The sequence below is a fragment of the Juglans microcarpa x Juglans regia genome, chromosome 3D (genome assembly GCF_004785595.1).
Source record: "Juglans microcarpa x Juglans regia isolate MS1-56 chromosome 3D, Jm3101_v1.0, whole genome shotgun sequence".
NCBI lineage: Eukaryota > Viridiplantae > Streptophyta > Magnoliopsida > Fagales > Juglandaceae > Juglans > Juglans microcarpa x Juglans regia.
In genome coordinates, this window is record NC_054598.1 from 17,191,145 (window position 1) to 17,263,233 (window position 72,089).

At 36.3% G+C, this 72,089-nt stretch overlaps 1 protein-coding gene across 1 annotated transcript; it reads left to right on the forward strand.

Moving 5' to 3' along the window:
* Positions 1-27,693: 27,693 nt before the first annotated feature.
* On the forward strand, positions 27,694-30,830 carry LOC121256742 (D-galacturonate reductase-like). Its single transcript, XM_041157628.1, has 4 exons — positions 27,694-28,248; positions 29,594-29,837; positions 29,931-30,110; positions 30,367-30,830. The coding sequence occupies exons 1-4, from the start codon at positions 27,932-27,934 to the stop codon at positions 30,577-30,579; spliced, it is 954 nt and encodes a 317-aa protein (XP_041013562.1). The 5' UTR covers positions 27,694-27,931; the 3' UTR covers positions 30,580-30,830.
* Positions 30,831-72,089: the final 41,259 nt, after the last annotated feature.

Below are 72,089 nucleotides of genomic sequence, written 5' to 3' on the forward strand. Positions count from 1 at the left end.
GATGTCGGTCGAGCTACCGTTGTCCACCAGCATTCTCCTAGTCATATAGTTGGCCACCAACATTGTGACCATCAGGGCACCGTCATGCAAGCAGATGACTCCCTCGTAGTCAGCATCGTCAAAGGTCACGGTGGGGACCCTTTGCGTTTGGGAGTGCTTAAGTGGTCTCCTGACGTTGAAAAGCTTCTCGTACCTCACCCTCTTGGCGTAGGCCTTCCTACTCGATATCGAGGCACCTCTACTCACAAGTCCCCCGGCGATGGTGTGGATTTCTCCTAGCGAGATGTTGTTACAATCCGGCTTTGGGGGACTCGCCTCCCCCTCCTCACGACCCTTCTTCATGGGCTCTCGCTCTGCCTGCCTAGAGGGTGAGGGACATTTGAGGATCTCCCCCAGACCTTTGCTCTGACATCATCATGGATTTCTTCCATGACCTTCCGCCTCAAGAACTGGAAGTGCTTGATCCGATACCCCGTCTCTTTATGATAGGTGCAGTACGCATGAGCTCTCCGACTATGGTTGCCGCCTTCCCTTACCCGCCCGCCTCCCCAAACTTGTACACACATGCTCGCTTGCACTCTTCTCATGGGGGTTTCGCCATTGCTCCTTTTTTCAGCCTACCCTTTCCTTAACCTGGACACCTTTTTGGGGGGCCTTCGCCCCCATGCTCCGCTTGGGAGTGCCGGTGGCTCAGGAAAAACAAGTGTGCCTGGGCGCGGTTAAGGCTCGAAGGTTACCTTCGGCATTAACAAAATAATCCGCCCGGTCCATGAAGTCCCAAGGGTAGTGGGTTCTCCTAGCAATCTTGTCCATGAACAGGCTGAGGGCTAGATGCCGCCTAGGAGTGCTGCTAAAGTGATTTTCTCGTCCTTTTCATCGATGGCAAGTCGCTCCTTATTGAAGTCATATAAGTATGCCTTCAAGCTCTCCTCGTCCCTTTTCTTCACTATGAGGAGGTAGGCAGCCGACCGCTTTCTTTTTCGGTTGGCCATAAACTAGGTTATGAACTGCAGTCCGAGTTCCTCGAAGCTATGGATCGTGCTTGGCCAGAGGATTCTGAACCATGATTGGGCAGAGCCCTTTAGCTTCAGCGGGAATGCTCAGCACACTATCTCTCCTGGAAATCCATGCAGTGTCATGCGGATCTTGAAGGTTTTGCAAATGGTCAGTCGGGTCCTTGGACCAGTTGTAACACCCTGCCTAATTAACCAGTAGCATTAATCTTTAAATATTATTATATTATTTTGTTTGTTTATTTTATTTATTTATTCCAATGAAAATAGTTAGGTTTATTTAGACTATGGCACTTAGTGTCATTCTTATGCTAAAAATATCTGTAAGTGCACAAAATCGTAACAAGTAGTAAAGTGTTTTAAAGAAAATAGATGTCGAACCCACAAAGATTAATTATGTTGTTGAGTACTAAAATTTACTAAATTAATTACTATTTGGAAAACCAATTATCCCAAGTTGATGATAAAAATCTATTAACTATTCAATATTTTCTCTCGAAGAATACTAAAAATATCTTTAATTAATAACTTCATATTTCTATATAAATTTAATTAATTAGAGATTCATTAAGTTCTTTGGATTTTTTTTTTAAAATCACACTAATCGTGTTAAAGTATCTCTACTTTCACTCAACAAATGGTGCTTAATCCTAGAGCTCTAATCACAAATCACCTCTCGGTCTCATTGCGATTCAATAGATCGAACAATAATTAGCTAGAAAATTGCAAGCATTAAGAATAAGAGATAAACACTCAATCATGAAAATATTGGAAATAAAATAACTTATAATATAAATTGTGTGTTCAATGCTAGACTACATCAAATCTAATATGAATCCGCGGTAATAGAATCCCTTGAATCCACAATTTTTTCTTTTCAATTTCATTATGGACTAATTTTATTTTCTAGAGTTTTTGATGAGAACCAAAGTGGGACTAGTGTGACGACTAAGACTTTCTAAGCTTTTGTGTAAATTCTTTTTTTTTTTTCATAAGCCCCTGAAAGTTTCAGCCCTTGTAGGAAAATATGGTTTTAAAGCCCAATGAAATTAAGACTCACGCCCAACTTAAAATTATTTGTATGCCACTTGTCATCCAATGGAACTATGTATAAGACTTTATAAATCTAGATGGAAATAAAGGAAGAATGGTGAGAAGGATCTAGGGTTTGGATTACATGCCTACCATAGGAAGATCAATCATTTTTTTTGCCATGTGTCACACATGTATGAAGGTTTTTGCTTATAAGAAGGAGCTTTTTGACACATGTCACTAAGGGAAAGAGATTCTAGAAGGGAGTGATTAGGTTAGGGAAAAGTGGAACCTAGGGAAGGCCAAGAGGCCATGGATGGCAACAAAGAAGAAAGGAAGGTTGCTTTTGCCATGTGTCTTACGTGCATGAAGGTAGGTAAGAAGTTGTCTTGGAAAGAGCAAGATCAAGGTTGAAAGAATGGCCTTACACGCCTAGGGCTTCTAGAATAATATTTTGTGTAAGACATCTTGAGGTGGACAGCTAAGGCTAGGATTTTTGTGCTAGAATGGACCAATCACATGTTTGCCCAAAAGTATGGTGAAAAGAAGATGTCCTATGGAAGAGAAGGGTTTGGCAGCCCATGCACACACACACACATGCACTCCTTATATGCCACTTAGCACTCATGCACACATGTAAGAGATTGAGGAAGATTTGAGTTTGATAAAAGACCTTATAGCCACTAGATATAATGAAGACATGAAATGGAAGGCAAAAGAGGAAGGGAGTTTCGGTTTTGGAGGAAGAAGGCGCAACATGTAAAAAATGGTGCTTTTGGTTCCCAACACAATCAAATGATGAGCTAAAGGAAGAGATTACACGCCACTTGGCATCCATGCATGAGCTTGGCTTATGCCAGAAGCTTTTTGAGTGTCTATAAAAGGGAAGGAGCCGACAACCCTAGGACCTTTTGGCCATTCTGTGTATTGCTCTTGTGAGTTTCGGTTATCACCATTTCCTCTAAGTTTCTATCACTTTATCACTATCCAAACACTCTCCATCATACCTTCTTCTCACCCAAACATCCGTTTGAGAATAAGCAAAGTGAGGAGATACTTGTAAAAGGAAAACCCAGAAGGTATGAAACCAACTTTTCTTTTGTTATACACACACACACACACGCATGGCTTCAAGGGACATAAAATTCGGTTTAAGCAAAGTTCATCTAAAGCTCATGCTCACATATACACACTTGAGTTAGAGGAGATAGCTCATATCTTTGGAAGACTTTCACATGAATCCACATTCTCACACATGGCTAGGTTAGGGTTTTCTTCAAGAAAGGTGGATTAAACCCTACTTGTCTTAAGGTTTGCAAGTATGATGTTTTTAAGATTAGAAGTCACGGGACTAGTGTTTCTTTGAGCTAGGGTTCTTGTTGAAGTTAAGTTCGGATTCAAGTTGAAGGGTTCGAAAATTTGGAGTATTTTCTTGGAAAGAAAAAGATGTAAAGGGCACTACACTTGAACACATGGGTTAGGGTTTTTCTTGAATAATGATCCTAACTGGTATTACACGTGAATTTTCAGCTTGCTTCCTATAGATACATATTTCTGATTTTTTGTAAGTACACCTCTAACTTGTACTTAGATATTTTATGCATATGTCTTATGAACTTATTGGTTGATTCGGTTTTGTATGGTTGTTCGTGACATTGATGTTCTTCCATTTGTTATGAACTTCTCTTGACATGATTATTTTAAAGTAATATTAAAATGGTCTATGGAAGTTGTGTATGCTATGAAAAAGGGAGTAAGAAGTCATGCTAGGGTTTTGGAGTGAACTATGTTTGTTTGTACATGAATGTTTGTCACTTAACCGTTTTAGTATGGAACTAGGTTTATAAAATTGTTGTCCATGACCACTCAAATGTTTCGGTCATCCACGGGTATTCTCTACTAAAGGTTTTGCTCAATACATTAAAAGATTCTAAGTACATGAAAGTTGCTTGGAACGCATGTTTCCTAAAATAAAAGGTTTCAGCCAACCCTATGGAAGAACTATGATCATTGGTGTTTTAAGATTAATGTGTTATGAATCATATTTGGTTATGTTAGGGTTTTTATGTTTCAGCCCTTACATGGAAATCATTGAAATGTATGCTCTTGATTGATGTGAATGCCTTTAAATTATTATAAAGGAACATGTTTGCATGTTCTAATATTTTCAAGCCGTAATGCAAAATATATTGCATGCATGAATGTCATATGATTATGAAGAGGCATTTCAGCATTTCAATTTTCATCTGTCTCACGAAAGTCTAAGTTTCATTATCATGTCACATGCATTGAGATTGTGAAAACATTTTTTAAAGAAAAATAGTCTTTTTTAAAAAAAGAGTAAAGTTTTTATCACGACCCCAAATGTTGGACGTGGGAATGTCCTAATGGAGCTCATTTGTCCTTTTAGGAGTGTTTAAATTGGAGAGATACCCTGGGTTGACGAAATACTGTCGGCGGATCTCGAATGGTTCCTAAAAGAAAATGACACTGGAGTGGGATCACACCTAAAGCTAGTGGATGCACCTACGGTGAAAGTGAAATACGAGTTATCATATATGAAAGATAAAACGTAGTCACCTTGGTCAAAATGGTCAATGGTTGATGCAGTAACTAGTATAAAACACACGGTGCGTAAGAGAGTCATGAGGTATCTAATTATATGTTATAAGTTAAGAAAGGCCAAGAGCTCATAAGTATGTTAATGAACAAGTATGAAATGAAGAAAGAACGTTTTCGAAAGCAAAGGTTATGAAATGTCATGTTTTATACGATGTATTTTGAAAGGTCAAGTGCATAAGTATAAGTTTATGTCCATGCATTCATTGTTGAGTTTGCTTCCATATGCTTATGATATATGTTGCACGTTATTTGTTTACTTATTGAGATTTCTCAAAATTTCACTGTTGTATTTACCAACTATCATTCCTTACTCGGAATAATAGAAGTTGTGATAGGTTTAGTCAACACAAATGATGAAGTGCAAGAGGACAACACTTCCTCCAGAGAGGATCGTGCCTAAAATGGTCATAAGCCCTTCGGAGCCATCCATTCTGGATCATCTCGAGTTGATTGATAAAGCAATCACTGACATACTTGAGGACATAGAAGAGTTTAGAAGATCCCACAATAGGGATAAGGATCGGGCTTTAGAGAAGCGAGTGAGACCTGAACCTCACTAAAGATCAAGATCAATATTATGGGACCACTTTTCGGAAATGACTCTTTGTTTAAGTCAGATGTTTTTGGGTCCTGTGTTTTGGGAGTCTCTTTCAAACTTAAACACTTTTGATGACTCAAATGAATTATGAATTATGACTTCATGTTTTTGGTACCATGACTAATGTTCCTATATTTGACTTTCCGCTGCGATATACTGCATACTGTTAGTTATTATTAGGTGCATTGCATCTTATTTGTCATGTACGAGGGGCAGGTAACTTTGGTGTTGCCTGTCCCGACGTTTTAGTTTCCGTCAAATCTCAAGCGGGGGATGGGGGCGCCACAATTAGTGTTTTTCATTAGAGTTGGTTAATGAAGCATGCGGCTCTCCCCCTCTACCCTCTAGATCTGCCTCCTCGAAAGAAACTTAAAGAATAATCTCTGAACTATTGGACTCTAAAACTCAAACTCTCTCCTCTCAATTTCATGCCAATAATATGCTTATATATGGTAGAAAGAAACCCTAAGGTTTTTTTGATTTTCGCCTAACTTTTAAGACTTATTTTGGTAGCCGCATACATGCTTCAAGAGTTCGAATTTTAAAATTCTTATTAGACACAAAGTTGTAGCTCTTTTCGATAGCTTTCCAACCCATTAACCATCGCATCAATCTGAAATACAGGTAGGAATTTATGGTAGAAATACTAAAATCTGTTCAGGTTGTCCTTAACGCATTTCAAATTTGAATTTCTTCTTGGTTCCTTGTGTGATTTCTTTGCTTCTTTTTCTTTTTCTTTTTTTTTTTCTAGAACTTTTTATTCTCAAAACCCTCCTTCCATATATGCAGTCCATCCAATCCATCAAAATCGACTCTCTTTTCAAATTTCTAAACAAAAGATATTCCCTATATTTGCTTCTAAAAATTTAGAATTCTTGGCTTCCCGACTTCCATCTGGCTTTAGAGCATCAGAACAACATATTTTGGAGTTGGGCCTTTCATAAAAGTTTTAGATCTATTTCTCATCTTTCCAAGGCACCTAAGCTTGCTTTATTATGACTTCTAGAACTCTAGATACAGGCTGAAAACCAAAATAGGGTTTGAGTTGCAATAAACTTCTAGATAGATTCGGACTGCTCTATTTCTTCGAAGTTTTGAGCTTCAGAATGGCAGAACTGGGTTTTGGACTCTTCATAAAAGTTTTAGGTCTACCTCTTAGTTGTTTAGCAAGATAAATGACACTTGAAATAGAGGTGCATAGCTTCAGTTAGAACTCAAAAACCAAACAATGTTCTGTTTTGACTAGATCAGCCCAATTTCAACCTAATACACTAATCAAACACCTGCAAAATACCAAGAATTCTCAAGAATTAAATAAATGTAAAATACACCTAAAATTCTAGACAAACGAGCTAAGAATCATGAAAAGCACTTAAATCTTATATAATTAAGCATAAAAAAATGTGTGAATTAAATTCCCAATCAAATACCCCTAAACTTGAATGTTTACTTGTCCTCAAGCAAAAGGAAAACCATTAAAACAAAGAACAATAACCATAGTTAGGCTCAACTCATCACATCCCAAGGACCTATCATGCAAATATCAAATCTTCAACTTAGTACATAAACAATAGCAAAGAAAGGAAAACTAAGCATACTCACATTCTCTAGTTCAAATATCCATACATAATTTCAAACTCAATTATATTTATCATGCAACCAACACAATTGAATCATGTAACAACTCAACCTGCAATCACTCATTCTCACTAATACAAACAAGGTAGAAACTAGAGATATATATATATATATATATATATATATATATTTCACTGTTATTTTTTTTCAATAATACTTATTTATCTTTAAGTTGTCACTCACCTTTTGATATGAATACAAGCATTTGTGATGGATGCACCTGGTTAATCAACAAGTCACACACTTAAAGGGCTTCTGCATACTCATATTTCAAGTTGCCGTTTAGTGTAAAAGTAAGCATTGGTAATGAATACCCCTAGTTACTAAGCAACTCAAAACATTGGAGTAGATAGAACTCCGTACACATTTATTTATTCAACTATTTAATCATTATCACTCTATTTACTTAAACCTTGTTTAGGACTAAATCAAAGGGAATAATCACAAGAAAAGCATCACACTCATCTTTTATGCATAGTCACACAACTCACACAACTTTGCAAGGAAATGTGTACTTCAATATTCCTAAAGAAAACAAGTGTGCTTAATCTTGCTTTATAAGATATTGTGTATCCTAAATAAAAAATGCAATGCTTAACACAATAAAGAACCCAAAAGTGTAATGTTGATCCTAAATAAGTCTCACACAAGTACAAATGAAGGTTCGTTTCTCCTAATCTTTCATATAAAAATCTGGTTTAGAAGACATGGATATGATCACCAATTAACTTGCATGAATGTAAACAAACCAGAATTTTGAAGAAAAAATATTTTCTTTCTCAAACAAACATAGCCAGCACCAGCATTCAGCATAATCAAATATCCACTCCCCAAACTTAATTTCCACATTGTTCTCAATGGGAAAGAGGAAGAAAAACTAAAGAAAAGAATGAGAGAAGGTAAGAGATGCGCCCCTGATTTTTTTCCTTTTCTTCCAATTGAATATTTTCCTTTAAGGTACAGCCGTGTACCCCTTGGAGATCTCACCTACCTCTTCATTTCTTAAATTTTATGGAAGCAGTTTGAGTTCAAGTTTGGGTGGTTCCTTATTTGGAGATGTAAGCAAAAATGAGTTTAGCTTTTCTACTTTTGGTTTTATTGGAGGAAAGGATGGTGTAGCTTCCAGATATCTCTCACACTCCCTAACCTTTTCATCTTCGCATTCAATAGACGTAGAGTGAGTAAGACATATCTCAAGCGGTAGTTTTGAAAATTTAGCTACATAAGTCTCGTCGACCATGGCCACCTCTCGGTCGCTTATTTGAAAACAAGAATATACCTCGGAAGGGAATTTCATAGATTTAAATACGTCAAAAGTGACATGCTCCTCACCGACCCTCAAAATAAGTTTCCCTTGCTGGACATCAATTAAAGTTCTCCTCGTCACAAGGAAAGGTTGGCCCAGTATCAAAGAGATCTCATCGTCCTCCTTCATATCGAGCACAATGAAGTTAGCCGGGAAGATGAACTTATCAACTTTTACCAGTACATCTTCAATGAGTCATCTCGGATATTTAATAGATCTGTCCGCCAACTGTAGAGATATGGTGATTGGCATTGCTTCTCGAAGACCTTGTTTCCTGAAAACAGAGAAGCATTAGATTAATACTTGCCCTAAGTCGTATACTTTATCAAAATAGGATCTTTCAACTTAGGCGGCAGCTTCTTTTGTAAAATTGCATTGCTCTCCTCTATCAGCATACAATCTCAGGCTCCTCCAACTTCCGCTTGTTTGATAATATATCCTTAAAAAATTTTGCATATTTAGGCATTTGCTCTAAAGCTTCAATGAGAGGAATATTAATATGCAGTTGCTTCAAAATACTCTGAAATTTAGAGAACTGATTATCAATCTTATTTTTTCTTAATCTTTGCAGAAAATGAATTGGTGGATAATAAATTAAAGGAGAATAAGTTTCAGATATAAACTCCCTGGATTTCTTGGGTTTTGGATCCCTTTTATTCTCCTTAGTCTTTTCTCAGCTTGATAGCAAACCGCATCTTGCTCTGCTTCTTTCACCTCGGACTTGGCTTCCTTCATCTTAAACTCCACATTTTCGGCAGCTTCTGCATCTCGTTTGGTACTTATTGTTTGCGGCTAGTCATATTGTAGGCCCCTTTATTTGCCTACAATGTTGCTTGGCAAATTCCCTGTTGTCCTCTTGGTAAGCATGTTTGAGAGCTGACCAATTTGTGCCTCAAGATTGTGGATTGAAGCTGAGTTGTTTTGGATCACCATATCAGTCTTTTGCATATACTGCATAAGCATATCCTCAAGTGTTGGTTTCTTCTCTTACTATGGAAACTATTGATTTGGTCTTGCCGGCCCTTGATTATTGCTCCATGAAAAGTTACGGTGATTTCTCCATCCGGGGTTGAACATGTTCAAATAAGAATTGTTTTGACGTTAGAAATTGGACACAAGGCTTGTTCATAACTTGGTTGGGCAAAAGGATTCTCCACTTGGCAATCTACACTTGAATGATTTCCTGGGCAATGATCACAAACAACATTAGTTTGAATAGCATTAACGTTCATCTTACCTAGTTGTTTGGATAGATTTGCCAACTGGGCCACAATTAAGGACAAAAAGTCAAGCTCAACGACGCTAGCCGCCTTCCTTGGCATTACTCTATCTGCGACCCACTGATAGTTGTTAGACACCAACTCTTCCAGAAGTTCATGTGTGGCTTCATGGGTCTTACCATAGATTGATTTGTGGGTCCCAACCCATTGTAAAATGTCTGTACTTGAAGCCAGGCTGGAAGGTCGTGATGCGGACACTTGCACAATAAGTCATTGTATCTCTCCCGTGCCTCATATAATGATTCTCCCTCAAATTGGGTGAAACTTTCTCCATATGCACATGTCATGAAATACATTTTTTAACATAGAATGAAAAATCTTTTTTGTCATGACCCCAAAGGCTGGGATGGAGAATTATCATAGTGGAACTCCTCTATCCATTCTGGACTGTTTAAGAATAGAGTGGTAACCCCTAGGTTGATGAAGAATATTCAACGGGATTCGAATGAGTTCTTTTTAAAGAATGCCGGAGCGAAGTCAAAAGTTATGACACCTAAGGCTGGTGGATGTACATGTTATAATGTTATATTATGTTACTAATGCATTGAGAACTAGTCTGCAGACAACGCAGTTTCAACGTGAGTTGTACTACAGTCACCATAAGGTACTCATAGTGCATGTGAGAAACTGTGATGATACCACATGTTATGATGTTACGATTAAATATGAATTGATAATAATGATGAAATGTTATGATTATTTTTTTCAATAAAGTGAAAAATGTTCTTTGTACAAAAACGTTTGTCTCAGTTTTTTTGAAAATGTGGAGAAATCTGGATGGGTGGCGCCCATTGATTTTCTGCATTTCATATTTATCATTCTTCATGCATAATTTTTCTTTGTGCACATTGGTTGTTTAACTTACCAAGATTTCAAGTAAATCGCACCCATTGTAGACCCATTATCGTTTCACTCGGAATGATAGAAGTTGTGTCAAGACTCGAGAAGGACGTACTAGATGGAACGGTGGATCCAACTGATTGAGGAGGAGCTAGATCTTGAGAAAATATTGGACCTTACCCTAATTTTTACAACACTAGTCTCTGTGCTTTAGAGCGCATGAAGCAATTGATCTAGTTTTGGAGACTTTTTATGATGATTAGCTGTACTAAGATTATGCTATTATTTGCTTGAACTTATGATGGTTATTAATGTATTGGAATGTTTTTAGTTAGCATAAGTCTTATTTTCACCCTTAATCTACTGCGAATATTGCATTCCGTTTATTATACTTATAGGATGCATTATATATTAATTGCCATGTACGGGGGTGTGTAACATTGTATTACATGTCCCCACGCTATAAGTCTCTATTCCATCCCAAGCGGAAGTTGGGTCACACCCATCATACATTTCTATCTGGGGGGGCTTTGAACTTGGGTGGGAACGGGATGGCCATCACTTCCACGCTATAGGGCAGGTTTGTGCTGCTTAGAATTTGGTCCACGGAAGACGACTCTCCTATTTGCTTTGTCATTTCTTCATACTTGTCCATGAGGCCTCGCAACTCATCTTCCATCTGCTTTTGCTCCTCGCCCTTGGGTCATGCCCCACCAATGGTTTGCGGCTCCCATTTCATTTTCTCGACCTGTCACTCTCTTTGAAATCAACATTCTTCTGCCTCAATGCCTCGTTCTCTTGCTGGAGCGCTTCGGCGTTGGAGGTCAACTTTTTCACCAGATCTTGTGTTGAGCGAGAGCGCATAGTGGCCATCATACAAATGGAACACTATCGTCATTAGGCAAAAATAATTTTGGACCTCATAGACAACGCCAACTGTTAATGCATCTTTTGTAGTTGCCACCCGTAATTGTGGCCTAGTAAATGCAAAAAAAAGAGGTGCTTGGCTGGAGCCGGGGGGCCTCCGATGCCAGAGTTAGCATTGCAGAGAAGTTAAGGCAAGGAATGAGAGGGCAAAAGTCGAGAGTTGGTAATGAGTATCTAACCCCTTCCTGTCATCGACCTTCTCCCTTTCATAGCCTCTCCCCTGTGGGGTTTATTGGTGATTGGTTGTCTTGGCCTTGGATGTTGTGACGTTGCATTTAATGTGGCTTATTTTGTTAGCTACAGGGGCCTGACCTTGAGACCGGCCACTCTCAATTGCATTTAATGTTGTCGATCTTGCAAGGGACAGGATCATGACCTGTGCACCTCTTATTAATACTTGAGGACTGGTGGACCCGTCGGTTCCTTAGCCCTCCCTCGAATATTTGGGCTTGTCTGAGCATTTCCCCCTAGGGATTGTGGGCCCTAGGTGCATCGAGCTTGGGCCTGACTTAGCTGAGTCTAAAGCCCCTTTCCAGTATATTATAGATAACTTGATGGCAGTGCTCTTGTAGAATTATATTGCCTCCGAATTTAAAAATGTACTAAATTTATTGGAGATTTACTCTAAAAATACAACGGTAGAATTAATTCTTTTAGGTGCAGATAATGTCGCATTTATAAGAAAATCACGGCTTTTCAATGGTTAAACGACACATTTAACAATGTGCGAATTATAACCAATTGACACGATCCTTCATATAGCCCTGATGCGGTTTTTTAGCACTCATCCAAGAGGCATGCGCTGGTTACATATTAATTTAGTACATGGGCTCCAACGTCGTTGTTCTTTTGTTGCAGATGGAGTTTCTAGTTAAAAATACTCACCCTTAAAAACGTCTCCACAAGTTCTTCTTTGGGGGCTAGAATTATTCTCTTGACAAAGCTCTTATAGGAAATATTTAGGTGCGTTTTAGATAGTGAGTTGAGATGAGATGAGATAAGTTGAGATGAAAGTTAAAAATTGAATAAAATATTATTATTTTATTTTTTAATATCATTATTGTTTTAAAATTTGAAAAAATTAAATTTTTATTATATTTGCGTAGAAATTTGAAAAAATTATAACGATGATGTGAGGGAAGGCCCACTTCCGAAGGGCCCAAGCGCCCAAGCCTAGGAAAGCACCAACCACAAAGCCCGGGCCAGAGTAGGGGAGCCAAAGACCCGGGGTGAAAGGATCGGGAAGTAAGCGTAGGCCCGGTCAAGATGGGCCTGTCAACACAAGGTCCGGGAGGATCGGGGGTCTGCAAATTAGCAAGTCAAATTACCGGGCATGGCGAGACAACATCATCATGCACTCGACCCCAAAGTCATGGATCCCAGGCACGAGCCAACCCAGGTCGGTTTCAGAAAATTCGGCACACAATGGAGCATCCCACGAGCCAAGGATGGCTCTCCCGCGATCTGACATCTCCTGGCATGACAGAGAAGTGGCGGCCGCACAGACATAGGACAATAGGCACGGCGCAATCTCTCGCAAGGCCGCAGTCCCTCGATTCAACTTGCATAACTCTTTACTTTGCATTCTATTTTCCTTCTCCATCACCAGAGAACAACCCACTGACTTAGGCATTAGAGTGACCTCGGAGGCCACAGGAGCCTCTCTTTCTTCTTAGTTGCAGGCACCAGGGAGCTTAGGCTTTGTGGAACTGTTCGGGCTGCGAAACATGACATCAACAATGGCGCCGTATGTGGGATCAGGTTTTCGATAAAAAAAAGTGTACTTCGCATGCCGACGGTGAATTGCTCCCAGGCTACGAGAAAGGAAGACCGCGAGGAAGAAACGATGGAAGCACGACTTGCAAGCATGGAGGAGACCATCAAGAAACTGGCAGCGGAAGCTGGGACGCTCCGCCAAGAAAACACAGCCCTCAAGTTCGTGAATGAGGAGTTGGCGGGAAGCGCAGAGCCAAGCAGCAACTAGCAAGAGGGTTCGCAGGGGATTCCAGTGGACACTGTAGCGGAAGAAGAAAGGCGTGAACTGCACCTCAAAATCTAAGAGTTGGGAGACAAATGCACGGAAATGGGGAAGAAGATGGACACTCCTTCAACCGTAGACCAGCTGCTAATCAGCTCCGACCTCCCTTACAGTGAGGATATCTTGGCTATGCCCCTCCCTCCCAAACTCAAAGTTCCCCAGATGGAAGCATACGACTGGTCCAAAGATCCACTGGAGCACTTGGAAACTTTCAAGACCCACATGACTTTACACGGCTTCTCGGGAGAGGTTGCCTGCCGAGCCTTCCCCCTAGCATGAAAGGAGCAGTCAGAGCTGGTTTGAGGGGTTGTCATCAGGAACGATAGGAAGCTTTAAGGAGCTTGCACGTCTCTTCATGACATAATTTTTGGCCAGCCGTAAGAGGAGACGCCCTGTGGCCTACCTCCTGACAGTCAAGCAGCGGGAAAGGGAGAATCTGAAGTCGTACCTCTCGCGGTTCAATCGAGAACGCATGACCACGGACGACCAAGACGAGACGATCACATTAGCAGCGCTCCTAAGGGGTATCTGGCCGCTAAATCTGCTCATGACCGAAATAGCACAGAAGATCCCCACCACGCTGAGAGAATTTATGGACCGGGCAGATGAGTTTATCAATGCAGAAGACACTCTGGAGGCACTGACGGCCCCTCGATGGGCTAAGGTGGAGTGGGCCAGCATAAAGGCGCCAGGGCAACTTCCCAACCTTGATAAATGTGGAGGAGAGAGGCGGGGAGCGTCAGATGTGAAGAGGAAGAGAAAAGCACCAGCTCAGACTCAAGGAGCAAGCCGCACCCACGCAAACATGGCAGTAGAAGGAAACCCCCGTGTGGATCCCAAAGGAGAGTGTCCCCGTGAGGTGGAGAGCCGTCCGTTTTGTAAGTATCACATAAACAACCGACACAGCACGTGCGACTGCTACGCCTTAAAGAAAATTAAAGAAGAAGAACCGGGCACGTCGGCTGGGGAATGAAATGGACCGGTCCGAAGATAGGCGCCCAAACTTTCGACATGGAGAAGTCCCGAGAAGATGGGAGGTCAGGGATGGCAGGCGAAAAAGCCCCACCTTGGAGGATGGGCCGCTTAGGGAAATCAGCACTATCACAGGAGGTTATGCAGGAGGAGAAGCTACCTCGTCAGCCCGAAGGGTGCACGCTCGAAAGGCACGTTACAAGGAAGTCTTTAGTGTAGTAAAGGGAATAAGCAGACCGCAAAGTTCAGGAAGTGTTGCAAAACCTTAGACGAAAGAGATGCAGAAGGCATCCTCCACCCGCATGATGATGCACTAGTGGTAACGATGCAAGTGGGGAACTTCTGGACCTGGAGAATCCTGATAGACAACTGCAGTTAGGCCGACATCCTGTTTTGGGACGCTTTTATCAAAATGGGCATCAATCCGGATCAGCTACGCCTGGTCCCAATGCCCCCCAAGGGTTTCACATGAGATGTCGTTCAACCAGTAGGGGTCATTACTCTCTCAATCTGGACGGGAACGAAGCCCAGGACCGCTACCACTATGACCGATTTCCTAGTTGTGAAGGCCCCTTCCTCATACAATGCCATACTAGGATGCCCGACCCTGAACAACTTGAAGGCGGTGACGTCTACCTTTCACCTAAAGGTGAAGTTCTCCACCGACTTAAGAGTCGGTGCCATAGAAGCACCGAAAGAAACTCCCATGCCAGAATCACCCCCGATCCTGACCGAATGGGACGGGGAAATCAATGATGAGCAGGCCCTCTAACAAGCCGAGCCCAATGAACCGCTAGAACTCATAATAGAAGACCAACAGGAGCCCAGACGGCAAGTCCGGATTGGCACTAGGCTGGGCCTGGGTATGAGGGCAACCCTGATATCTCTCCCTGTCGAACTCCGAGATGTGTTCGCTTGGAGCCACGAAGACATGCCCAGAATTGACAACTCCGTTATCGAGCAGCGACTCTGCGTCAACCCAACGGCACGAAAAGTAAAGCAAAAACGACGTAGCTTCAGCGCTGAGAAGTACGGGGCGTAGCGGAAGAGGTGGATCGACTCCTCGCTACGTTGTTCATCTGGGAAGTCCAATACCCGAAATGGCTCTCGAATGTGGTTTTGGTAAAAAAGCCTAATGGCAAGTGGCGAATGTGTGTAAACTTTACCGACCTGAACAAGGTCTACCCAAAAGATAGCTTCCCTCTACTACGCATTGATCTGATAGTGGATTCAACGGCGGAGCATCCCCTCCTCAGCTTTATGGACGCTTATTCTGGATACAATCAGATAAGGATGAATCTAGACGACGAAGAGAAAACGACATTCATCACCGACTGAGGGCTCTACTGCTACAAGGTAATGCCTTTCAGACTAAAAAAATGCAGGGGCCACCTACCAACGGCTCGTCAATCAAATGTTTAAACAATAGATTGGCCGCAACATGGAAGTATACGTGGACGACCGGTTAGTGAAGAGCAAAGAAACCCAGAAGCATTTGGCAGACCTGCGAGAAGCGTTCTCCATCCTCTGACAATACCAGAGGAAGCTTAACCTGTTGAAATGTGCATTCGGGGTAGAGACAGGTAAATTTCTAGAATACATGGTGTCAGAAAGAGGGATCGGAGTGAATCTCGAAAAAATGGAAGCGGTGATGAAAATGCCTTCCCAGCGTAGCGTCCATGAAGTCCAAAAGCTAGCCGGGAGGGTGGCGCCCCTACACTGGTTCATCGCCCGATCCTCCAACCGATGCCTACCCTTCTTCAAAGTACTATGGAAGGCACAAAACTGGGATGTGGCATGTGAGGAAGCCTTCACCAACCTAAATTCGTATCTCAACCCCCCCCCCCCCCCCCCCGGGTTTCTAAACCAAATGAGACTAGGAGAGACCTTGACAGTGTACTTGGCAGTGTCGCTAGTTGCAGCCCAGAGATTGAGTCCATATTTCCAAGCACACCCGATCAAAGTGCTTACCGACCACCCCTCATACAGATACTCCAAAAACCAGACACCTCGGGCGGCTAGCCAAGTAGGCAATCGAGCTCAACGAGTTCGACATAGAGTACCAACCCAGAGTTGCGACCAAAGGACAAATATTGGCGTATTTTTTCATTGAGCTCACCAACTTCCCAGAAGAACTATCAGTCGCACCTCAAGGAAAACCCTGGCAGGTCTACATTGATAGCTCGTCTTGCCGGGTTAGTAGGGGAGCAGGGGTGCACATCGTCACAGAACAGGGAAATGAGCACAGTTATGCGATCAGGCTAGCCTTCAAAGTAACAAGTAATGAAACCAAATATGAGGCGCTCCTGATGGGAATGACGATTGTGCAGCTACTTGGAGCAAAGAAGATAGAAGTGAAAGCTGATTCCCAAGTCATGGTCAGCCAAGTTCTAGAGCAGTTCGCTACAAAGGGGGAAAGGTTGAAGAAATACCTCCAGTTAGTCTACAATGAGCGGGATCGTTTTCGCTACTTTAACCTCCAGCAGGTTCCAAGAATGGAGAATCAGAAAGCAGACAGTCAGGCCAAGGCTGCGTTTGGGCAGGAGGAATTCCAACTTCTGGAGCATATCGTGACCAGAACGGTCAAAGCCCCGTCCATCGGGGAGGAAGTATCTCTTACAGCCCCCCCTCGCGGAATGGGCAATGGACATCCGAAGGTTCTTGCAAGAAGGACAACTGCCCAGCAACCCGGAGGAAGCGCGAAAGGTCAAGAATCGGGCTGCCCGATTCACGCTGCTTGAAGGGGTACTGTACAAAAGGAATTTCTCCGAGCCGCTCCTTGGGTGCATCTCACCAAACGAAGCCTTGTATGTATTGGCTGAAATCCACGAAGGGGTTTGTGGTAGCCATTCAGGAGAAAGGGCGCTAGCTGCGAGAGTAACCCGAGTTGGATATTACTGGCCCCATGCCCTTAGAGATGTAGAGGAATTCGCCAGAAAATGCAAAAAGTGCCAAGAGCACGGACCAATCCCCCACTGTCCGATAGAGGAACTGACCTCAATTATGGTCCCGTGGCCTTTCGCCCAATGGGGGCTAGACCTGATTGGCCCCTTCCTGATAGCAAAAGGGAGGGCAGGTTTGTCATGGTCGCGGTCGACTATTTCACCAAATGGGTTGAGGCGGAAGCGCTCGCAAGCATCACCTCCCGTGCCATAACAAAGTTCTTGTGGAAGTTGGTAGTCTGTCAATTTGGCAAACCATAGAGCTTTATCTCCGACAATGGGAAGCAGTTCGATTGCTCACACTACCGAGAATGGTGTGCAAAACTCGAGATTAAGGTAATGTACTCCTCCTTGGGCCACCCCTAGGCCAACGGATAGGCTGAGGCAACCAACAAAACTCTCCACTTCACCCTCAAGAAAAGGATCGGGGCACACAATGGAGCATGGGCTGAAGAGCTTCCGAGCGTGCTTTGGGCATATCGATCTACCATCCGTACCCCCACCGACGAAACACCCTCTGCTCTCACTTATGGGGGTGAAGCTGTGATTCCTATAGAGGTCGGGATGCCCACCTTCTGTGTCCAACACTTTGACCCAGACACGAACAATGAGAGGCTAGCAGAGAACCTGGATGCCCTAGAAGAAAGAAGGGAGGAAGCGGCTATCAGAAAGGCAAATAACAAGCGAAAGGCGGAGCAATATTTCAACAAACGAGTCAGGCCATGATCTTTTAAAGTGAGCGACGTGGTGTTACAAGAAGCGGGGGTAACCACCCCGGAAGAAGGGACGTTGGGAGCATGATGGGAGGGGCCTTACGTAGTCGCAGCAAGCAACTGACCCGGTTCCTACCGCCTCAAGGATAGCCAAGGACGCGACCAGCAACATGTACAGACAATTACTCATGAATGAGAATGATGAAATGTTCTTTTGCAAATCTCCTATTGTACAAACAAAACTAAGTCGAGTTCCTACACTCGCAAGAAAACGGGTCCCTTGACTCGATAAAAGTCAAGTCCTTACACTAGCAAGAAGACAGGTCCCTTGACTCGCAGCGGGGTACCTTCCTTGTCCCAAGACTAGGAACCGAACCCCGCCCCAACTAAGTTGAGTCCTTACACTCGCAAGAAGATGGGTCCCTTGACTCCATAAAAGCCGAGTCCTTACACTGGCAAGAAGACAGGTCCCTTGACTAGCTGAGGGGTACCTTCCTTATCCCAAGACTCGGAACCAGACCCTGTCCCAACTAAGTCGAGTCCTTACACTCGCAAGAAGATGGGTCCCTTGACTTGATAAAAAGTCGAGTCCCTACACTCGTAAGAAGACATGTCCCTTAACTCGCTGCGAGGTACCTTCCTTATCCCAAGACTCGGAGTCGGACCCCTCCTCAACTAAGTCGAGTCCTTACACTCGCAGGAAGACATGTCCTAACACCCTTAACCCGCTACGGGGTGCCTTCCTTGTCCAAGGACTATGAACTGGACCCTGCCCCTACTAAGTCGAACATCTCGAAGCCCGGCACGAACACCATCGGGGAAGCACAGGAAACAAAGAAAATGAAGTACATGGAAAAGGGTAAGAGAAAGGAACCAAGAGTGCAGAGTCCTTTGCATTATCAAAATTATGTTATCAAAGTATACAGAGTACAAGGGGCTGTGCCCGCCAAAAAAAAAGATACACATGTAACTATTACAAAAGGCACACGGAAAGCCTATCGCTAGGATGGAAGAGCTAAAGGAGCACCAGGGAGGAACGGGGGATATCCGGGCTCCCCGAAATTTCTAACAAAGGCCTGCTCCTCAGGGCTGAGAGGCAGAGACGCTAAGGACAAGGCGCGCAGGTCCAACTCGAGATGTTGTAGCAGGTGTTGCTGCATTCTGTTCAGGTCGCCGTTGTAGTCGTAGGACCAAGCGGCGTCCCGGATAGCGTTAGTGTTCGCAATCCAGGACTAGATCTCTTTGGCAAACCAATCGACATTGCCCAGTTGAGATTTCAGGTTGGCAATCTCCCGGTCGTGCGACAGAAGATCAAGAGTCTTCTGGATCCTTGACTGGCGAGCTCGTCGACCCAAGCCGTCGCCCGTCATAACTGATCTCTTAAGTTCCAGGCTTCGTGAGAATGTCTAAAGGTCTCAAACAGCAACTTCGAACGCTGCCCTGCCGCATAGGACCGACCCTGGCAAAACTCTTCAACCTCCTTCCGGAGGGATTCTGTCTCTTCTCGGGCCCTTAGCAACTTTTCCGGACCGACTCCAACTGAGCCTGGGAAGCGTTCAGCTCAGTTTCCGGGTGATCAGGTTCAACTCAAAGGAGATGCGGGCCTCCTCGAGCCCTTTTTTATCTTAGGCCAGGCGAGACAATTCTAGTTCGGCATCATAAAGGAGGCCTTTGAACCTTTTCTTTTTTCTCCTTTTGCCTTTCGACAGTAACCTCCAGTACCCAATTTTGATCCTTAAGGAGCATTATCGCCTTCACCAAATCCTTCCGCTTGGTTTTTTAGTTCCTTTATCCGCTGAGTCGCCTGCTTCAGCTTAAAGTAACCAAAGTGACCCAAGGAACCGAGCCCCTGATTGGCCTCTTCCACCTTCCCCAGCTCGTTCCCGATCGTACCGACGAGTTGGTCTGTGGTCTACGAAGACAGGAAGCAAAAAAAAAGGGGGAAAAGGTTCAGTCACAAACGACATAAGTCACAATCAGGAATGAAACAAGTTTGGAGAGAGTAAGCATACCTGGGTGAATAAGGGCCTCAACATTCAACCTACACGCTCGAAAACCTCTGCCCGGGCTTGGTCCAAACCAAAGGGCGGAGGCAACAAGCCCTCTGCTCCAGAAGAGGATGAAGGACCAGCAGTCACCAGCTGCCAAGAAAAATTTGGAAGAGAACCCCAAGTCTCGTCGCATGGCCCGGGCGCCACAGGAGTCAAAACCGGGGATTCATCATCGTTGCTCAGATCGATAACAGGGGTGCAACGTCTGGCATGATCCAAACCAAGGCAGGAGAAGCGTCGGGAACAAGATCCTCGTCATTGTGGCCCCCAACACTCCATCCCCTTCGTCTTGAAGGGGAGACCCGCCAATCCCCCCTTCAGGGTTTCCGGTTCCTGAGGGGCCTGGCTTTGTCGTCGTCCACTTTATCCCAGGGAACATTCATCTCAGCAGGGATTCAGGAGGGGCTTGGCGGAGGGGCTGACTCGCTGCCCCTAGAACCGGAGGCGAGCTAAGAACTTTGCACCCCCTCACAGGCCCGGATCCCAAGAACATATCGTCTCCCTTATCTTCACTTCCCCCAAGGGCTGGATTTTTGAGTAGCTCTACCATTCGTAGCCCGGTCGAAGAGTCCTCTCAAGGAGACCTAGCAGTAGTCTCCTCCTGGAGAGTATCCTCAAAGGAGGAGAAGGTTGTAAACGAGCTGGGCTTGTGGGGAAAAGGGTGTGCCAGGGAGGCAAAGAAGGCCGCCTAGAGGTCGCAAGCCTCCAAGTCTTCTTCAAAGTAAGGCAACGGGCTCTAAAAGGGCTCGACGACGTGGGAGCTGGTTGAGGGGGAAGGGCCGCCAGTAGGAACTGGGCCCCTCGGGAAGGATGTGGTCCCCCATGACGAGGGGGCTAGAGCATCCGCAAGGGCAGACCCCTACAGCTGAGACGAGCAAGCGCGCACTCCAGACTCTCCAACCAGGCTTATGGATGGAGTAGAACCCCTAGGGGAGATTCGTGCTGCACCCTTGGCCTTTTGGCCTAACCACCGGAAGGGCATGCGGCTCTCTTTCGGCGAAGGGGAGGACATCGGGAGGGGGGACGCTGCCTAGAAAATTCCTTCCCACGGCGTACAAGTGATCAGGAGACGTCAAGTAGCCATGGGTGTTTTCGTAGGAGAGTACCACATCGGTATTCAACTCTCCGGGATGAGCCCTCACCCAGGCAATCACCAATTCTTACCGGGCCTCCTTCCTCCGGTTGAGGGTGAGATCTAAGCTCTCGACTGATGGAGGATACCCCCAACTTGCCTGAATGGGAAACTCTTGGTGAGGGGCCTCCCAGCTCAGGCCGGACACAAAAAAGAATTTACACAACCACTCTTTGATACTAGAGTGACGCTGCTCGAGCGAAGCTATCTTGCGAGAGGAGGATCAGGCTTGGAAGCTGACAATGTTGCCCATGCGGTAGACGAGCCGATATGCATAAAAAAACTCAAGCGACGTCATGTTGGGATATTCTTCGGGGGTCTTGCTCAGCACCACCCTGCAGATGATGCAACTGGAGATCAAAAGGTGTCACGCATTCAGATGCAGCTACGCCGGGGCCAACCCAAGGAAGTTTAAGACTTCCCGAACAGGACGGCAGAACAGGAGGAGGAGGCCGTTGGCAAACATCAACTAAAACAGAGCGACCCTTGTCGCAGTGCCGTTGGAGCCCACTGCGTGTTCACTCCATGGCATCTCCAGAACCACGGAGGAGGGAATCTCATACTTAGAGCGAAACGCTCTAAGGTCAGCACCAGTAACGGAGGAAACCCAATGTTTTGCCCCAAAGAACGGAGCAGCAATATCCATGGAAGCCATCGAAAGTGCAAAGAGAAGGCTGTCGAACGGAAGGAAGAGAAGAAAGAAAGAGTGGCTAGGAAACTGGGAGCGAAAGAAGAAGACGAAGCAGTAGATGGGAAGACGAAGGTAAAAGAAAGAAAGACTGGGGGGGGTGAACGGCTTAAATAGGGAAGCGAAATGACGCCAGGTTTAGTAACGTCAGCTAGCACCACATGGCACGGATGGCAGCCGAAGGAGTGAAGGAGTGTGCGACACGCACCAGAAAGGTGTCAGAGCAGTTAGGGGCGCAGTTCGCACATCTCATCTAGCCTTGAGAAGCGGGACGGTCGCCAGGAACGACCAGGAGCGACCAGGAGCTAAAAGATGCATTTACTAACCCTCGGGAAAGAGGAGCAGCCCGCACGTCTCATCAGCCCTCGGGAAGCCAAACCAGCAGGCACCGAGTCATCTTCAAGAAGTAGCGGGAGAAAGGCTTCAGGAGAACCAAATTGACAGGAACCAAAGGAGCCGACCGGGATGAGGAAAGATGGAATGCCGACCCTGTGTCTGTGGTAGGAATTTGTAGGGTACTGTGAGGGAAGGCCCACTTCCTAAGGCCCAAGCCTAGGGAAGCCCTAACCACGAAACCCGGGCCAAAGTAGGGGAGCCAAAGACCCGGGGAGAGAGGATGGGAAAGTAAGCGTAGGCCCGGTCAAGATGGACATGTCAACTCAAGGTCAGGGAGGATCGGGGGTCTACAAATTAGCAAGTCAAATTACCCGGCCGGCCAGGCACAATATCATCATGCACTAGACTCGAGAGTCACGAATCCCAGACACGAGCCAACCCAGGTCAGTGTCAGGAAATCCTGCAAGTGATGGAGCATCCTAGGAGCCAAGGACGGCTCGCCCGCGATCTAACATCTCCTAGCATGACAGAGAAGTTGCGGCCGCACAGACATAGGACAACAGGCACAGCGCGTTCTCTCGCTAGGCCGCAGACTGGCCCCACTAAGGTGATAGAGAATGGGTGGTGGCAAGCCTGCGTCTGACACACCACGATCTCCCTCAACTGAAGGGCCCGACTCCGGTATAAATAAGGGATAACCCTCTTATGGGAGTCCCTCGATTCAACCTACATAACTCTTTACTTTGCATTGTATTTTCATTCTCCATCACTAGAGAACAACCCACTGACTTAAGCATTGGAGTGACCTCAAAGGCCACGGGAGCCTCTCTTTCTTCTTAGTTGCAGGCACCAGGGAGCTTAGGCTTTGTGGAACTGTTTGGGCTGTGAAACACGACATCAACAAATGAGATGAGATAAAATAAAATAAAATGAAACGTTGTATCCAAGCATGGCCTTAAAAGGCTATTGGGTAGATCTTTAACAAGCTCAAAGCACTGGCATTTGGCTAGGCCTTGTTTGATTCAAGACTTACCTAAATTCATCTCTACTCATTTTAACTCATCATTACAACTTTTTCAAATTTTCACACAAATAAATAATTCAACTTTTTCAAATCTTAAAACAATAATAATATTAAAAATAATATTATAATAATTTTTTATTCAACTCATCTAAAATTATCTTAACTCATCTTTGAATCCAAACAGAACCAATGCATTTTAGGGTAAAGTGGTAAAACAACTCCAAGTCTCTTCCTTTTTCCAAAAGAGAAACTTTTTGCTAATTCCTCCAGAATTGAGGCCACATTGAATTAGCTAAATGAAAGTTATCCAATATATTAGTTACAGTAAATTCATTCCTCAAGTCTGACATGCACTCTATTGCTAAGTCATTTGTTTTTTTTTTTATTATTTCTTGAAACCCCTCGTTTCTTTCCCGCGGCTTGACCGATCTCTCCTTTCCCTCTATGTTTTTTCTCTCCAGCTCCTCCCAGTTGCCATAAACAACTCCATCAAAGACAAGTGCCCGTCGCCATAAAAAACATCGTCGGCAGCTCTTTCCCGCAACTCCTCGGAGCTTCTCTCCAAAAACTATGTTCACAAGCAACAGGGTAAATTTCTATAATTTCTTCTCCTCTATTTTTGGGTTTCTTTGAGTTTTATTTTGGTCAAATCTAAATGTGGGAGAGAATTAGCGTTGGATTTTATTTTGTTCAGATCCTTGGATTTCTTTGGGTTAGGAAAGAAGAATGAGGTATTTTGGTTTCTGTCTTTTTGCAATATATGAAAATATGAATGAGCTATGGGTTGGTGTTGGTTTGAGCTATTTTCGTTGGTGTTATTTTTGCTTAGGACGTTGCTACGTCCATCTACCGAACACTCAAAATACTTTTTTTATTTTTTTACTTTTTCTTTCATCGTTTTTTAAAACTATTTAAATATTTTTTTAAAAAAAAAATACATTCATTTAAAAATACTTACTTAATCGTTAAGTAAAAAAATTAAAAAAATAAAAAAAAAATTCAGTAATCTTCTGTGGTAATAGTATTTTCCTTTCACATAGATGTTGCTTCGTCCACATAAAATTTCTATCCAAATTTTTTACCGAACACTCAAAGCACTTTTTTTATTCTTTTACTTTTTCTTTTACCATTTTTTAAACTATTTAGATATTTACATAAGGTGGTAGCCACCGATTGGATTTTAAAATAAATTTTTAATTTTTTAAAAAATTATTTAATGAATATAAAAAAATATTTAAATAAAAATGAAAAAATACAATTTTTCTTTTATCTATCCGTTGGCTGACTGGCTGTTTGGTGGGCTTCCTCTGTGGAAGTAACCCCTTTTAATATAATATTGTGATTTTTTTAAAATATTAAAGACAATTCAAAAATATATTAAAAAAATACACTAATAGGGAGAAGGTAGCTGTATTGCTACCCTTTAAAAAACTAATTAATATCAATACGACATGTCTTTCTATAATTGCCTATGAACCACGTCAGAATTTATCGTCACTTTACCAACAAAAAATAAACTGAAGGATCATTTTGATACGTGGACCTGAACAAAATGATCGCTTTGAAACTTCTCGAACCCTAGAATTTGTAACATCTCAAAGCATAAAAACTCATAATTAAGAACTTAGAGATAATTAATTAGACTCAAAACATGTTGAAGTTTAACAGTACGATGATAACGAATTTGAAAATGAAAACAGAGTAAGGATGTGAAACCTCACACCTGAACACTGGAAAATCTTGGATGCTGGAAATATTTCAGATATTTTCAAAATATCTTACTATTATTTATTATTTAATATTACTTTCACATATTTTTTTTATCACTATTTATTACTATTTAATATTCTATAATTATGTTTTCATTATTTTTTTACTGTTATTCACAGAATACTTAAGAATACATCATTACTCAAATGCAACCAAAGTCTCCCCGTTTGAATTCAGAGTTTCCTATCTAATCATCACATCTTATCTAATCATTATCATTTTTTTAATTTCATTTCACAAAATATAATAAAAAATTCATTTTTTTAAATCTTATAATAATAATATTACAAAAATAATATTCTAACAATATTTTTTTTAATTTTTAATTTTTATCTCAACTTATCTCATTTCAATTCACTATCCAAACCTCTTTTTAAGTTCCGTTTAGATACAGAAACAATTGCATCTCATCATTATAATTTTTTCAAATTTTTATACAAAATATAATAACAATTTAACTTTTATTCAATATTTAACTTTCATCTAAAACTGTCTCATCTCATCTCACTTTTCAAATGAGATTTTAGGCCTAGTTTGGGTACTGAGGTAACTCCATTACTATTTATTATTTTATTATTATTTTTTATCTATTTTTTACTATTATTTAATATTTTATCATTACTTTTTAAGTATTACTATCCTCCAAACACAAAAAACTACGACAAACATACAAAAAAAAATATTTTAGGCATTTTTGTATGTTTCTTAGAAAGAAAGGCTTATATCCTGGGTACTTTGTTAAGTTTTAACCATTGTATTTTGAAGCTTGAATTGTGTACAAAGATTATATAGAAGGAACAAGAAGTTAAAAAAAAAAAAAAACGCATGTAGAAGCGGCCAGCTTTATTCTCTCCGTTCAATGTTTATACGGAATATTTTCAGGCACTAGCATAAAGAGGGGGACTATCACGCCGCCCCATTCTTACGGTTGAGTGTATCGTTTAATGATTTTTTTAATATATTTAAATATTTTTAACAATTAAAAAAAATGTGTTAATACATTTAAAATTATTTTTTTAATTATTAAATAAAAAAAATTTAACCAACGATTAACTAAGAGCGGCAAAGTTGACTTTCTCCTAGCATAGAACATAGATCCACTATCTATTGCAAAATAACACAGACCAAATCTATTGCACAGTTAAGCGAAAAGGAAAACACTATTCCCGCGTTAGATTTCTACCGAAATCTCCTACCGAATATTTTTTTATTTTTTTTAAATTTTTTTACTTAATCATTAAATAAATATTTTTAAATAAATCTGTGATTTTTTTATTTTTAAAAAATATCTAAATAGTTCAAAAAATTGTAAAAGAAAAAGTAAAAAAAAATAAAAAAAGTTTTTTGAGTGTTTGGTAGAAAATTTTGATTGAAATTTTTTGTGGGCGTAGCAACGTCCATGTGAAAGGAAAACACTATTGCCACTTAAGATTTTTAATGAAATTTTTATTTTTTTACTTAATAATTAAGTAAATATTTTTAAATAAATATGTGATTTTATTTTTATTTTTAAAATATCTAAATAGTTAAAAAAATGGTGAAAGAGAAAGTTAAAAAAAAAAAAAGTGTTTTGAATGATTCGTAGAAAATTTCGATAGAAATTTTTTGTGGACTTAGCAGTCTATGTGAAAGGAAAATACTATTCTCACAAAAGATTTCTATTAAAATCTTCTATCAAATGTTTTTTTTAATTTTTTTCACTTAATGATTAAGAAAGTATTTTGAATGAATATGTAATTTTTTTTAAAATAATATCTAAATAGTTTAAAAAATTGTGAAAAAAAAAGTTTTAAAAAAATTGTTTTGAATTTTCGGTAGAAAATTTCTTCTGTGGGCGTAGCGTCCTATGTGAAAAAAGTATTTTCTTATTAAAACATATTTCTTTAATCATAAGTAAAAAAATAAAACTGCCGCCACCTGTCGGGACATATATCATTCTCCTTTTTTAAAATAAAAAGATGCACAATCAATCCGTCACATCAACGTAGAATGAAAAAAATACATAATAAAATCACACAAAAAAACTAAAAAAACGTAAAATAGTAATAAAAAAATCTAAAATATACACAGACGCGGGTGGCCATTGTACGAATTCTTTTTCCAAACTTGTTAAAATCCGGTCTTTCCTATGAACCCTTTGTCAATGGTCAACATTATAACGCTAACGATTAGTCAACATTTTGTAGCCAGCCATCTAGAGGGCACGTTGGTATTCAATTCAAAACAATCATTTCGAATCTATTATCGCAATATTCAGATGTATTGCCATACATATATATATATATATATGAATACAAAAAGATCTTGGTTCCTATAACACATGTAGCATATTAAATCTCTAATAAATATATTAAGATCCAACACATTCTTTTAACTCTGTTTGTTTAAGAATATAATTATTTTCAGATATTTTTATATTATTTCACTATTATCTCTAAATTTATTACTATTTAAAAATTATTTACTATTATTCATAAATTATTTTTCTAATATTTATAGATGATCTAAGATACTCTTAACATCTAAATAGAACCTAAAACTCTCAAATTATGAGCATAAGTTTAATAATATATGATAGTATTTTATAAAATAATAATATGGAATTATATGATTGTGAAATTTATTCGTAACTGTAATAATTTTTTTCAAGTAATACCTTTGATTTCTTGTATGCATATTCACAAGTCTCGATTATACAGTAAAACTTGGTTTGCGGTCTCGATTGGACAGTGATGCTAGTAGAATTTTGTGTCAGTATCTAGTCGTTGTCTTCATTTCGGTCAAGTGAAAACGCTTGAGTTGTGAGGTGTGGAGTTAGGAACACAAAGTCGTCCATGTCAACAACAAAAGATTAAAATACCTTATTCATGTAGTAATGCCCATTATTTGTCTTATCTCGAAATATATAAATTGAGATGAGAGGAAGTGATTGAGATAAGAGGAAGTAGTTCGCATAGAGATCGACCAACTTGAGAGTAGTTTGGGATCTGGGAGTCAGGTTTGGAGGAAATGACAACGTGTCCTGAGGTAACTCTGAGCTCCAAGAATGAGCTTAGGATGCCGGTTGTGGGCATGGGAACCTCATCGTATCCGCCGGCCGATCCAGAAACGGCAAAGGCCGCAATCATAGAGGCAATAAAAGCAGGGTACCGACACTTTGACACCGCCTTTGTTTATGGGTCGGAGCAGCCTCTGGGGGAAGCAATTGCGGACGCTCTTAGGCTCGGCCTCGTGAAGTCCAGGGACGAGCTCTTCATCACCACCAAGCTTTGGGCTGCCTCTGCCGAGCGTGATCTTGTCGTCCCCGCTATCAAGATGAGTCTTAGGTATCGTTACTTTTTGTCTTGCTTTACTTTTTTTTCTTGGTCATTATTACTGTGCCAGCTTTTCTTTGACGGTAATGGAGCAATGAAGCATGGCAAGTTCGGTCCCATGTATTTCAAATCCTAATGAAATGAGGCTTTACTTGGGTTCCGCGTGTACTCAAGATATATAGTTGGAGAGATGATTTTTTCATCACTAACTATTAAGCATTCCCAACGGAAAAATGATATTTAAATTTGACACCTCAACATCTCTTATTTTATTTTATTTTACTTAATAATTAAAGAAGTAATTATTAGTGTATTGATATATTTTAATATTTTTTAAGAATATTTTAAAATAATAAAAAAATATAAATTAAAAATAAAAAATAAAAATACCAATTTGGCCTAGCAGTCACTTGGAGCAGTGTTACTCAGGTGGCAACACCGCTTTTCCCGATGGATTCTTTATCCTATCCTTTAAAATACATCATCAAAACTCACTTTTTTATTTTACATACTGACTTTTACAATACATCATACATCAGTTTATCTATTTTTTTTATATCATTTAAATATTATATTTTTTAATCTTTTTTATTTATTTCAAATATGATAATATCTACACATCATATATTTTAATATTTGTAATATTCCTTATTTTAAATTACTTAAAAAAAAGAGTAAAACTATAAAAAAACACGTCTTTATTATTCACAATATCAAAACTTCTGTATGCATAAAATTAAAATGGACGATAAACCGAGTGCTAGAGAGTAAATGATAGATAAGAGAGCAAGGCCTCTGCAAAAGCAATAAAAGAGTTAAAATGAAAATAAGATAAAAAAGAAAGAGGATGAAATGAGAGAAAAATAATAAAAAATTGTTTAGAGGAATAATCAGTACCTCTACATGTAGAGGATTTACTGTAACTGAATGTAAAATAGAAATAGAATATATGATCTAATGGAATGGACTTTTAGCCATCTTTCTTTATATTTTAAAGAAAAGTATATTTTACAAAAGCTATTAGGAGTGCTCTTACCAATAATAGGACAAGGATGCATGCAACATTTGTAAACTGTGGCTAACAATAAAAAGTTTTACTTACAGGTCCATAGAGAACACATTCTCCACACTCTTGATATTGTAGAGCTTTAGTTTACACGAAAAGTTTAAGATCTAAATTTCTTGTAAATCATATTATATCATGTCTAACAATGTGGAAGATCACTGTATTCTTCGCACCAACTTGTGAGTAGAAATAATCTGATCTGCTCCAATATATAGAGCAATATTTTTCCCATGAAAGTTGAGCATCGGCCTTCTCAATATATAATGAATCCTTTATATACCAACCATACAGGAATCTGAAATTGGACTACATTGATATGTACCTAATTCATTGGCCGTTGAGAGTGAGTCAAGAGGTGCGTAAGATGCCCATTGTTAAAGAACACGCATTTCCCTTAGATATAAAGTCAGTTTGGGAAGGCATGGAGGAATGTAAGAATCTGGGCCTCACAAGGGCCATTGGTGTCAGCAATTTCTCTTGTAAGAAGCTTGAGGAGCTGCTTTCTGTCGCCAAAATCCCTCCGGCTGTGAATCAAGTAATATTAATTAACTTGTCCAACTTTCAGAGTTCGGAAGATTCCTAATGATCATAGGAATTCCAAACTCTAACGCATGCATATCTTCTTCAGGTGGAGATGAACCCACTTTGGCATCAGAAGAAATTGAGAGAGTTTTGCCAAGCCAATGATGTACATATTACGGCTTACACTCCACTGGGTGCAAATGGCACGAAGTGGGGAGACAATAGGATTATAGACTGTGATGTCCTGAGAGACATTGCTAAGGCTAAAGGCAAAACTACTGCCCAGGTACACCTTTTATTTTTTAATATTTTTTTCCCCTTTTATGAGTCCTTTTTAGCGATAGAACGCATGATTTTTCACCAAGCAAAACGATTTCTTTTTTTAATCTTGTTTCGATCAAATTACTTGAAGGGTTTACTAGATTTATGAGGAAAATCTTGTCTATTTGTTTATTTTTTCCAAAGAAGTTTTGGTAGTACTGTTCTTGCCAAGTAGTCTTCATTAATGATTTTCTTATATTGGTAAATGCATTGGCTTGCAGATATCTTTGAGATGGGTATATGAGCAGGGGGTGAGTTTTGTTGCAAAGAGCTTCAACAAGGAAAGGATGAAGGAGAACCTGCAGATCTTTGATTGGTGCTTGACTGAGGAGGATTCAAACAAAATCAACCAGCTTCCTCAGCACAAGGGTACTACTTTTGCCTCTATTTTGGGACCCCACGACCTCATACTGGAGCTTGATGCCGAGATATGATAGAACGTCTACTCATCAACTAATAATTGAAGGACATGGGAGTGTTAGGATAGAAGGATGCACCAAGAACTAATTAATAATTATCATGGGTTCCCAGGTCATTCGATATATTCATAAAAACTTTAGGTGATGTTTTTGTACTTTCTTGTTTTGGTGGAAAAGAAGAAATGATGTACTTTTCTATGGATCCACCTAGATAAAAGAATAGTTCGTTGTTGAATAAAGGATATTATATTTTTATCAGTCTAAAATTACAAAAGAATCACAATATGTGTACCATTAAGGGCACATTTTTGTAATCATTGTGAGCTCCAAGAAAGGAGATTACTTGCCGAGAGCTGTGCACTCCCGGGATTAGTTGGGATGTTGTTTCTGGACACCCAGTGCTAATAAAAAAAATATTGGTACTTTTTCTTTTTATAAGGATATCAATTCATTACTTCAAACTCAATTACAAGAAAGCATCAACTGATACAATTTGGGCTATTGTCATCTGGACATGATTACCACCAAACTGCAATTCCATTCACATCTCTCGCGTCGGGTAAGAGCATGTGCTTGTTGCCTTATTTCCTTCCCTGCACTCATCGACCACATAATGAGATTGAAAAGTTTGAAGAGGGGTTTGATTTCTTTCACCAAAGGCCATTGTCGAGATAAGTTTGTTGAAGTGGAATTGATGGCTACTACCATAGACATTGTAAATCCATGTTTCTGAAAATCCATGTTTCTGCTAATTTGTAGTCCTCTTAACGCTGCCAAAGTTTCTATACCTCGGACTTCATTCATTTCCTCCTGTATTCTGCTCATCACCATGATTACTTGACCTTTGTCGTCCCGTACTACTGCATCTATTTCAGTTTTGCATCTCTCCTTGAACAAGGCTCCATCTACACTGAGTTACTGTGCCCATATATAGGAGATGCACTTCATCTGATAGCTGTGTCCTGCAACAACCCCTTGGTTGAAGCCATGATGGCATTATATGTAACGCCTCGGTCCCATAGGGATCGAAGAGTTACTCCATATAACTTAAAACTCACAATTCATCAGTATATTTACAGACTCCAAAATATAAAGTCATTAGAATACTATAAAATCTATTATTAAAATTCGTCAATTCTCAGATATCTTCTATGAGTAATCCACTATGCTTAAATAATCATCTCACCGAAACTCCATAATCCTGATTCTTAGCTGGACCATTCAAAATCATTTGAAAAATATATGAAGATAAGGGGTGAGTTATCAACAACTCAGTAAGCAGAGAACATATACTAATGTGTAAACATGAGCATTTATAGAGTTCAGAATACAGAATCAGAATATTGTTTTCAAAATGCAGCGTCAGAGCATGTTATCAAAAATATCAGAGCGAAAGTTCGAAAATATTCATAATCAAAATCTCTTTGGCATAGCATAAACTGAAACATCACATCTTATCTTATCATATCAGAACAAATACCATGTTTAACACTCGTGGTAGGGTTGTGCAAACCCCGGTAGCTAACCAAGCAGAAACAGAATGTGAATCTTCACCTTATTCATTCTCGGAGCTCCAAGTGTGCACATAGGAAAGACCACGTAGATAACCACTTTGTTTCCAAAGTGGGTGCACCAGAAACAAAAAAGTTGGTACCAACCCCAACAGAGGCCACAGTTTTACACCCGTGGTAAGATCAGAACAGAACAGAAACAGAAACAGAATGTTACGCCAGAGGTTTTCAGAAAATCACATCAAATCTAATCAGAGTACAGAAAATCATCAGAACAGAACAAAATCATATCACAACACAATTTAGACACAAAATTTCATATTCGCTCTCTTTTTCAAAGTTCAGAAACAGAATATCAAAAATAAGCTCATGTCTAATTTTTTCTTATACAGAATCTCATGAGTAATGCTAAACAAAGAACTGAGGTAGTTCAAATTTATTTTCATAATCAAATATGTATATTTTCCAAAGATCAACCTTAACTCATTTTGTTTTAATGCAAAGTCTAGCATAGGAACCCCGCTTACCTGAACTTCTTAGCCCTTTCAGAATTTTCCTCAAAAATGTCGAACAATTAAAAATCGTCACCTATAAAATAATCAAGTAATTCCCATAAATTTTCAATCAACCACGTATTTTGAAGTTTAAACCTAAGATACTAAAAGAACCTATTTTAAATCCACAAAACCTAAAATTCTTATAATTTCTAAAATATCATCATTTCTAAAACCATCAATATCCACTTAATTCCTCTCACTATTATACTCTAAGTCATTTCTAAATTGCATAATAATATTATACTAAATACAACTATGCCACAAAAATACATCTGTAGTTTAAAAAAATTTTCTTTAACATGATTATAACAAAACTAATTAAAAGTTAGGAAGTAAAAATTTCATTTAATAAAAATAGACTAATTAGTTTCTCTTTAAAGATCTCAAAATAAAATTTTGCACTTACTATGTACTTCTTAAAATTTATATATTATCACTAATAATATCTCAAGTCTTTCTCTATTTCCTTTATAAAATCTTGTATTTTAAAACAAAACCTACTAATATATATAGACCAAAACATGATAAACATATAATTAGTCTAATGATAAGGGTATTTTAGGGATTAAAAAAAACACATAAGGACCCTTTCGAAAATGACAGGTTCATATATATCACAGTATAAATTCGTATGGAGCCATACTCATCGAGCGATGGAGGGCACGAAGGCGGCGAGTTGGGCGGTTGTTTACAGTGGTGGGGGCGGCGGCAGAACACTGGTTAGAGAGAGAGACCAGCTAATGAGAGAGAGAGAGGAACCTTACCTAGAAAAAGAGAAAAAGACGAAGAGAGAGAGCTCGGCGCGAGAGAGAATGAAGCTCTCTGTGAGCCTGAGGTGGCGCGCAGCAGACCAAAGGGCTAGGCGGAGGTCAACAGTGGTGAGCTTAAAGGCTGGGCAGTGATGTTGCTTAAGGCTAAGGCAACCGGCGTGGAGGAGTTGCTGTATGTGGATTGCTTTGTTTTTGGGAGATAAAACAGAGGATTTTGACTTGGTAGAAGCGGTGGATTGCTGTTTCCCGTGGCTGTGGAACGCGGTCCTGGTGGTTGGTCTGGGCGGATGCTTATGAGGGGTGGATGAACTGGACGACAACTATGTGGAGGTGCTAGGGTGGCGCGGCAATGCACGGTGCGGGCTTCGTGTAAGCACGGGTTGCGTTGATTTCATATGGGGGGCAGTGTGAATTCTGGATGGTGCAACTGCTAGGTTGAAGAGGCTAGCAGCGACTGCAACTTGGTGGAGGGTTGACGGAGGCTGAGCCAGAGTGTGTCAAAAGTGGTGGTCTGGTTTATGGGTCCAAAGTTGACGAGCGTTGAGTCGAGAATGTGGAGAGGCAGTGAACGAAAGGGAGTTATGCTTAGGTTGCTGCGGCTACTACATTTCAAGAGAGGAGTACAAGTATATATATAGGCAATGGAAAAACCCTAGAGAAATGAGGGAAACGTGCGAGGTCATGCATGCCGTGGACATTAGGAAAACTCTAAGGGTGAAAATAGACGGAAAAAAATAAATAAAACGTGTGGGAAAGTTAACATGTAAAAAATAAATAAATAAATTGAGCTTGACTGGGTCCGGGCATTACATTGTAGCTCTTGACGTAGTCTATGCTTTGCTCTACTATTTGCTTCAGGACAGTTTCAGACTTATCATAAATCCTCGTATTCCGATACTTCGATATTCCCCAGGCTTGAGTAAAGAAGAAAGCCACTAATTCCTTAATTGACTTCATCATTAATCAGCTTCTAGGTCTCCAAAGCTCCAAGAATTCAAAGTATTGGTTATGTATGTGTTAAGTTTATCCTTCCAAGGTTGTTTGCAAATTGCAATCCTCTGTTTCACTTGACCGTGTTCCAAAGTTTCTGTGCATGCTCTCCAAGCAAAGAGGCTTATTGTAACACTCTGCTCCCCACGATTAAGAATAAAGTCAATTTTAAAATTTCTTGGGAGCCGGAGTGCTACTACTGATCCTAACTTAAAAATATTTTTCTTTGATTCAAAAGGAAGCACTAGGTACAAAGATTCCTTATAATACAATCATTCTTTATTAAAAATACTAAAATCATAAAAGAAAGTGCGTGGAAGTATTTATTAAAGTTTTTTAGAAATTTGTGCTATAAAATCATAACTTAACATCTTTGTATATGATCTAGGAGGATGTCACGCTTCTATAGACCAAGTCCTGTCTTGTAGCTCTAGCTTCATAAATATTCTGATTTGGGGTGGTTTAAAAGCATAAAACAAACTAATGGTGGTTGAAGACTCAATAACAAACTCATTATAACATAAACATATTTAACATGAGTTTTTTCATAAAATATTTCAAGCTAAGAACTTAAAATCATGAATATTCATACGTATGCTTATGTCATGCATAACTTGTCTTGAATTATCAAACTTATCATACTTATTTTACTGGCCCACACACTTAACCATGTGTGTAAGATTGTGTACGGCCCCACATCCCGCTGCCGCAAGGAGAGCCGCTAATAGTATTCTTGTATATTATAGTGGATCATGCTTAAGTTCATGGCTTGCATATCTACTCATAAATCGCATTGGTACTATACATCTAATGGCCATCTTACTAACTACTCTAAACTTATCTTACACTTAATCATATAAAAGCTTACTTGTCTTATATAACATAAGATGCATAATACATACGTGCTTGCAAATATCATGAGATGTGTAGTACATAAACATTGGGTTTCAAAGAATTAGTTTTAATAAGAATAATGTATAACTAGCTAACGCATGCTAATCCTAATTTATGATCAAGCTAATGACTTTGTAGTGTTGCTTCCAAAACTTTTCGACACAAAGTCAATCACGATGCGATTGAGAGACAATGGTGGTTGTGAGTAGGAGGGAAGAAGAGACGATGGTGGCCTTGCCATGTTTCATGGTGGGGGGATGAGGCAGCATACTGGAGGTAAAAAGAGAGCTAAAAAAAAAAAAGCTTAGGCTTAAAGAGGTAGGTTTACGTACAATGTATGAGACTCTATTTATAGGATTTTATACTATGCAAGTAATGGTATAGGTTGGGTTTTGGAATTTTAAGGTGAACATGATTCTAGGATTTTAATCCTAGTGTTTTTAAAATTAAAAACATACTCTAGTAGTTCAATTAGTAGGATTGGGAGTGACTGAGACTATGTAAAGAACTTCAATCAGTGATATTTTAAATTGAAATAAATTTCTAATAGCCGATTTTTAAATTTCAAAATGAGTCTAGCTCATTTAATAAATAACAAATGAGATTTAACCTAGTTATTGAGCTTAATTAAAAACTCTTAATCAACCTCAAAAATTTATAACTCATGGGCTTATCTAATATGGCCCATTAGGCTTTGTTTGCATTCAGAACTCATATCAACTCATCTCTTCTCATCGTTACAACTTTCTCAAATTCTCATACAAAATATAATAAACAATTAAACTTTTTCAAATCCTAAAACAATAATAAAATTAAAAATAATATTCTAACAATATTTTATTCAACTCATTTAAAACTATCTTAATTCATCTCTGAATCCAAACGGAACCTATATTATTATTGGTTTTAGATGAAAAATAGCTAAGAGGCATAAATCCGAGTTGCGATTTACATTGATTAATACCATGGTTTTTGTTTAATTATATAACTTATGATTTAATTGGGCAATATTTCTTCACATGCACAACACATTTTTAATATTTTACTCTTCATTTTAATTTTTTTATGTTTTCTAATTTTTGAGATAGGCCAAAGACACAAGCTAAAAAAAAGAAACACAAGCCACTTGGGGAAAGAAAGAGTTTTTTTGGCCTGCGGTTTTACACACTCAAATAAGAGTTTTCTTTTGGCCTGGGACGGAACCACAAAAAGGCAGAAAAAGAAGGAAACTTACGCATGCATGCCACAAGAAAAAAAACAAGGGCTTTTTCGGTTTTGAACAAATATAGACCTAAGGACGCTAGGGCTTTTCACTTTGGTTTTGAGATGTAAAAGCACGGGAGATTTTATTCTTTTTTGGTATTTTGGAGTCAAGATGCATGAAAGGGATAGTAGTCTCGTGCATTGAAGTACCTCGAGGGGTCCAACGTCTACCGCTACCCAGTCGTCCTCCACTGCCTAGCACCTCCATCTCCATCCATTTGCTTTGTTCTTTCCACTCCATACTTTTTACTTAATTTTAGTTTGAAATTTATGATGTATTTTTGAAGTTTTTGGCTTAGAAGTTTGGGCATTTTATTTACTATTTATTTTCGTTATGTTAGTTATTTTTCTTGAGTTTTTAAGCTTCCATTAAATAGGTATTACAATTGTTATGAATTGATTTTGAGAATTTATGATTTAAATTCAAGGATAAACCCTAGAATTTTGATTTTGATTTCGATTTTTTTTCTTCCCTTTACGGCTTTCTTTAATTGCATTTTTTCTTTTATCTTTACTCGTTGTTTTACTTTGATTTTATATCACATGTTAGGTTGTCTGTTTTGCTTACTCATTCAAGTGCACTTTGGTTCCTTTCGTACGATTCATTGAGGATCATGTCTCTCACTAGTTGAGGGTAGCGTGTGTGCACCGAACAGCACAATTTTGCATTAATGTGATGTACAATGATACACAAATGATTGACACACACTCTATTTCTAGCATTTTGTGAAATTTGAGCACCTTGGTGAAGGGGTGAGCAGAATTCTTTTTGTGAAGATGTGACGCCCATAGATTCAGCTTGGGATCAGACCGACATCCAAAGGGTCGGGACATGCAACACAAGGTTACCTGCCTCCTTTCATGACATATAAGATGCAATATTCCTAACAAGCATCTAGCATTATACAATATTCGTAACGGATAATTTTTTTTATAGCAATATTATGCACCAAACTTATAATATCCCAAATAGTTAAAACAAAATCCATGCATACTTAACAAAATAAACATCCACGATTACTGCACGAGTCTCAGAAGACTGTAATCTCAAAACAACAGAAACCTGCCTCCATAATTACATTGCCAAAATACACTATTGAGCTAGTTCGTTGAGTAACTCGCGTAACTCAACTAACGATGTCGGAATATTATCCAAAGACCTAACTATGGAAGCTGCAAGCTTTGTATTGCGTCTGCGGCATCTAGTCAACCTCTTCCAGTCTGCCAGTGTCTGCTTCCTGATCTGATCCTGACACATCGCCTACCATTCGGAGGGAATGGTAGTTGGGACTACCACAGCTGAGATTTGATTACAAATCTCAGCAAATTAATAGAAAACTTCCGCACAGGTTAATGATGCATGCATGGCAATAAAAGCATGAATGCATAATCAAAGTCATAAGTAAGCATAGCATAACTTGACATATATCATAGCATAAATGACATAACTTGAACAAAACTGAAACTTAGCTTGACGTGACATGACATGTACGTGAACTTAAAACATAACATGGACTTGAAACATAGCATGAACTTGAACATACATAATTTAAACATGAATTTAAACATAACATGAACCTGAGCATAACATAACATAAATGTGAACTTGAAACATAACGTGAACTTGAACATAACATGACATAAACATGAACTTGTAATCTTATCTCATGGAGTTACCATGATTGCATAATCTTATCTCATGGGGTTACTATGATTTCGTATTCTTATCTCATAGGGTTACCATGATTGCATGATCTTATCTTATGGGGTTACCATGATTGACATGAACTTGAAACTTGACATGAACGTAAATTTGAACATAACATAATGTGAAACATGACTTGAATTGAAATACATGAACTTGGAATCTTATTCAGTAGACTTAATTAATAAAGTGACCATACGAGTGCCACACAGATCCCCTTGAGACGTGCACTCCTGTCGATTACCGCATCATAACACATGTGTCTATACCAGCTGTGAGTGCGTTAATACGTACTTCATAGTTGTTTTGGCCCCACGTATTCTACATGTTACAATTACTGTGTCTCACGTAGTGTATGCTCCATAATTGTTGTGGCCCCATAATTCATGCCCTACAGTTATTGTGGCCCCATGAATTGTTTGTGCCACACTTGTTGTGGATACAGATAAAATAAAGTGTGGCTCCATCAGCGCTAGTGTCTGGTGCGCTCCGATGACTAGCTAATTAAGCCCTATTTGCAACCTATTAACCGTACTTCATCAACCCAGGAAATTTTACACATATTTAGACACTTCAGCGTGAACAAAAGAGTTTCACTATGATATTACCTCATCCTAACGCTTAGGGTCGTGATTGACATAAATAACTTAACAAGATTATTCTCGAGCTACACAAATTGTATTCAAGACGAGACATGAATACGAACAGTCTTGACATAGCGTAACGTGACATGAACATAAGACGACAGTCATGACATACTTTGGGACATAAATGTAACAGACAACATTTCATAACATAGAATACATGAAACCGACAATATTTCACAACATGTAATAGATAACATTTCGTAACATGGCATAACATGTGACAGTGAATATTACGTGACATGACATATATGTAATAGATGGCATACGTAATGTGACATACTTGTAATAGATAGTAACATGGTACAGAATATATTGTATAACAAATAAGTTTTTCGTGATAGAATAATTCGTGTAACATATAAGTATTTCGTGATAGAATAATTCGTGACATAGCATGGCATGTATACAACATATGAACATAAACTGTAATTCCCTTACCCACCACACATACACAGTAAACTGAAAGTAAGTTAAGAGCTAACTTAACTCGATAGTCGTGTTCTACGAGAATAAAACGTGAAACACGAAGTAGTGTAAGAGGATATTCTAAAAGTTAGAAATTAATTTACTAAAAATTAGAAATGTAAAAAGAGACAACTTAGAATAAAATTACCATTATACCCTCTACATATGGGAAAATGACCATTTTACCTCTAACTTAAAGATTTCACATCCTAACTCTAAAAATTACCATCATTTAAACTTTGTCCTAAACTCAAATATCAACTCAGAAAAATTTAAAATAATTCACAACTATGAAACACTCACTATGGCCGAAACATTCATAGGTCATTTCTCTTGATTTTGATTTGTAATTTCTTCCATCTTCAAAACCCATGATTAAACCAAAATTTTGTAACAAAGATCTTCCTATCCTAAGTTTAAAAACACACTTAAAATATCCAATAAGAAAAAGTTAATCATCAATACCAAACTTTTTGTAAAAAGACCCAAACCTTTTAACAAAAAGTAAACACCTTAAGTCACAAGTTTTGACCTTAATAAAAACATCTCCAAGAATTTCAAAAAAATCAAATCTTACTTCTAACATATTCATAACATCATCCAAAGATTAACTATGCTTTAAATCATCAAACAAAAGTCACCAAAAATCACAAAACAACACTTGGAGTTTTTGGTTTTACACTTAGTCCAAAATAGAAACTTTTCTCTAACTTTGATCAATCTCTTGATCCAGGGCTTAAAGACATTTGATCTTCAAAATAAAACATCACTTGGTTTAAAAATGTGTCCTAAAGAAGATTCAACCATCAAACTTAAAATCACATGGCTAAAATTCAATAAAACATGGATCTAACTCAAAAGATCAAATCTTAGGCCGAACTGAAATCCTCTTGCATAGAAAATCATATTTTTAAAAATAATACTAAAATATCTTCGAAATAACATCCTAACATGTATATAAGAGGTTTAGTATCATCATATAAAAATATCAAAGCCTTTGGAATAAGATTAAACCACAAAATATTCAAACTTTCACAAAACAAAAATTGTTTTTCCACTTCCAGTTTTCAAGTTTCTAAATCTAAGGAAATCTATCATCACAAGTCATATTCATGTGACAATACCTCAATGAACATTCATAAAAACTTTCTAAAAACACTCCAAAAAATTTTCGGACCAAGATATGTCCATTAACTTGGTCAATAATTCCAAAACATATAATACTCTCCAGTTTCACGTCCAGAATGACATTTTTATGGTTAAAAATACTTTTGACTGATCTAATGAGCACGTTATGAGACTAATAAGATATCCACGAAAACTAGACTCAAAGAAGAACAACTTTTATGAAATAGTTATCGTGATAAAATACATAAAATGGTCAAAAATTGCCATGCAAAAAGACCCAAAAATATGCCCGAGAGAGCTCTTTTGGATTTCTCTCTAAGAATCCCCGGGGGGGGGGTGGAAGAAGTGATAAAATTGAGAGAAGTATGTCTTGCAAGACTTTAGATTCCTGGAGGGGGAAGTTATGGGCTTGAAAGACCCTTGATTGAAGTTGTCTATATGACATAAAGTGGAGAGTAAGGGCAAAGAACTGCTTGCAGTAGCTATGAGAGATGGAGGTTGATGGAGTGGACTTCTCCTTCACATCAAGGCACTATTGGGTGCAACCAATGGCAGTGGATGGTTTGCCATGTGAGGGAGAACTTCTTCAAGAAGGTTTGCCAAGGTGGCCAAATTCATGGGCTTTGGTGGGCCTCAACTTGGGGTTTAAAGGGGGTTTGGTTAGGGTTTGAGATTCTATCAAGTCCAAATCTAATTTTTCTTGGCCCAATCAAATTTTCAAGGCTTAAAAGCTTGGATAATGATGTCATAACAAGGATTTGATTAATCTATAGCATGTGGAAGTGATTTAATCAAGTAATCAAACACAATGCTAAAAATCGATTAGAAAGGGTTTGGAGACCAACTTTAGGGTTTGGAAAACCGTTTAGGGTTTCGGTTTCAACCAAGCTTTTGGAGTTTCAGTTGGATCCCAACCATATAGGGTTTTGATAGGGTTCAAACCCTCTTTGATCTGGCAGGTTGATCAGATGAAACAAGGTTTTGCTTAGGTGGCATGATCTCACACCTTGATTTCATTCACAAATCTATCTAATGGTTCCTCTTTGTGCCAAATGTCTAATATTATTCATTATGTGTGGTTAAGATCTTGCCAAGTGTCCAAATAAAACTTCTCTAACCTAATTTGGACATTCCACATTGTGATTTTGAAAACACTGCAATGGGTGCACTTATCGAGGTTACTATTCACTCCAAAAAAATGCATAATAAAGTTAGTACTAAAAAATTCTAAATATTTATATTAACCTATAGTGAAAATTGTTTACCAAAATTCAACCCCGAAGTGCCCCTAAAAATAATTTCACAATTTCGAACAGTCGTTTCGTCCGAAATTATAAAAATGAGTTATTGCACCATAAAATCATAAATAATCAACTGAGTCTAATGTCGTAGAACAAAACATATTCTGACACTTCTAACTATCTCAAATAATTAAACTCATATTTCTAGCATCATAGTGAGTGATAACACTAATTATGTTGACAGACTAAAACCTGCGCGATTAGTCGATTTGTAAAAACTTATGGGATTTTCATAAGGTTCCTAAAGTCAATAGAAATTCCACCATTAAATTTCTAGCGGGCTATTATAAAAGATTTATTTTCAAGCTTGAGCATAGAGCATAATTTTTTATGCATCATCTTTTGTTGATGAGTGGTTTGAGACACCTGGATGTCATACTTATTGAGATAAGACTTAATAAAATTTATATAGAACGAAGGGTAAATTTTGAGGACATTTTGCACATGCTTACACATGTAGTATTCCTCATTTACTGTTTACTGATTTAATGCAGGAGAAGTAAATTGCATGACTAACGAGCCATGCTAAAAAAAATTCAAGAGAGAGAGAAAAAAAAAAGAAGGAAAAAAAAAAGAGAGATTTGAATAGAATAAAAAAAGGATAAAGACAGCTTAGTGAGTTTTTCTAAGTAAAAGGCTCAAAACAGTTACCCAAAACTTTGGGGGTTGAGTGTTCAACCTTTAAACAAAGTTGGCATGAAAATCGTTAGTCCCTTGGGCTTTAAGGTGGTTAGAATCAACAATGATTAATCTTAAGGTTGAAAAATCCTAAGACAAATCATAGCTAGTAATGAGGAACAAACAACCATTTCGCTATGCACACACATTTGAGTTCTGACGCATTTTTTCCAATTCTATGTGAAGGATTGTTGAGACAGTCTAGGTGAATATAGCTCCTGGGGTTGAGTAGTCATGGGTCACCTTTTGTGAGAATTCAGAATTGTGTTTGATTGCTTCTGTTTGGATTTTGATCTTTATGCAATATTCATCTCAATTAATTTTCACTATTTTGCTCAAGGATTAGCAAAACGCTAGTTGGGGTGTGATTGAACTGAATTATTGCATATTTTATATATCTAGAACCAATATATTTTAATTATTTCATTACATTATTATTGGTTTTAGATATAAAAATAGTTAAGAGACATAAATCCGAGTTGTGATTTAAATTGATTAATACCATGATTTATGCTTAATTTTATGACTTGTGATTTAATTAAGCAATATTTCTTCACAGGCACAGCACATATTTAATATTTTATTCTTCCTATTAATTTGTTTCTGTTTTCTAATTTTTGAGATTAGCCAAAGACACAAGCTAAAAAAAAGAAAACACAAGCCATGTGGGGAAAGAAAAAGTTTTATTGGCCTAGGACTTTACACACTCAAATGAGAGTTTTCTTTTGGCCTAGGCAGACCCACAAAAAGGCAGAAAAAGAAGGTAACTCACATGCATGCTGCACAAAAAATAAAAAAAAATAAAAAAAAAAAAGGCTTTTTCGGTTTTGAACAAATAGAGACCTAAGGACGCTGGGCCTTTTCACTTTGGTTTTGAGTTGTAAAAGCACGGGAGATTTTATTCTTTTTTGGCTTTTTGGAGTCAAGATGCACGAAAGGGACAACAGTGTTGTGCATTGAAGAACCTCGAGGGGTCCAACGTCTGCCACTGCCCAGCCGTCCTCCATTGTCTATCACGTCCATCTCCATCCATTTGACTTGCTCTTTTCACTCCCTACTTTTTATTTAATTTTAGTTTGAAGTTTATGGTGTATTTTTGAGATTTTCGAATTAGAATTTTGGGCATTTTATTTGCTGTTTGTTTTCCTTGATATCAGTTATTTTTCTTGCTTCTTTAACCTTCCATTAAATACAATTATTATGGATTGATTTTGAGAATTTATGATTTAAATACAAGAATGAACCCTAAAATTTTCAGCTCATGTTGCATTAATTATTTTCTAATCTAGCTTAGTTCTTAGTTTAATTTTGTTAATCTTTTAGTTCTATTGCATATTAAGTTAATTAGGACTTAATTAATTTCGATTTTATTAATTAATTTTCTAATTAATTGAAATTGTTTAGCTTAGTTGGTTCCTTGATTTTTAATCTAAATTTGTTAATTTCTTACATTTCATTTCGACACGTAAAAATCTAAAAATATGAATCTAGTCCACGACTAGTACCATTTTCATTCCTGTTACACTCTTCCATTCATTGCACATACCACCACTTTTGTTTTCTCTTTGTGAATATTTTCACCATTTTAAACGAGTTTGATTTTAAGCAACTTTCCCTGAGGAGACAATTTAGGAATTTATTCCTAATTATTACGCGACATCCTCTTGCACTTAGGACAACCTTTGTGCTGCTCATTTTTTAGTGAGTCACTCCACATAAAATAATAAATAAAACTCTCCACACAAGATAATAATAAAATTCTCTACCAAAAATAATAACTTTAATAAATCGTAATCTAAAACTCTCCAAAGTCCGGGTCCTATGAGTACCACCAATCATCATGAAATATCATACACATACATAAATCTATGTCATGACTTCAAAACCCACTAAATTCATTTCTAATTTCTTCAAATAAAACTCCTTAAAATATATGACTATTTTCTCATGAACAAAATGCATCATCAATATTAAAAGCAAAAGCTTCCTATCCTCGCCTTTAAAAACTTCCATATCCCATGCTCTACGACTCTTTTACGTAGTAGGTGCATGCCTCTAAAAATATCTTTAAGACTTCATTATAACAACAAAACAGTAATAATTCAAGATACTTACTGCAGAACAGACCATACCTTAGGTAAACTTTGGCCTAGACCTTTTTTTAAAATATATATATATATATATATATTTCTATGAAAAACTTCCCCCTTTTTTTAAGAAAAGTCTATAGAATCTACGACCTGGGCTCTGATACCAACGGTCTCACCCAGCTCACCACAATTAAGAATAAAATCAATTTTAAAATTTCTCGAGAGTCGAAGCGTTACTACTAACCCTTACTTAAAAGTATTTTTCTTTGATTCTTAAGAAAGCACTAGGTATAAAAATTCCTTATAATACAATCAGTTTTTATTAAAAATACTAAAATTATAAAAGAGAGTGCGCGAAAGCATTTATTAAAATTTCTAGAAATTTGTGCCATAAAATCATAACTTAACATCTATATACATGATCTAGACCAATGTCACGCCTTCTTGGACCAAGTCTTGTCTTGCAGCTCTAACTCCATAAATATTCTGACCTGGGTGATTTAAAAACATAAAACAAACTAAAATGAGTCGAAGACTCAATAAGAAACCCATCATAATGTAAACATACTTAACATGAGTTTTTTCATAAACTATTTCATGCTAAGAACTTAAAATCATGATCATTCATACGTATGCTTGTGTCATGCATAACTTGTCTTGAATTATCTGACTTATCACACTTATTTTACTAGCCCACACACTTAACTATGTGTGCAAGGTTGAATCGGTCCCACATCCTGCGGCCACAAGGAGAGTCGCTAAGAGTATTTTAGCATATTATGGTAGACCACGCTTACGTCCACCCATAAATCGCATTGGTACCATGCATCTAATGGTCATCTCATTAACTGCTCTAAGTTTATCTTACACATGATCTTATAAAAACTTACATATCTTATGCAATATAAAATGCATAATATATACATAACTATAATATGTGGAATGAAACATGATGAATGACGTATTTGTAAATTTCATGACATGTGTGGTATATAAACATTGGCTTCCAAAGAATTGGCTTTAATAATATATATATATATATATATGTATGTATGTATAAGTAGCTAACATATGATATTCTTCATTTATGATCATGCTACTTACATTGTAGTGTTACTTCCTAAAATTTTCGATATAAAATTGATCACGTTGCGATGGAGGGATGACAATGGCGATGAGTAGGAGGGAGGGAGGAAGAGAGGATGGTGGCCTTGCCATGTTTCAAGGTGGGGGAGATGAGGCTGCAACATGTTGAAGGTAAAAGAAGAGATAAAAACAAAACAAAAAAAGTTAGACTTGAAGAGATAGGTGCACGTATAGTGCATGTGACTCTATTTATAGGATCTTATACTGTGCGAGTGATGGTATGAGTTGGGTTTTGGAATTTTAAGGTGAAGAAGATTATAGAATTGTAATCCTATTGTATTTGAAATTGAAAACGTATTCTAGTTGTTCAATCAATGTATGGTAAGAGTGACTGAGACTGTGTAAGAAACTTCAATCAGTGACGATTTTAAATTGAAATAAATTTCTAATAGTTGATCTTTAAATTCTAAAAGGACTCTAACTCATTTAATAAATAATAAATGAGATTTAACCTAGTTATTGAGCCTAATTAAAAACTCATAATCAACTTCAAATTTATTGCTCGTGGGCTTATCCAATATAGCCCATTAAATAAAATTTAGGCTCAATCACTAATTTGGCCTTAGAATTGTTAGGCCGGGTCGTTGCATTTATCCTCTTTGGTATTTTTAGATTCCATAAACTGACCCAAGACTTCATCTCTCCCATGCAAAAAGAGGCTTCCAGTGCATGTATGCCTTCCATCGGAAACCCCTTTTAAGTACCAAGTCATGAAAGAAATGATTTTTGACTGCTATGATAAATTTATAAATGTCATAGTTTTATGCATAATGTGAGATCCCTATTTTTTCTTGTATGTTAATTTATTTATTATTTGTTTGATTGTGTTATTTTATTTATGTTATTTTAATTTATTTTACTTTGTAATTTATTTTTGGGCATGTGTGTAGTTAGTGTTTTATTTTGGGCTTTGTGTGTGTTCTTCATTGTGGGCCGTGGGTGTGTGAGTTAGGAGAGCCCCAAAGGCCCAACCCATGTGCATTGATGGGCCAGCCCGTGGGATAATTGCCCAGCCCTCCCCTTAACTGGAACGAGAAACCCTTAGGGTTTCATCTTTTTCCTCAAGCGTTGTTCCTCTCTTTTCTTCTTTCTTCTTCCTTCTTCTTTTCTTCTTCTTTCTTCTACCTTCTTCCAGCTTCTTCTTGTGCCAGCAGTTACCGTGAGTCACCATATCCTTCCTCCACCTCATGGCAGCTCCGTGTCGTTCGGCAGTAGCTCCGAGAAGTTGCTGTCAAGCTACCGCTCCACACGGCCACCACCACCTTCCACCTCCTTCTTCCTTGAGCAGCTCTGTGTCGTTCGACAATGAACACCAAACATGTGTTGTCAACCGCTACGCCACACGTCCACGCCATTGCATTTCTCTCCTCCACAGCTTGCATTGCTGATTTTCTCTTCTTCTACCTGTGAGACACACAGCCACCTACTACTGCCATGCTCAGCCTATAAATAGAACCAAGTTCCTCAATTTTCAGGGGATTCAAATATCAGTTCATCTCTTTCTCTCTCAAACCCGAAATCTTGTTTCCAAAATTTTGTAGTTATCCTGAAATTTTTGTAAGTCTTTCAGTCGTGAGTTTCACTCAGTTTCTTGGTATTTTTTGTGCTTGCCGTGAGTTACATTTTTCCATCCTTTTAGACTGAAATTCTCATGTGAAAAACCCACCAAAATTGCCATTGCCGCCACCTTTGGCAACACCCCCATTCGTGTAATCTTCCAGAATTTTTCTCATCTTCATGTAAGTAATTCTCCAAGATGCGACCCATGAGTTTTAAACAACGTTATTATAATTGACATTATTTATTTGTAAACTGGTGGATTGAGTGGGCATTAGGCCGTTGAAGTGTTGGGATGAAACTGTAGTTGTTGTTGGAATTGGGCCTTGGGCCGGATTGGAGGACGGGATTATGCGTGTAGTAGGTTGTAAACTGTGTATTTGTAATTGTTGTAAAGTTATAATTGAGCAATTCACTGTGTCATCCAATATTTGTTGTCATGCATATTTATCGTCTTAAATAAATTATGCTATGAAGTCACGTTGTCTGTTTTAGAAATTGGGACTGATGGTATTAATTATGTTGGTGCATGTGTAACATGACCCCAAGCCGAGATAGGACATTATCTCGGTAGAGCTCCTTTGGTCACTTGGGAGCATAACAGACTGACGTCATGTCTCCTGAGTTGTCGCAGGGCGACGACGGGAATAGACGAGATAGTAACGCTCTTATACCGATTTCGCAGCCTTTTGTTAGAGGGGCTAGAGGATGCTTGGCCATGTACGCGCCGAGCGCGATACTGGGCATCACTCGTTACGAAGTCTCATGCACGGACGTTACACGTGGTGTGACGATAAGAGCCAGGTTGTGCAGATGGTCCATAGGCGAGACCGTGATGCATACATAATAAAATAATGGTTATGATTGGGCCAAATGGGATTTTTGGCGTAAGTGATTAAAATTGTATTTTTGGAAAAAAGAAAGGTAGTTTTGTTTCCTTCATATTTGATCGTATGTGGACGTGTAATTCTATTAATGTGTTTTAAATTTCTTGAATGTTTTGTTGTGGTTAATTACTTGCTGAGATGTCATAATCTCATTATAGTGTTTTACCTTACGGTTCCGTCTTATGGTACCATAGATTCTGATGCAGAGCCCAAGTATAATCCTGAGGGACCGGCTCAGCCGGAAGTTTGACTTGCCGATATGTTGTTCAGCGTTATGAGATTTGTTTCCCTTACGTTATTTCTTTTCTTTAAATTATCTGTCAGATGACTGTATAATTCTTGTAAAGATATTTTACTATTTTTGAACATTCTAGTACTTAATAAAGAATGACCATTTTTATTTCTTCGCTGCGAGTATTATATTGTACACTGATTGCATGTTGTATACACTCTAAGCACTGGTGCGTGATCTGTGTGATAATCATCCCGGTGTCACGAACTCCACTAAAATAATACATGGGGGTCAAGGGCACCACACATGAGGTTCATATTAATTGCATGACACATGCATGAAGATATTTTATGAAACACTGATTTTATGTGAAGATCATTTTCATCAAAATATTTATGGAAAGCCATCATTTTATATAAAGAGTTATACATCAAAATATCTATGAATTTTATGTTAGGAAACATGTATCACAACATTCTATGAAAGATTATGATTTTTTTTTTTAAATTTATGATATGATATGGCTAGATATGACAAGAAAGTATGCATATATGATTATGATGAAGTGTGATTGTTAAGATATGTAATGCCCTATGTTATGATATGAAGACAATACCATATGTTTAAAGGGCATATTGCATTGGCAGGATGTACATGTTGGTAGTGTACTCGGTGTTGTCTTCCTTGTGTATGAATTCTCAGCCCACGACCACAAGCGAAATCGGTCTTTAAGAATTCATTACTAGCACTAACTCACGGGAGTCAACAGTGGGTACACCGGCCTATGACAAGTAAAAGACAAGTTAAGCCATTTCAGGCATGGTTTAGGTTCATAATCATGTTTTCTACATATTGAATTATGAGTATGCATGTTTTGCAAGAAATCCTATGTTAATATTATTATTTTTTTTAATTTTAAGATTATGTTTATTGTATGATGTATTACTTATTGAGTATTCAACTCATTTTAGTACATTTTTATATTGTAATCACCCCAGGTGAAGATACTTATGAGGATAGAGCTACAGGACAAGACTTGGCTCAAGGATGCGAGACAGAAGTTTAGGCAATTTATGACATACTCAATTTTATGATGTTCAGTTTAATATGTTATTTTGTTAAGCACGTGAGACTTGATTGAATTTAAATAACTGTTTTCGCAAGCTCTATTTTAGATTTTAAGTATTTTAATAAAAATATGACTTTGTTTTTTAATAACTTTGTTTATTTAGGTTGCCTTTTTATACCTGGCACTTCTTTAAGAAGAAAAATTTTGAAGTCAAAGTTAATTGCATTTCCATTCCCCTAAATTATTAAAAATGACATTTGTTTTAACCATTAGGGGACGGGAGTTACAATCCCAAAACTTATATCTACCATAATTTATATTACAACTAATTTTTTATAAAAATGGATTGGAAGCCAGATTAAAAATGAAAAAGCTAAATAGAGTCAGCGTGCATAAAGGTGGGGAAACATCTGCTGATGTGAAAAATGAAGTGCACCGTTTTGTGTCTTTAGCAAAATGTTTCGTTTCATTTCGTCTCAACCCTTCGAACTCTCCCTCCCTTCAAAGACCAAGACCAGAGTCTCCCTCTCTTCGAAGACCACTAAAGTTGCAAAGGAAACCTGAGATTTTCTGCATGCATTACTCTTGAATATTTAGGTTAATCTTTTAAAGAATGAATTTGATCAGATCCACAAACAATTACAAAGATTGGAAAAGCAACAAATTTGGAGAGAGAGAAGGGGCAGGGTGATCCAAATGTAAATTGATATTGTGGATCAAATTCGTGCGATTCAGGAGCTCGGAGAAGCTTACTGAGCTGCTTAAAGGCGATCTGAACTGCAGCGTGAGAAACAACAATCAATTCGGTAAGAGAAAAAAGAAAAATAGAGTAGAGGAAAGTGAGGATTGGATCCGACGAAGGAACGAACCTTTTGGTGATGATGATCAATGGTTGGAGACTGACCGATTGACAATGCATCAGATTTGATCCATTAACGATTGAGCTTTTTTCTTTTTTTAGGGGGACGCTAACTAACGCTGCACTTTACTAATAGCAGTCGGAGGAAGCGAGAAACGGCTCTCGTCAGTGACTCTGTTTGCGTCCGTTTGGGTCTTCTTCCTGCACATAACTCAGACTGGGTTCTTGTAATCTGCTCTTTTGGTTTCTCACGAAGACCACAGACCCAGCTCCTTACGAACACATCCACTTGAAGACCCACTCCCAACCAAAGAATAATTAATTCGAGATCTGTATTCTTTGCATGTGTCTTTCTTTTTATTTTTTTCTATTTTCGTGTATTTTTGTTTTATATTAAATGTATTGGACGACTCTCCCGCGCTTTCCCACCGTGACTGTATTTAGAAGAACTGATTAAAAAGGGTCGGGGTCAAGGAGTATACGCCGTTGGTATTATATCTCGTTGCACACGGCAGTGACGGCACACAACCATCACTTCAAAAGGACAAAACGGTCATTCAATACTTGAGAACGTTTTACGTTTTTAGCATATTGCTACCTGCATGCATTCGAGAATTCCTATGAAAAGTATAAAATGTATTTTTTTTTTATAAACATTTTTAAAATCTCTTTAAATATTATTTTTAAAAAATTTACGAACTCATTTAAAAATATTTTATTAATAATTAAATAAAAATATATATAAAAAATATTAAAATGAATATCGGTGGATGCAGCATTTTCCTATTGCTAATATAATATGTATATCACTTTGATTTGTTGACATTCTATCTGTGAAGAGGTATCGACGTTCCCTTGAGATAATTTAACCAAATAAATAAATCAAATCTAGACCTAATAATTCAAGACATGAATGATGCAAACTATAGTTGTGGACTACACAATATCAACTGCACAATCACTTGAAAAAAGAGTAAAGTTTAGTATTAATCTTCTTTCATGTGAATCATATATTTACTCATTTTTTTAAATGAATTATACAATACTTACATACTTCATGACTATAAATATCATCTCTCTTTTAATAAAGAATTTAGTAAAATTAATAACATGAGATAATTTTGTTTTTGAGGTTAAATTGAGGGATCATTCTGGTCGGCTGCCAAGCTCTTATTGCTGGCGTGCTAGTTCATTCCCTTTTTTTTAAAAAAACTATTTTTTAAACATTTAAGAAAATACATAAATTCATTAATAATAATTTTTTTAAACATTACTGTCATTTCAAGAAATATCTAATTATATATTTATATACATTGATGTAATATTAAAAGTAAATGTTTCACTTTGAAATGCTAGTTTTCCCTTAGTAAACCTGTTTATCGTAAGTGCATTTTAATTTTTTTAAATGTAAATTATATCTTTAGTTTCCCGTCAATATCAAGGGGGCTTGTAGCATTTAAAGTTTGGTGGCGCAAAGAGAAAGAGCGGCGCTATTCTGTCAACTGAGCAGTACTTCTGTTTATATGTTAGATATTTTTTGTATTTTATTTTTATATTTTTTAATATATTTTAATATTTTTAAAATATAAAAAAATATATCAATAGAGTTAAAATTATTTTCTTAATCTAAATAAATAAATAAATTTGTCAGAGCAGCACCGTGGTCAAGTATGGCGGCATAAAAGCTTTTCTCATCCAATAAATTAGCAAGTCTACGTAAAGTCATCAACTAGTTATCCGACGATTATAAAATACCTTATTTATTTTTATTTTTATTTTTTTAATAATTATTTATCTGGCCATTCACATTGTTTGGTGACAACGTCTTTTCTATTTACCACACTCGTCCCTATGTTTTGCCTTCCTATCAAATTGTTCATTGTGCTTTGTAATTGAATTTTTTACTTGTTATGGTTAAAATTATGTTGGAAAAAATAAAATAAGCAGCAGCAACAACAACAATACCAATAACAGATTGACACGTCACATAACAAGCCATGTGTGCTCATGTGTATATAATATTAGAGAAATTCAGAAAATCAGTTAAGAAGGAAAAAAGATTTTGAAAATAAATAAAAAATAATCAAATATAAAAGCTAAACAAATTAAAATAAACAACTTAAAAAAAGAATTAAGGAAAAGATTGAGAATTAAATTAAATAAAATTCACAAGTTAAAACTTTAAATTAAAATCGAAATTATCTTAAAACATTAAAAATAAGAAGACTCAACAAAAAAAGGAAAAAAAAAAAAATAGAGGCACAGGGTGGCCGCCCCTTGGTTTTTGCCTGGGTTACTGGCCGCGCACGCCGCATATGACAGCTCCACCTTGACTCCCTCTCTCTTAAAATTTAGGCCCAGTTTGGATGCTTCTCAATTGATCTCAATTCATCCTATCTAATCATTATAAATTTTTTAAATTTTCACATAAAATATAATAAATAATTTAATTTTTTCAAATCTCAAAACGATAATAATATTAAAAAAATAATATTTTAACAATATTTTATTTAACTTTTAACTTTCATCTCAATTTATTTCATCTCAACTCACTATTTAAACCGCTTATTAATCTTTTTTGTTTAAGATTTTGTTTTTTATATTTTGATATTGTGTTTGTTAAGTTTTTCTAGTTTTTATTTTATTTTAATCTTGTTTTGTTTATATAGAGTTATTTACTTTTTCAAGATCTTTACTTCTTAAGTGATTTTTCCCCTTTTTTTAGTATTTTATACATGTATTAAAAAAAGAGACAAACAATTTTGATACCAATATTTCGTGATGAATCTCGAGAGGATTTGCCGTAATGTCATCGGGTTAATTAGCTTTGTGGGCTGAAAGAATGTTGTGTAGAATGAATTTCAAAATGCATCCAAACTCTTGTCGATTGCAAGTGTAAATTAAATTATAGCAGCCACATTTTCCTATTAATTTAAGAATAGTTTAGATAGTGAGATGAGATCAGATGAGATGATTTTAGATGAGCTGAATAAAATATTATTATAATATAATTTTTTAATATTATTATTATTATTATATTTAAAAAATTAAAATATTTATTATATTTTATGTAAGAATTTAAAAAAATTATAATAATAAAATGAGATAAGATTATTTCTCCATTCAAACAAGCCTTTTAATGTCTTGATACAGTGATGATATAGGAAAGACTAATCATTTACAACTTATATCATTTTCACAAATTATGTTTTGCACTTGTTCAGTCACATCATGGTCATCCAGTATGACATTAAATTACCATGACTCTATTAATTAGTTCATTTCAGTTTAAAAGAATTTGAGATGTCATATAATATAATAAATATTAGATAATTTAAAATTTCAAGAGTTTGAAATATTTTATAGTCTTTCCTAAATTTTGGGAATGTTTTAAAACAATTTCTATCTCATCTCATCTTATCTCATTTTTTTATCAAATTTCATTCAAATACAAACACTTTCAAGCCAAACTCAAATGCCGGGTATGTAATCCGATTGAGAAAAAAATTAGGATAGTGAATTAAGATGAGATGATTAGATAAGATGAAAATTAAATAAAATTTTAATTTTAAATACAACATTTTCAAACTAATCATTATAACTTTTTCAAACTAATCATTACAATTTTTCCACAAAATTCTAAACAAAAAAAAAAATCAACTTTTTCAAATATCAGAATAAAAATTATATTAAAAATTATATTCTAATAATATTTTAAATTTATAATATTTTTATTCAATTTTTTCTCTCTCCTTTCTCAAAATTCAATAAATACTTAATTCAAATTATCTCACTAGTATTCACAAATCATCTTACTAATATTCACAAAATTTACATCTTATGTCATTCCCCAAACTTCCCGACATCATCTTTATTCTATATTTAATGTTTTTATCAGCAATCGTGTAACATTTAAAACTCAAAATCAAGTTATAAATAAAATTAATAATCAGCAATTTTCTCGCGCATTACACAGGTATATGACTAGTTTAGAATTTTGATAACTTGAGTCATGGCAATTGGGATTTCGTTAGAGATAATAACACTATAACAAATTTGATTTTTTGAGACGAAATTATTTAGAGACGAAAAAAATTTATTCTCTAAAAGATGACTTTTAGGACGAAATTTAAATTTCGTCTCAAAAAATTGATAACTTTACAAAATCGTTCGAACGGTCAAAATACCGTTCGAACAGTTTTTTCTGTGACGAATTAAATCATCTCAAAAATTTTTTCCCGCTCGAACGGTAAAAAATACGTTCGAATATTAAAATCTTGGAGGGGAAGTAACTTATTATGGCGGGGAAAGTTCACAACTGTTTGAACGAAAATTTGTTGTATTCAAACGGAAAATATTTGATGGCAAAACATAGCGGGAAGGTTTCTAAACCGTTCGAACGGAATATATTTAGTTAGAACATATTCAAGCACCACATTTATACATTCGAAGGTATAATATTAATCTCGGTACGAAACTCAAAATATAAAAAATATATATCATATAAACAAATTCATTAATTAATTTTATGTAATTAATTTAAAAATATTTTAATGATTTCTTTTATGTTAAATAAGATTTTTAGTTAAATAAATATTATGAACCATACACTACATAATATAAATCAATAATTACTCCAAAAAAGATAAAATATTTAATTTACAAATAAAGCAAATTATCAAAACACCATATATATTGTCCATAACTATAACAAAAAAAATATAAATAAAAAATAGAAACTACTGTGATGCGAGGTCTCTACACACATCCTCGACTGCAGCTAATTGTCTCTCTACTTGTGCCAGTCGAGTACTGAGCGTGGCCTGAGTTGCATTATTGGCATTAATCTCTGTACGTAACTCATTAACTTCTGTACGTAACCTAGAGAAGGTAGCCATAATCTCTGTACGCAACTCAGACATGGCAGTATGCACTGCATCAATCAATCACTGCCGATGTGTGTACGCCGATCTCAGCACGCAATATGTCGGTCATCTTCTGACGAGTAGATGTGCATGATGTCTCAGCTTGTGTAGATGTCTCACCAACCGGTACTCCAGTATCTCCCGACTGTGCATCTCTCTGAATCTCAGCCATGTCAGGAACAGCTCCATGAAAACGGAATCTCGAGTGTCCCGTACTCTGTGACAGAATGGTGCTGTTGATCTGTCTCATCGGCTCCCTGGAACGCTCAACAGGTTCGGGAACGACCTCGGCATGTAGCAAAAGTCGTGTGATGAGGATCCCAAACGGCAGTATATCTGTCGTAATGAATCGTACCTCTGATCTGATTCTCTCAAATATATAACTCACGAGGTCGATCGAGACGCCACGAGCAACCCGTATCATAAATCTCGCTCGATCCATGCCGACCTCGGTCTTCTGCTACCAAGGGTTAATATTGTTGGCGATGATCAAATTTATGATCTTGAAAAAAGAAGATAAATCTGCCTGCCTAATACTTTTCATCCCATCGTATACTGGAGCATCTGGACCAACAATCAACTCTCTGACCTCATGATCAGCAAGTGTATCAATCTCATCTGTGTAAACTGGTCCCTCATCCTGAGACATCTCTGCATCACCCGAAGGATCAGACTCTATAGGCTGCAGGTTCGGATAGGCATCAAGAAGCCTAGGAATACCCAGATACGTAGCGAGTCTATCAGCTGAAAATATAATAGGAGCTCCTCGGATACAAATCATGTATGTCCCTCCATCGTCTGGGCTGGCACCACCGAGCTCTTTATAGAACTCAGTAACGATCTCAATGTAGGAAATGAGCTTCATTCCTTCTTCTCGCTGATCTAAGATTGGTGCCCAACCACGATCATTGAATACTGATTGGAGGGAATGACCCTCTCATATAAGAACCACAAAATCATATAGTTTTACCTGTCGCTCAAGTAAAACAGTCCGCTCTCGAACTGTTTGGATGGAAGGTTCCCCTGATCTACTACGTTTGCGACCCCTATAGGACATTATTATGAACCTGAAATTATAAAAATAAAATATATATTCAACATTAGTGATAAAATCTAATTACGATGAAAAGATTTACAAAATTATATACTTTCATAAATTAATTGATAGAACAATTCAATGAAACTATGAAAACAATTTAATAAGCTAATATAAACAAAATGGTTCGAATTTAATATAAAACGTTCGGACGAATATAATATATGGTCGAACGGAAACTGAAAACCGTTCGAACGCTTAATAGATGGTTCAAACGTAAGGGTTAAATCGTTCGAACGGAAAACAGATCGAGCTCGGCAATGGCTGAGTCAACTCAGCGGCCATGAAAACACCCAAAAATCCATCGATTCCGTGGTTTCTTCGACAAAACACATACTACTCTTCATTTTTAAACATCCTACGGTAGATTTATGGTGGTCGACGGTAACTATTGATGAAAAAATATAATTTTTCTAAAAAAAGAATAAAACCATAAAATCATAAAATAAACGGTAAAATAGCTTATAAAATGCATACCTTCACTTGGGTGGGAAGTGTGTTTGACGTAGGTGCTGATTACGGCGACAGACGGCAGCGATTGATGGGCGTTCAAACGTTTTCTTTCGTTTTCAAATGGTGGGGACGGCGGCGTGAGAGAAATATCTATCCGCGATAACTTATATGTGCATAACCGTTCGAACGTTATATTTTACCATTCGAACGGTTTTACAATATTGTTCGACGTTCGAACGGTATTTGTTTTAAGTTTTGTAAAAATTCATATTAAATGTATATTATATTTATAATCTTATAAATTAATATAATATATATACTATTATAGTAGATTATATATACTGTAATATATATGTAATATTATACTATACTATCACCAATGGCTCTGATACCAAAGGCGTATGTCCCAGGTAGAATAATAAGGTATTAACAAAAAAAATAATATATTAATAAGAATTAAAGGCGGTAAGACCGGCCATATGCATGATAGCAAAGTAGACAGGCGGTATAACCGACCATATGCATGAGGAAATAAAAATTAAAGAAAATAGATATGAAATAAACTTCTTCATTAAGAATATAATACTTACAAGGAGATTAATTCTCAAAGGAGTTGGGAGCTGAAGACATGAGGGAAGGATGATTGAAGATTTTCAAAGAGAGGATGAAGGACTTGGACTGGAGAGGTTTGGGCGAGAGAGGAAGGGATATCAGATTAGAATTCTGAATGCCCTTCTTGCCTCGTGAACCCCTTTATATAGACACTAAAACAGTAACTTTAATAATACATGAACAGTATCGGCCGTTATAAGAACAGTATTAGCCGACGCTAAAGACAAACACAGTACTGGCCGACATTAAAGACAAGAACAGTGTCAGCCGACGCTAAAAACAAACATAGTACAGAATACGTAATCTTGTATAGAATTATTTGTCGCTTTGCTGGGCAATAATCTATCACGAATAACTTTTTAGAGGGATAATATCTGCATGTCATGCTGGTTAGTCAGATAATAATTTTTTGGAGTCACAAATTCTGAGGATCATAATTTGCTAATTCAAGTTCAAACGGGTCTTGAGAATCCATCAGTTGTACCGGATGGTAAGGTGAATAATCTTGAGAAGGAGATGCAGCTTGGTTGCCTTGAAATTGAGAGGCCTGTTGAGAAGGAGAGGCCTGATAGGCTGGTGATAATACGGGTTGATGTGGTGGAGTTAATCTGGGTTGTGCTTCTTCTTCATCGTCACTGTCTGATATTTGTGACATTACTTCAGTTAATTTTTTCAAATCCTTCTTGTTTGTAATGGATGCCAATTGTGCTTGAAATCTGCTTCGCTGAACTAGGACTTCCGGAGCTTTGGTAACTTTTGAAAACATCTTCAGTACATGATCATAATTGTATTTTTCCCACCATTTGATGGAAACTTGTCGGGCTAAGAACATAATGGTTTTGAGAGAGGGATGAGATTTGATAACGTATTCCCATTTCATAATTCAATTTAATTTTGTTTTGAGAAAGAAGAGCAAGAGGGGTGAGCAATGGTTTAATGCTGGTGGGCTGTCATTCTGTGAGATGAAATTTTGGAGACTTTCCTGAAGGGGAAGAGGAAGGAGAAGAGGTTCGGGTCCATAATATTCCCACCATAGTGAGAACCATTTCGGGAGTGTTTTAATTCCTGTAGTTTATCAAAATGAAGGAACCATGAATGGCGCAAATTTTTGTTTTGTTTTAAAAACATTTTTGTCCATGCTTGCTAGTAATCGTAATAATCATAATAAGGAGGATCATAGGGATGAGTGAATTTTCTTGTTAAGTATAGATTTTTTCCCCATTGTTCCAGGGTGAGAACTTGCTTGATAGTGACTTTATGAAAAGCAATAATTAGAGACGCTGGTGGAGAAGGTTGAGTTTGAAGGGAACAAGGAATTTCTGAGAGAATAATTGAGTCAGTATCTACTAATATAAATTCATAAAAATGATGGGTTTTCTTAATGTTTTGTGGAACATAATGCCAGTCCGGTAGGAGAAAGGCATCAAGTAATTTATGAGGGTCAGACAGATGTTGAATTTCAGATTCAATAGGAAAGACCAGATGCCAATGAGATTTGATAATAATAGGAGATGAAGAAGGTTGAGATAATAATGGAGGATTAATAATTTGGGAAGGAGAAGGAGGAGAAACAGCTTTGGAATAGGTTGATAATTTTGGAGAGGCTAATGGTGAAAATGGATTGTAAGAGGGTCTAATATTTTGTGGTAATGACCCCAATACCGTATAAGGTCTTGGAGTTGCAGAAGGACAAGGTGAAAGATAGGGAGGAGATGGCGGTCGTGCGTATGAAGATTTGGATTTTATTTTGGATTTTGAAGATGACATGATTTTCCCTGTAAGAATTCTCGGGATAGAAAATCAGGAAGAGAATTAGATTCTCCTTTAATATGCTCAATATCAAAATCAAAAATACTTAATATAGCTTGCCATCTGGCAAATATTTGCTTGGCACCCAGGTTTTTCACATCTTTAATTAAAACTTCCTTGGCTGATTTGCAATCTATTCTAAGCAAAAACTTTTGATTCAACAAATCATTTTGAAATTTAGAAATACATAATACAATAGCTAAAATTTCTTTTTTAATAGTATTATAATTCTTTTGAGTAGGATTCCAACATCCTGAATGGAATCGAACTATCTGTTCCGAGTTGGATGATAATTTTTGTTTCATAATTCCTCCGTATCCTATATCAGAGGCATCTGTTTCAACAATTTTAAAAGTATGAGGAGATGGAAGCCCTAAGCATGGTAATTTCTTAATATGAGTTTTAATCTGTTTTATAATACTAGTATGTTTTTCTGTCCAATGAGGTGGATTCTTTTTTAATCTTTTAAATAATGGTTTACATAATGGTCTGAGAGATTGGTAAAAATCTGCAACATAGTTGAGACTTCCTAGAAATCTCTCTAATTGATTTTTGTCTTTTATTTCATCTGAAAATTTATCAGCAAATTCTATTGCTTTACTAATTGGTGTAATAGTTCCTTGATAAATTTCATGTCCAAGGAATCTAATTTTTTCTTGGAATAGTTTTATTTTTGATAAGGAGACAACTAATCCATTTTGTTTGATAATTTGAACAAAAATATTTAAATGTTTCCAATGTTGTTCAATAGATGAAGAAAATATTAATACATCATCTATATACGCTATTGAAAAATAAGTGAATGGAGTAAAGATTTCGATCATAATATTTTGAAATTCACTAGGAGCATTTTTTAATCCAAAAGGCATAACATTCCATTCAAAGTGTCCAAAAGGGACTATGAAAGCTGTTTTATATCGATCTTTTTCAGCGATTTGGATTTGCCAAAACTCGCTTCTCATGTCGAATTTTGAAAACATTGTAGCATTATATAATCGGGATAATAAATCTTTTTTATTAGGAATTTGGTATCTAATCCATTGTAATACCTTATTTAGAGGTTTATAATTTATTACTAAACGAAGAACTCCTCTTTCTAATTCTGCCTGTTTTTGGACATAAAAGGCAGCACAACTCCATAGTGATTTACTTTTCCTTATTAATCCTTTTGTTTTTAAATCATTAAAGGGTTGGTGGGATCATTATCTTTCATATGATGAAAGGTCACGTATATTAACAGCCTATAAATATGATGAAAATATACAAATAATTAAAACGGAAAATGATTTACCCCTAGAAGATGCTGTCAATACATTAATATATGCATTAACTAAACACTTTGTTGGTGATCCCGTTCAATTTAAAGAAAGAACTAGTGATTTATTGATTAATCTTAAATGTCCTCAATTATCTGATTTCCGTTGGTATAAAGATGTATTTCTAACTAAAGTTATGATCATAAATGATTGTCAACAGCCATACTAGAAGGAAAAGTTCATAGCCGGACTTCCATATTACTTCGCCCAAAAGGTACGAGAATCATTATTAAGATCAGACGGTACTATTGATTTTCATAATCTTACATATGGTGATATAATAAGTAAGATTAACAGAACTGGATTAACTATGTGCAATGATTTAAGATTAAAAAAGCAAATGGAAAAAGAAAAGAAGTTTGCTAGAAAAGAATTAGGTACTTTTTGTGAACAATTTGGTTATACTCCTTTATTAGCCCCCTCAAGAAGACACAAAAAGGGAAAAAGAGTTTATAACAATTATTTCAATAAAAAACGAAAATACAAAAAACCTTATAAAAAGACAAAAGACAAACAAATATATAAGCCACTAAAAAATCCTAAAAAGACTAATAAAAAGAAAAAACAGATTGTTTGTTATAAATGCGGAAAAATAGGACATTACAAATCAAACTGTAAAGTCAAACAACAAATTAATGAATTAGATATATCCGAAACACTAAAAGACAAATTAATGGATATTTTTATAATAAATTCAAGTGAAGATGAGGTTAGTTCTTCTTCAGAAGGAGAAATTTATCAATTAAAAGAATTAAGCTTTTCAGAACAATCTTCCGATAATAAATTAGAAGAAGATGAAGTACATATTTGTAATTGTCTAAGGATAATTGTATTTGTAACAAAATTATTAATGTACTTTCAAAACAAGAAGACATTATACTAGAATTAATAGACAAAATCAATAACCCTCAAGAAAGAAAAGATTATTTAGAAAAATTAAAAGATACATTTAATAATCAAAATACTACAATAACTTCATCCTCAACACCTTACAATTTTTCAGAAATAATAAGTAGATTTAAAATTGACAAACAGAAAATTACGATTCAAGATATACAACAGGAAATCAATGAGATAAAACAGAAAATTAGAAATTTAAAAACATCCAATCTTAAATTAGAAGTTTCAAACGAACAACTATTACAAGAAATTATATTATTAAAAATAGAGAAAAATAGAAAAAACCTTCATGAAGAAAAACATAATATTGAACAGGGAGAATGTTCAACATTAGATGAAACGGACAATTTCATTAATATTCTTAATAAGATAAATTTTTAAAAATAGTATGTTGAAGTAACAGTTTCAATTAATCAAGAATTCTCTTTTACTACAATTGTCCTATTAGATACAGGAGTAGACTTAAATTGTATACAAGAGGGATTAATACCTTCTAAATATTTTGAAAAAACAAGAGAAACATTATCCCAAGCCAATGGAACAAAATTGAATATAAATTAAAAATTATCCAATGCACATATATGCAATAATGGACTTTGCTTTAAAACAACGTTCATCTTAGTAAAAAATATTAATACCAAAGTAATCTTAGGAAATCCCTTTCTTGCACTACTTTACCCTTTCTCTGTAACAGAAGAAAGAATTTCTACTAAAATACTTGGACAAGAGATACAATTTAAATTCATATTTCTCCCGGTACCAAAAGAAATTAACTCTTTAAAGAAAATTTCATTAACCAGAGAAATTAATTTCTTAACAAAAAATAGAATTAGAAGAAAGGAAAACCAAATAAACTTCTTAAAACAAGAATTAAAATATAAAAGAATTCGAGAACAGTTAAAAGACCTATTGTTAACCCAAAAAATTCATAATTTCAAAATTACAATTGAAAATGAAATATGTGCTAACCTACCCAATGCCTTCTGGAATAGAAAACAACACATAGTAGAATTACCCTATGAAAAAGAATTTTCTGAGAAAAACATTCCAACCAAGGCTAGACCTATCCAAATGAATAACGAATTACTAGAATATTGTAAAAAAGAAATTAATGATTTAAAAACAAAAGGATTAATAAGGAAAAGTAAATCACCATGGAGTTGTGCTGCCTTTTATGTCCAAAAACAGGCAGAATTAGAAAGAGGAGTTCCTCGTTTAGTAATAAATTATAAACCTCTAAATAAGGTATTACAATGGATTAGATACCCAATTCCTAATAAAAAAGATTTATTATCCCGATTATATAATGCTACAATATTTTCAAAATTTGACATGAAAAGCGGGTTTTGGCAAATCCAAATCGCTGAAAAAGATCGATATAAAACAGCTTTCACAGTCCCTTTTGGACACTTTGAATGGAATGTTATGCCCTTTGGATTAAAAAATGCCCCTCGTGAATTTCAAAATATTATGAACGAAATCTTTACTCCATTCACTTATTTTTCAATAGTGTATATAGATGATGTATTAATATTTTCTTCATCTATTGAACAACATTGGAAACATTTAAATATTTTTGTTCAAATTATCAAACAAAATGGATTAGTTGTCTCCTTATCAAAAATAAAACTATTCCAAGAAAAAATTATATTCCTTGGACATGAAATTTATCAAGGAACTATTACACCAATTAGTAGAGCAATAGAATTTGCTGATAAATTTCCAGATGAAATAAAAGACAAAAATCAATTAGAGAGATTTCTAGGAAGTCTCAACTATGTTGCAGATTTTTACCAATCTCTCAGACCATTATGTAAACCATTATTTAAAAGATTAAAAAAGAATCCACCTCTTTGGACAGAAAAACATACTAGTATTATAAAACAGATTAAAGCTCATATTAAGAAATTACCTTGCTTAGGGCTTCCATCTCCTCATACTTTTAAAATTTTGAAACAGATGCCTCTGATATAGGATACGGAGGAATTATGAAACAAAAATTATCATCCAACTCGGAACAGATAGTTCGATTCCATTCAGGATGTTGGAATCCTACTCAAAAGAATTATAGTACTATTAAAAAAGAAATTTTAGCTATTGTATTATGTATTTCTAAATTTCAAGATGATTTGTTGAATCAAAAGTTTTTGCTTAGAATAGATTGCAAATCAGCCAAGGAAGTTTTAATTAAAGATGTGAAAAACCTAGCTGCCAAGCAAATATTTGCCAGATGGCAAGCTATATTAAGTATTTTTTATTTTGATATTGAGCATATTAAAGGAGAATCTAATTCTCTTCCTGATTTTCTATCCCGAGAATTCTTACAGGGAAAATCATGTCATCTTCAAAGTCTAAAATAAAGTCCAAATCTTCATACGCACGACCGCCATCTCCTCCCTATCCTTCACTTTGTCCTTCTGCAACTCCAAGACCTTATACGGTATTGGGGTCATTACCACAAAATATTAGACCCTCTTACAATCCATTTTCACCATTAGCCTCTCCAAAATTATCAACCTATTCCAAAGCTATTTCTCCTCCTTCTCCTTCCCAAATTATTAATCCTCCATTATTATCTCAACCTTCTTCATCTCCTATTATTATCAAATCTCGTTGGCATCCGGTCTTTCCTATTGAATCTGAAATTCAACATCTATCTGACCCTCAGAAATTACTTGATGCCTTTCTCCTACCGGACTGGCATTATGTTCCACAAAACATTAAGAAAACCCAGCATTTTTATGAATTTATATTAGTAGATACTGACTCAATTATTCTCTCAGAAATTCCTTATTCCCTTCAAACTCAACCTTCTCCACCAGCGTCTCCAATTATTGCTTTTCATAAAGTCACTATCAAGCAAGTTCTCACCATGGAACAATAGGGAAAAAATCCATACTTAACAAGAAAATTCTCTCATCCCTATGATCCTCCTTATTATGATTATTACGATTACCAGCAAGCATGGACAAAAATGTTTTTAAAACAAAACAAAAATTTGCGCCATTCATGGTTCTTTCATTTTGATCAACTACAGGAAATTAAAACACTCCCGAAATGGTTCTCACTATGGTGGAAATATTATGGACCCGAACCTCTTCTCCTTCCTCTTCCCCTTCAGGAAAGTCTCCAAAATTTCATCTCACAGAATGACAGCCCACCAGCATTAAACCATTGCTCACCCCTCTTGCTCTTCTTTCTCAAAACAAAATTAAATTGGATTATGAAATGGGAATACGTTATCAAATCTCATCCCTCTCTCAAAACCATTATGTTCTTAGCCCGACAAGTTTCCATCAAATGGTGGGAAAAATACAATTATGATCATGTACTGAAGATGTTTTTAAAAATTACCAAAGCTCCGAAAGTCCTAGTCCAGCGAAGCAGATTTCAAGCACAATTGGCATCCATTACAAACAAGAAGGATTTGAAAAAATTAGCTGAAGTAATGTCACAAATATCAGACAGTGATGATGAAGAAGAAGCACAACCCAGATTAACTCCACCACAGCAACCCGTATTATCACCAGCCCATCAGGCCTCTCCTTCTCAACAGGCCTCTCAATTTCAAGGCAACCAAGCTGCATCTCCTTCTCAAGATTATTCACCTTACCATCCGGTACAACTGATGGATTCTCAAGACCCGTTTGAACTGGAATTAGCAAATTATGATCCTCAGAATTTGTGACTCCAAAAAATTATTATCTGACTAACCAGCATGACATGCAGATATTATCCCTCTAAAAAGTTATTCGTGACAGATTATTGCCCAGCAAAGCGACAAATAATTCTAAACAAGATTACGTGTTCTGTACTATGTTTGTTTTTAGCGTCGGCTGACACTGTTCTTGTCTTTAATGTCGGCCGGTACTGTGTTTGTCTTTAGCGTCGGCTAATACTGTTCTTATAACGGCCGGTACTGTTCATGTATTATTAAAGTTACTGTTTTAGTGTCTATATAAAGGAGTTTATGAGGCAAGAAGGGCATTCAGAATTCTAATCTGATATCCCTTCCTCTCTCGCCCAAACCTCTCCAGTCCAAGTCCTGTCCTCCTCTCTTTGAAAATCTTCAATCGTCCTTCCCTCATGTCTTCAGCTCCCAACTCCTTTGAGAATTAATCTCCTTGTAAGTATTATATTTTTAATGAAGAAGTTTATTTCATATCTCTTTTCTTTAATTTTTATTTCCTCATGCATATGGTCGGTTATACCGCCTGTCTACTTTGCTATCATGCATATGGCCGGTCTTACCGCCTTTAATTCTTATTAATATATTTTTTTTTTTGTTAATACCTTATTATTCTACCTGGGACATACGCCTTTGGTATCAGAGCCATTGGTGATAGTATTGTTATTACTATTTTATTTTATTGCTATTGATATTTCTATCTTATTTTTCCTGATTTTCTATCTTATTTTTCCTGATATTTACTATGAATTTTTATTATGCTCATAGTACTGGATTTCGCAATTTGTATGAGTTAAAATGTACAGAATATAATTTAAGAATGAAACTACAAATCTTGATGGATAATATAAAAGATCTTAAAAGACAACAACAATTAATGAGGTAAAATTATACATTAATGATGACTAAATATCACGTATATCAAAGTAGGCAGTCTGCGATAGAATACTATGAAGCTGACTGCACTTTCCTTAGAAAAGAAATTAATGCCATAAGAAACCATCTGAAAATACTTGCTTTATAAAAAAAAAAAAAAAAAAAAAAAGAGTAAAGGAATCATTGATACAAATTTTATAAAGATAACCCATAACTAGAGAGAAAAATGTATATTGGGAAGCTTGTGTTGGTAAGCCAAGAAAAACCGATGGTCAGCCCATTCAAGCCAGAGGGCTCTAAGGGTGGTCCCGGTGGTGTTCCCTCAAGTTCTTAATCTACTTATTTCTCTTTGGAAATAGGAAATTTTTGTTGAAAATCTGAATCAATGAATTCTTTATTCAAACCTAATGAATCTACCACTAGCATCCCTATAGAATCTAATAATATTAATTAAGAAGACTATAGTATATTAGATATAGAAAGAAATCTACAAGATTGAACAATTCCCGATGTTCCAAAAAATCAAATATACAAAATCTCTACTTTTTCTTCTAAATTTTCATTCCTTACAAATTATACAATTAAAATAGTAGAGAAAACTATTAGTTTAAATAATGACTATGAATCATTACATCTCTTAACAAAAAAGGCTATTGATCAACACAAAAAGCAAAATTATTCTTTTATTCATATTGGACTAGTACAAGTAGCTATAAAGCCATTCACTCGAAACGGCTTAAATACCTCAGTATTGCTTTGTTTAAGAGACGGAAGACATTATAACTTTCATGATTCATTACTTAGAATGGTAGAATCCAGTTTGTTCCAAGGACCGGTCTATTTTAACTGTTATCCCAATTATTCTTTATCATTATTTGATAGTAACATTTTACACGCCTTAATACTAAATATTAAAACAAATGGCTATCAAATGATGAAAAGGTCACATGCTTTAACAGTCGTTTACAGGATTCATTATAAATTAATGAAAACAACATTAGAACCACAAGCTCTAATTACTAGCCCTAAAGGATATACATTATTATTACAATCTAGCACACAAAATTCTAGTATACAAATTTCTAAACAAATCAATTGAAATCAAGTCACACTTCCTAATGAATGGCAATTAGAAAATATCACCCCAACACCCAAGATAGAAAATAATTCTAAAGATAATCTCGAATATATAGATAAAAAAATGGATGGGATGGTTCAAATAGCTTTTCAGCTTTTTCAGAAGATCTTTATCACATTATTCCTCTCCAGCACCCTCCAGTTATCATACATCCAGATCTATTCTTACATCAATTTCTAGAAATAAATCCCAAAATTTTGACACCAGATCTTTGTTTCGGATATATCTAATTCATTAATTTGTTGTTTGACTTTACAGTTTGATTTGTAATATCCTATTTTTCCGCATTTATAACAAACAATCTGCTTTTTTCTTTTTATTAGTCTTTTTAGGATTTTTTAGTGGCTTATATATTTGTTTGTCTTTTGTCTTTTTATAAGGTTTTTTGTATTTTCGTTTTTTATTGGAATAATTGTTATAAACTCTTTTTTCCTTTTTGTGTCTTCTCGAGAGGGCTAATAAAGGAGTATAACCAAATTGTTCACAAAAAGTACCTAATTCTTTTCTAGCAAACTTCTTTTCTTTTTCCATTTGCTTTTTTAATCTTAAATCATTGCACATAGTTAATCCAGTTCGGAACTCCTCTTTCTAATTCTGCCTGTTTTTTGACATAAAAGGCAGCACAACTCCATGGTGATTTACTTTTCCTTATTAATCCTTTTGTTTTTAAATCATTAATTTCTTTTTTACAATATTCTAGTAATTCGTTATTCATTTGGATAGGTCTAGCCAAGTATTTTAGTAGAAATTCCTTCTTCTGTTACAGAGAAAGGGTAAAGTAGTGCAAGAAAGGGATTTCCTAAGATTACTTTGGTATTAATATTTTTTACTAAGATGAACATTGTTTTAATATTATAATATATATTATGATAGTATAATACTTTAAATAAAAACATAATAACTTATATATATATATATATGATAGCATATAGTACTATATGGTATGAGTTTATACTTAACTAATATATATCATACTATATATTCCATTATACTTTACTATATAAGTTATATATGATACTATACAGCATATATATATATATATAGTATAGATTACTAATATACTATCATCTTATAAATTTCTCTATACTTTATTATGTGACCTTAGTATATTTGAGGCTATATATATGTGAATATATATTACTAATACATATGATCTTATATTTTTCACTATACTTTAGTATAGGATAATATATATGATACGATATATATGATATATAGTATAGATTACTATATATCATATAGTATATATTATTAATATATTTTCCTTTATACTAATTTAGTATAGTATAATACATATGATATATAGTATCTATTACTAATATATATAATAGTATATATTACTAATAGATATGATCTTACATATTTATAATATACTTTAGTATACTATACTATATCTATGATATTTAGTATAGATTACTATATATATGATAGTATATATAATTAATATATATGATCTTATAGTACTTTTCATTTATTAATGAAAAAAATTATATTTAAACATTAAGGTGATGTGTTCGAACGGTACTCGTAAACCATTCAAACACATATGTAGTGTTTGAACGTATGAAGAAAACATTCGAACGGATTATTGCAATGGTGGGAAAACATCCCGCCAATTAATGACTCTGGATAACTGTTCGAATGTTATTTGTTATAGTTCGAACGGATTATTGCAGTGATGAAAAAATAACCCGCCAATTAAAGACTGCTGGATTACCCTTCGAATGTTATTTTTTATAGTTCGAACAGATTATTGCAATGGTGGCAAAATATCCCGCCAATTAAAGACTGCTGGATTATCGTTCGAACTGAATTTTTAGTCGATCGAACGGTAATGCAGAAATTTGTGCGGGCGGGAAAATTAGCCCGCTGAAAAATTTCGCGTTCAACCGAACTTTAGTTACGTTCGAACGATTGGTCAGAACTTATAATCTTCCTGCACACCGTCAGTCCCTCATTTTTCTCTCCTCTCTTTCACTCTTCTGCGTTTTCTCTAAAAAATCTTACATTTTCTTCACAAACTCCTTCATTCTATCATCTTTCAAAGATGATTGCTTAGTATATTTTGCTTAAAGGTATGACTTTTTTTATCATTTTACTTCTAAATCTATCATTTATTATTATTGATTTTGTGGTTTATATATATATTGTGTAGGTGTTTGTTAGTTTAAACACAAAATATATTTGTTAGAGGGTTTCTATTCAAAGTATATATGTTGTATGCTTGTTAGAAGGTTGCTATTGGAAGTATATATGTTGTATGTTTGTTAGAGTGGTGCCATTCGAAGTATATATATTGCATATTTGTAGTGTTTTCTGAATATAAGTTTATGATATTTTTTGATATACTAGTACTCGTCTGAACTGGCTGGAGTTTGGAATCTGGGTTGAGATCGTTCGAATGTGGTTATATACCGTTCGAACGGATAAACATGTTCGAACAGGATATTACCGTGTTCAAACGGTTGTAAAAACTATCTTAAACTATTATATAAATATGTAATATTGTAGTAGATTATATATAGTATATATATGTAAAAATTAATAATACTTAAACTCATATTAATATTTAAAAGATAATAGTTATAAAAATTACCTTACAACTAATTACTTAATATGTCTTAAAATTATATTATAAAAATATAAGAATTAATAATAGTTAAACTCATATTAATATTTAAAAGAGAATAATTGTAAAAACTATCTTACGGCACACTTAAAAGGGATAGGATTATATTAGAAAAGATAATTAAACTATGAGGACTAACTTAACAAATAATAAAAGATAATTAATATTAAACTATGAGGACTAACTTAACAAATAATAAAAGATAATTAATATTAAACTATGAGGACCAACTTAACAAATAATAAAAGATAATTAATATTAAACTATGAGGACTAACTTAACAAATAATAAAATTATATTTTAATTAATACTTAAAATTAACTATAATGTATAATTAACCTAATAAGTAATACCCATGATATATATAATGTATCATCGTGTATTCTAGCATTTTTTTTTTATTGTTATGTTTTAATATATGTTAGGATAGTTGGCATATATGTTAGGATCCTTCAGCATATGTTGTATGTTTGTAGTGTTTTAATATCGTATCTTCTACTTGGTATTGAAATAAACCTTAGACCCATTTGAGAGTTATCAATCATGTTGAACGGTTGATTGATAACTTTTGAATTGTCCAGAGTGGACAGTTTGGGATTGTAAGATTATTCTCGCAAACTATGAAACTATATCTGTTGCATCTGACATTATGATTTTGGTAGAGTCGTCCCTTATTGTTCTCCGGATATGCAGTTTCGATGAATGTGCATCGATGTATTACTCGTCGATGTGCACGACCAAACAAGCATATTTGAAGAACTATGGTGAGATGTTGCCAAAATCTTATTGGAAGTGACAGATAATAGTTGGTAGGTTGGCGATTATGATCTTACAATCCCGAATGGGATATGACCAACTACCTGGTGAAATGAAGAAATTGCACTACATGTTAGATAATTGATTATTTGTTGATGCAAGTGACTGTTTGTAACAGGATATTAGACATGGATAAGAGTTGGATGCGAGTAAGAGATCGGTTGGGTGGGGATTACAATGTATATGCTAAAAGAGTTAAGAAATTTTTGGAGTTCGCATCCTGTACAATTGGCAGTGACGGTCGTATTAGATGCCCATGTCAACTTTGTAAAAATTTACGTTCTCATAAGATAGAGTTAGTAAGAGAGCATCTGTTTGTCAAAGATATTAACCAAGATTATACCGATTGGGTCTTACATGGAGAACCGTATCCAACGTCATTTGAACTTCGAGATGAAGAAGAAGATATCGATAAAGATATACATCCTGAGGTTGTTGGTGACGAGCCCGAAGAGGATATGGAGCAAATGCTGAGCGACATTGGTGCGGGAATGTTTATGGATGAAAGTGGAACAAATCCATCAAATTCAAATGATTCGTGCCATGACACTTTTACCTGCTTGTGGAATGATTCACAACGTGAGTATATCTAGGGTGTAGAAGGCACAGTAAGTTGTCATTTATAGTTAGACTGCTTAATATAAAATTCATGTGCCGAATATCTATTGAGGCTGTCAAAATGTTGCTCGAGCTGTTTAAAGAGGCACTTCCATCGGACAATATTTTACCCCACAACTTTTACGAAGCAAAACAGTTGAAAAAAGGACTCGGGTTTGATTACAATGTAATACATGCATATAAGAATGATTGTGTGTTATTTTGGTGAGAGAATGAGCAGTTGAATGAGTGCCCCATTTGCCATGAATCAAGATGGACAACTAAGAAGTAGAATGTGTCGTGGAAGGTTGTACGTCATTTTCCATTGATACCTAGATTACAATGGTTATTTATGTCACGTTCAACGACTGTGGATATGACATGACACTCATCATCTAGAGTTAAGAATGATAATGTTTTGTCACATCCTGCAGACTCTCAAGTTTGGAAGGAATTTGACTTGGAACACCCATGGTTTGTTGAAGAACCTCGTAATATTCGACTTGAGTTAACAACAGATAGATTTAATTCGTTTGGGAACATGAGTACTAGTCATAGTATTTGGTCAATTGTACTTATGCCGTACAATCTACCACCGTGGAAGTGTATGAAAGATCCATGTTTCATGATGAGTTTGCTCATTCCAGGTCCGAGATCACCAGGAAATGATATAGATATACACTTGCAGCCACTGATAGTAGAATGGAAAGATTTGTGGGAGAATGGGGTCTTAACATTTGATTCATCAACAAGCAAGTCGTTCAAGATGCATGTTGCGGTGTTATGGACAATAAATGATTTTTCCGCTTATGGAAACTTGTCAGGTTGGAGCATTAAGGGAAAATTGGCATGTCCGACTTGTAACAAACATACCCAATCTGAATGGCTTACGTATAGGAGGAAACTATGCTTCATGGGTCA

Bases quoted from the DNA above. Each gene is read 5' to 3' on its own strand.
- LOC121256742 (XM_041157628.1), top strand. From the start codon at position 27,932: ATGACAACGTGTCCTGAGGTAACTCTGAGCTCCAAGAATGAGCTTAGG. The intron at 28,249-29,593 runs GTATCGTTACTT...CCAACCATACAG, and splicing joins GCTATCAAGATGAGTCTTAG to GAATCTGAAATTGGACTACA. The intron at 29,838-29,930 runs GTAATATTAATT...TATCTTCTTCAG, and splicing joins TCCCTCCGGCTGTGAATCAA to GTGGAGATGAACCCACTTTG.